Below are 63,217 nucleotides of genomic sequence, written 5' to 3'. Positions count from 1 at the left end.
TCTTTACCCTCACGAGGAAGTTGCAGACTGCAATGAGATTTCCTCTCAATCTCCTCGAGGCTGAACAGACCAAGTGACCTCAGCCACTCCTCACATGGCTTCCCCTCCAAACCCCTCACCATCCCTGCTGCCATCCTTTGGGATCTCTGAGAGCTTTTGATCCTTCTTCTATTGGCACCCAAAACTGCCCCCAGCACTGAGGCTGCCCCAGCTCAGAGCAGAGCAGGACAATCCCCTCCTTTGCCCAGCTGTGATGCTGTGCCTGATGCCTCCAGGGCAGGGCTGGCCCTCCTGGCTGCCAGGGCACTGCTGGATCCTGTTTGGCTTGCCATGAGCCAGGACCCTCAGTTCCCTTTTGTGGCACTGCTCTCCAGCATCACATTTCCCAGTCCATACATCCAGGGCTGCCCCATCCCAGGTGCAGAATCCAGCACTTGTCTTTGTTAAACTTCATATGGTTGGTATTAATTGTTAATTAATTCTAAAGTGAGAATAGTTAATTATCTTGTTCTTAGTATTACATTGGTGACTTCTAGACAGTGGACACTTCTGTGTGTTGGTTTAAAATTCAGATTAGATTTTTGCAACAACATATGCAGCATGGCTCTTGTGGCAGAATAAATTACTGTGTTACTAGATTTTAGATTATAGTTGTTAATGTAAATATCTCTGCATACTGATTTGTATACAAGAGCAAAATCAAAAGCACTATGAAGAAAACAGAGGTATGTCTACTCTCTTGAGGCAGAGAATGTTTGAAATTGGTGAAAAAACTCAAAGGTAACAATAGAGAAGCAGATGCTATTTTCCACAGATCAGTCCAAATAAAATGGAGGGGTTCCCTAGGGACATACATAATGAGGAAAAGAAACAATTTTTTTGTTTGTTTGTTTAAGTAGTCTGAAAATAGAAAAAAAATAGACCCAGAGTGCTTTAAGACATGTTTTACTCTGTCAAGATAATGCTGAATTTTTCTGCTAACCTTATATTAAAAAAACATGCCATCTAAATTAAATATTCCACCTAGATTTTCTGAATGATTAAGCTATGAAACCCCCACAGAGAAACTTCATCAAGGTAAGAACATCTGCTTAAATACTACCTTCCCCCAACCAGTCTGGAAGTTCAGTTGGTGAAAGAAGAAATTTCCCAAGGAGTTTATTTTTATGGTAAGTTAATTCCCCCCTTCTTAAGTGCTGAAAAGCATATTCCTCTTATTGGTGTAGGCAAATCCTTGGATTTGCAAAGGAAAATTTATGGAGATGCTGTTTGACTTGTGTGCTGGCTTGGAGGAGTTCTGGTGTCAGGACTGTGGTGGAAAAAATGGTCTGTGGTTAGTTTAGTGTGAAAGAGGGGAGAAGTTGCCTTCAGATTAGCAATAGCTTCATAAAAGCCCTTTGCCTTATATTCTTCCCCTCCAACTTAAGTGCTGTGACTACATAAAAATAAATTTAAAAAGGTGAAGGCTCTGTTTGCACATTAAAAAATTACTAAAACCATTATAACATAGAGTTTTTCTCCCCACAGCCCCGCTACCCCCTTGTGACTTTTCGAGGGGTTGGACATGTGCTGTAAATCCAGTATGGAATAAGGGCCGGGCTGTTGTTGCTTATGGAGCTCTCCTCCAGAAATGGAGCTTAAAACATTCCTCAAGAAAGTTCTGCTTCCAAGGGATTTAGCTGGCCCTTCCCTGAGCTTGTAGGAGATGGGGGAGAAGAGAGTTTTTGGAAACAAAAAAAATGTACTCTGGAAGCATGCGGGGACAGCTTTAGGGGATATTTGGGATGAAAAAATACTTTTAAGTGTCTTCAAGCATTCAGAACTTGAGAGTTTGCAAAGGAACTTTGTGTGGCCCGTAGCGTACAGGTGCTACCTGCTTACAGAGGTTTTTGAACAGAGGGGAACAAGAGGAGTGAAAACACAAACGCCTTGAGGCTGGCGAGGTGTGTTCGTGGGGCAGAGTTAATTTCCCTTTTTCCGGAGTCCCGGCGCGGAGCCGGGCTGGATTCCCGCCCCGCGGAGCCGGGCTGGATTCCCGCCCCGCGGAGCCGGGCTGGGTTCCTCCCGCCCCGCGGAGCCAGGCTGGGTTCCCGCGCCGCGGAGCCGGGCTGGGTTCTTACCGCGGAGCCGGGCTGGGTTCCTCCCGCCCCGCGGAGCCGGGCTGGGTTCCTCCCGCCCCGCGGAGCCGGGCTGGGTTCTTACCGCGGAGCCGGGCTGGGTTCCTCCCGCCCCGCGGAGCCGGGCTGGGTTCTTACCGCGGAGCCGGGCTGGGTTCCTCCCGCCCCGCGGAGCCGGGCTGGGTTCTTACCGCGGAGCCGGGCTGGGTTCCTCCCGCCCCGCGGAGCCGGGCTGGGTTCTTACCGCGGAGCCGGGCTGGGTTCCGGCCGCCCCGCGGAGCCGGGCTGGGTTCCTGCCGCCAGCGCGGCCTGCAGGGGGCGCTGTGCGCGCGGCCGTGAGGGCAGCCGGCGCTGGGCGGGGAGCGGAGCCGGCCCCTCGTCTGCCCAGGGTTCTGGGGACAAAGTGCTCCGGAGAAGGGAAAATACGTGGGAATTGTGGAATGGCTGCATAATAGCTACCCTGTGCTTCCCGGTCAGAAACCAAACCTCTGAAAGTTGCTTTTCAGGAATACTGCCTTGTGTGCTTGCCTGCACAGACATAGATTCTCTTTTTCAAGAGCACTTTGACTAGAGATTGTTTCCAAAAGCCAGTTTTTAAGTATTGTCGATATTTCACCTATTTGAAATGTTTACTGGGCAGTTGCCAGGGAGCCTTTTGGGACCAGAGATGGAGCAGGACACCTGAGGTCGGGGTTCTTGTCTCTGCTCCATCGCAGAGCTGCTGAACAGACTCGGGTAAAACTCTCCCCGTTCCCAGAGCCTTCGGGCACAGGCTCCTGCTGGCAGCCGTGCTGTTCCAGATTAGATTAGATTAGATTAGATTAGATTAGATTAGATAAAACAGGCTGCAAAGAGAGGCTCCTTTCTCTTCTTTGTGCTCCCTATTTCCAATAGAGAAAGTGTTCTTTGGGCAAGAATTCCCGCCCTTAAAGGACACGGGGAATGAAATTCTCACGCTTCGCTTGCTACCTCAGCTTTCAACTTGAATGCTCGTTGCAGCTTTTTGCCCCAGAAATTTAAAGTTTCAAAAGCGGTGAAAATTTCTGGGTAGAGGGGAAATTTGCATTGATCCAAAAAGCACAGGGAAATTTAAAGCAGACATAGAGAAATAATTTTAATGTTGATTTCAAGGGATCTAAGCTCCTGCTTTTGAATAGTATGCACCGCAAATGCAAAATTAATTAAATATTAAACTAAAAAATGCAAATAGAGTTGATTTCAGTATTTTTTTTACAAAATTGCCTGCAGAACAGCATGGCAGAAGATGGATAAAAGAAATGGAAAAGAGACCCAAAGGGAGATTCTTTCTTTGGGGTGCTGTTGGTTTGCTTGCTTGCAAGAGGTTTTAGTGCAAATTTCAAAATCCATAACTCTTAAAGATGACCTGCAAAATGCCAATGTGCAGGATTGCATCCAAGAATCTGTAGTTAGTGGAAGCTTGTGCGCCTAATACAAGGTAAATATACTTTTCTCTGTTTTTCTTACTCCTGCTAATTACACAAAACACAAGCAGATAATCTTATTAGCTGTGATTATTTTGATTGGGAGTAACCAATAAGCACATTAATTAATAATGAGAGCAATTTATAAGCAGCAATTGCAGAGGGAGAATTTTCTTCAGATCTGTTTGGCTTTCTAGAGCTTCAGATTGTGTGGTCATCACAAGGTCTTTAATTATCTGGACCATACTTTTTTCTCAAGTGCCTTTTACCCTGACCAAGCTAGGAATTTTTTTAAGCAAAGTCATCTTTACCTGATAGTGGTGGAAACTCATCCCTGTTGTGAGGAGTGGCTTGCACCAAAAAACCTCAATGATATTGCATTCAGGCTTCAGAGTGGCTGCTACACATTCAAGAACAGGGAATTTCAAGAGAACTTGGCAAATGGATGGAAGGAAGATGATGGAATTAGGGAAGGATTTTTGCAGAAGCCTTAGGGAGGGAAGAAGGAAAATTAAAGGGATGGTGCAAGGAAAGTTGCCAGCTGAAGGAAAGAAAGAAAAAACAGGTAGGAAATTAAGGTCCACTGGTAGATAAGGGTTTATGGAGACATTAAGCATCTATTATGTCTTGGCTAACTGCATAATTGTTATAACATAAACCTTTCTTTTAAAAGGGTGAAGAAAGGGAGGAAATAATCCTTGCAGGTATTTTAGGTGCTACACAATGTTATAATTTTCTGAAATACCTGCATTGCATAGGGTTTGTTTCCAAGTGCTTGTGGGTTTTGATGGATTTGGTCCCAGTTCTGCTGCCAGCCCCTCCAGGAAAGAAGAGTTCTGTGGTAGCACACTGGGCTTTTCTCCCTCCTGCAGGGCAGCTGCCCTGGCTGCTTCAGCATCCCTCTTGCACGGTCAGCAGAGCTTGCCTGGGACTTAAGAGACTGTCTTGCCTCATGTAAAATGTTTGCATATGTGTATTTTTTTGTAATTAGCACAGTCAGGCCTGTAGATGAAGCCTGTAAACGGTCCCACTTTGGAAAGCACTGGTTTAATCCTCTGGTTTAATATCAAAAGTGTAACACAAACATGTAAAAAACCCAAATCAACTCACAGCTGGTAATGGCAAAATCACCTTAGTGCAAATTTGAAGGTACTATCTGAAATATTTATTATGGTTTTACACTCCATACCATAAAATATCACCCAAAATAATGAAGTCTGTAGATAGAAGAAAAATTATTGAGATGTACTCTTTATGAATGTGTAGCACTGGTACTGCAAAGCACTTTGTCATGTACTTACAGGCCTAATCAAACCTGTGTTTGTGGATCCAGATAAAGAATAATGCAATTTTGAAGCCCCTGAAATCAGCACTGCTTGATGAGCTGTCATTTAAGTGACAGTTTACAAACACCAAAAAAAATCCTGGGCTGGTTTTCAGGCTACATATGTACATCCCTTGGAACTGGTGGGCTGGGAGGATGTGCACTGGTGAAAGAAGTCACTCTCCTCTTACTGCTGTTAACATATGTGAAAATCCTGACAGAAATTAAGCCACGGGAGATGGAAATACACCAAGACTTTCAAATTTGAAAATGAACTGACCTCAGGATCTAAATCAGATTTAGATGGTTTCTAAATAATTGATGACATCCACATGTAGTCAGAGCTATTTCTCATCTGACACTGACAGGCACATAGCCTCTTTCACACAGGTGCTCTGGCTGTGTAGCTCCCGCCCAAATTCAATCTAGTAGTCCTTACATGGGCCTCTGCTGGCACACTGAGCACTAGCAGTGTGTCCTACAAGCAGGATAGCAGTAAAATACACAGCAGTGTGAGTTTTCTGTGAGGTCTGGGTCCCAGGTTTGAGTCTTCCTCCCCACGATGTGAGCAGAGCCTGGAGCCTCTCCTCTGGCTGCCCTAGCAAATGCTCCAAGTTTAGGCACGGCTCTCTGCAGGCAGAGCCAAGCCTCGGTCTGCAGCCATTCTGCATTGTTTGGTGGGTGCTGTTCCGAGTTAGTGTGATTTATGTTTTACTATTGCTCCTGCCAGAGCTGGCATCACTGTATGGAGCTTGTTTACAATGGAAAGAGATTCCTGTGGCTTCACTGAGGTGGTGGTGGATTCTGTTTCCCATGTAACTATTTTTATCAGATGATCTGGGGTGAGTTTCTGTCTCTACAGCTATCATGACATGATGCATTTTAATGTGGTAAATACTATGATCCGTAAGTTTCTTTCAGCATCCAATGCCTGAAAAAAGGAAACCTAGGCCCACCCCCACCCAAAGAAGTCTTTCTGGTATGCAAGAGTACTCATTTTTCAAGCCAATCTCTTCTCCTGAGACAAGTATAAATGAATGGGTCCTTTTTTCTCCGATGCTAACTGCAGTCTGATGGTTGTGGTGTCTCCACTGGATGCTGGAGGCAGGCAGGGGTGGGATCTCTTCCCACTAGAATCCCTGCCATGCTGTGTCTTATGATGAGAACTTGCTGGCTGAGTTTCCCTCCAATCTCCCTCTCTAATTTTAATCTGCAGTTCTTGTGCCCATCTATACACAGCAGACTAGACTTCACTGCTTATAATTAAGATAATTTCAAAATATCTCTTGAACCCTTGACCTTCAGAATTCCCTCAGATGACATCCCTCTGATCTAGGGAGAGCTCCCTCATGGGTTGCCACTCTTCATGCGAAAATAGGTAGGGAGTAATTTGCAAATATTTATAAAATTCTGTTCTGGGTAATTGAAACAACTGTTAATTGCTCATGGTTTCAATCCAGACAGCTGGTCTGTTTTTCTGCACCGCTCCCACAGGAGAAGTTGGCTTTCTCCCTGCCTCAAACCCCCAAAGGCCTGACGGTTTGCATAGCATATTGTCTCTCTACAAGGTGTTCTCAGTAATACTTGACTGTGTGGTGAAGGCATGGCTTGTTCCAGGCATTGAGACAGAGAAGAGACAATATGTAAAGCTTTTTGGCTTTGAAACTTTGGGAATGACTGCACTGGGAGCTGAATGAGCATGAAGAGGAGGGGAAGCAGAGCTGTCTGCTGGGACTCTGAGCAACGTGGTAGATCTTGTTAGGAGGATAGATGTTGTAAAGCCTCTTAAATGATAATCTGAGGTTACTAAGAATCTACCTTTGACTGAAACTAACTCTCCGAAGGTCAGAATGGATATTTTTCACTGCTGAAGAGCACATTTCAGCAAAAAATTATGCATGAGTCGATAGATCCCACTGGACAGCTAGCAAGCAGGAATGGCATAGAAAGGGAATAACAGGAAAGTTGTTAATACGTTTCCTGAGGGACATGTAAGAGAGAGTATTGGGGACAACAATAAATCAGTAAGGTAATCAAAGACCAGGTAATTGCAAGAATGTTGTGAACAACTTAAACACAGCAAAGAACAAAAAGACAGAAGGAAAGAAATCTTCTCTATACACACATATATGTGTGTGTGTATGGCCTTGCATATAAAAGGAATATAGGATCAGTAAAAGCAGCAGTGCTTTTGAAAGGAAAGATTGATGAGCTGGATATTGCTGTGGAATGAATGTCTCATTACAGATAGTGAATGAAAAATGATCTCAGAAAATGGGAAAAAAATTAGTAGGAGCTGAACTAAAATCCAGACAGCAAGGAAGTCAAAGCACCTTCATATAAGTGGAGAAACTACTCCAGCTGTGTCTGTGGAACCAGAGCACCCAGCAGTGGCCTCCTCCAGCTCCATGACCATCCCAGAGGGAGCAGCCTCTCCCACACAGCTTGGGCCCAGGAGGAATGTCTGATTTGGGCTGCAACACAGGTGAGCATGGGCTGTGGCGTTCAACATGCAGGGTCTAGAAACCACAGAGCAGTTTGCTTCTATTGCTTTGTGGAGGCTTCTCTCCCAGGTGCAGCTGGAGGCAAAGGGTAGTCAGTCATGCCTGGGTGACCAGGTGGCTTCTTTCTGTAAGGACATTGTTTTACAAGCAGAGTGAACCAGGAGGGCTCAGTCTCCCCACTTCACACCAGGACTTTACCAACCTTGCCTGGCCAGCAAGCCTGGCAGCTCCCAGCCCTCAGCTGTGTCTGGGGAAACAGGTAATAATTAGGGCATGAGGAGCAATTCAAACCAAGCAAAACGTAAGTAGTCTACAGCAGCAGCCAGCAGTGTGTGCCTTTCGGTCAGTTTGCGAATGAAGGAATGTGCGTGTGCCAGACCCAAAGCCCCTGCAGCAAGAGCAGATGCCCAGTGGTTTGAGCTTTTGGTTATACACTCATGGCTGCACAAACTTCAGTGCATTGTGGTGCCTTAAGCACATGCTAAATGTGACATACATGATTTAAGTTACTTTTTGTTTCTAAGAACTGCTCATTTCGAGATGCATTTAGAAGAAACACTGTAAGTTAAACAAAAAAAAGGCTATCCCAGGAGGAGGGTTATGTCTAAAAGCAGACAGATCAATGGTAATGTTGATAAGTTTTAATTGTAGCACACAGAAAAAAATGGAATGAAAATGCTTTATATAGAAAAAGAATTTATTTAGATAATTCTTACTAATGTAACAATTGTAAACCCTATGCCTGTTTATACTTGATATATTATATGGGGTGAAATGTCCTAATTTAATTTTTAAAGAGTGGCTTCATGCGCGTGAATTGCAACATCCACCCTTTTTTTTTTAAATAAAAGAAGACTTTTGTAGCTGGTGGTTGTATTAATTAGGGAGAGATGGTGGGAGTCAAGGGAAGAGGCAAATATGTCCATCTGCTATGTATGAAAATCATTGTGTTGTCCATTCCTCATTTATTGCCGTTTCCCTGTCTTTAATGGCCAAAGCTAATGACTGCACAACTACAGAAAATACCAAGGAGACAGAGTACACCCAGTAAAACCCTCCAGCCAAACTGAAACTCCCCATAAGATCTCCATTAATTGAAATCTCTACAGATGGGCTCCCTTAATTGTAGGAAATGGAATACAATCCCTATAATTAACTCTCTTCTCAAAGGCTTTCCCCCCCCCATAGCATCTGGAAGGAGCAGCAGTGGTTGTTTGGCACCTCATTGCTGGAGGGTGCGGCTGACTCTCCCGAGTGCCCCAGTGCCCAGGGCCCCTACCAGAACGAGTCTCATCTCTTCTCCCAGATCCTGCACAACCCACCATGCTGCACTGAGAGGTTTCTGCCTTTGCATGGTCACAACACCAGTATCTACTAGCACAGTGCCTATTTCTTCTCACCTTGGAGGGAAATGTTAGTTCTTCTCTAGTCTTGTCTGCCCTGGAGGGCTGGAGGGTGAGCAACTCTTTTGTGCTGCAGCACAGGCAGAAATGTCAAAATGTGGAAAAAGTGTTATTGAGGCATAGCCAAAGAAAGCTTGCTGTTCCCCTTGGAGCAGCATGTGATCTTGGGGCAGACCTTGCCTTATGACAGGTTTGTGAAGCATGTCTGCATGGTACCAGCAGTACTCAAGGAATGTCAGCCAATCCTGTGAGAATTTCTGCCTCTGTTTCCTGAGCTTATTGTTTCTTCTAGCATAGCTCTGTGTTGCATTTTCTCTCTGCTTTGTAATTAAAAGACTTTGTCCAAATCTTCAGATCTCTGTCCTGGTTACTACCTCTTTCTCCTCTTCCATCCCATCATCCTCTAGTTATCACCCTCCTTTGCACACTCTACGTCCTATAATCATCTCAGTCTTCTTACTCAGAGAATTGTTTTCCCTCTCTACCTGATCCACTATCCAACACTGAATCCTATCTACTGTTCTGCTTTTCTTCTTCAATCTCTTTGAGTCAGTGTGCCAAAAGCAGGGCACAAAATGCCTTCTCCCCCTGGTAGCTGTAAAACTGTTTTTCTATTTTCCTTTCTGCTTCAGTGTGAGGCTCTGTGGTGCAGTGAAAAAAACTTCCCAGGAAGTGTAAGATGGTGCCAGGCAAACTGAAAATTGTGTGCTCTGGCTTCAGGCTGCCCAGCATCCCTGGTCTTGAGAGACACCTTGTTTGTACTGCTGGTGGTAAAACAAACCAAGGCACTGAGTGTGGAGAGGCCCTGGTTCTAAAGGGAACAGTAAGGAGCAGCTACTACCAGGAGCAGTTGCTGCAGAAGCACTTGCCCACATGCCTTAGCTAAGGGTTGAATCATCATGGCTGGTGTTAAATGTACTTGTGCTCTGCCATAGGGTGAACCACACGTGTGGAAGAAGTGATGACACCTGGCATGTGGTGGTTTTCAGTACCAAAGAAATGTATTTCTGGCCATGTACCAACTCACCTGAGGAAATCTGCCACGTTTGGGGGCAGCCAGGGGATACCATCTAGAGAGAGTTAATATGGTAGAAGGGTCCTAGGGGACCTGTGGGCCTACAAGTAAAGCAAATACTTGGGGTCACTTCACAGATTTCAGCCCTTCCTAATATCACTGTGGAACCTGGAGGATTTACAGCTCTCCTGAATACAGGGCAGCTCTTTAGAGCTACTTTCTGCCTGCTATGGCTAGCATGGGTTCTGGTGTCTTGTCTTAGAGGAGCTTCCACACAAATCCTTTTCTTGGGGCTCCCAGGTATGTCAAAGCTGTTCTTGTGGGACTGTGGGGCCAGCTGCAAAGCTGATGTGCATGTTGGCTGCAAAGGCTCCCTCAGGAAGTTGCAGCTCCTGCACAAGAGAAGTGTGGAGTGTAGAGGGCTGCCTTCCCCCCTGCCAAAATGACCAAGATGAAGGCCTCTGCTGGAAGTTCAGAGCACATCTAGCTCACAATTGTCACAGACAAACAATCCAAGAGAAGACATGGTCACACATGAACCTGAGGTACGTGCTGTGAAAGGATCTGGTGTCTTGCCCATGGACTTGAGTAGGGAAATGTATGTCATGTAACGTTGGCTCCCCAGGCCAGCCCTGACCAGGAGCAGCACATTCTATGTACACACAAGAGGGGTAATTTGAAAAAAGCCATTAGATTTCCCTTTTTGCTGCTCAGTATTTATTTTACTGCAGTGTGTAAGTACCCACACTGTACAAATCACCAAATCACTGGACACTTGTGCTGAAGGTATTTCCATGTTATGCAGCAAAGCACTGTGTAAGGCAGATGTTTTATGTTGGTCCCCATGCAAGAAAGCCAGTCACTGAAATACTGATGGTTTAATGCTCATTTGCCCTTGCTTTGTCTGCAGCAGCTTTGTCGGAGTTTTCAATCTATGGAGCCTGTTTTTTTTCTTGATATTTGGTCTGAGTTAGTTTATGACCCCAAGTCTGCTTTTAATCAGTGTTTTATAAAACTGGGTTTTTTTCCTTGGAAATAAGTCAAGCATTGGTATCACTGAAGCTGCTTGCTCCCTGAGATGAGCTGTCAGCTGCTGTGAAACACTAGGGTCTGCTGACTACTCTGCAGACAGTTTCAAGCATTAAAGAATTACACATTTTGCTCTTTGTAGACAAACCAGACATGCTTCAAACTGCAAAGGTTCACCTTCAGAATGGCAGCACTTTTCTGAATTGAAGCAGGATCACTGTGTGCTTCTGCCCATGTATAGCACTAACCTGCATCTCAGGGGCCTTTGCCCAGTTTTCTACATTCACATATTCAAGAGCAATTGAGTTCAGTTTTCAGAAATGATGGAGTCCTCAGACTACATCCTCAAAAGTTACATAACTACTGTAAAAGACTTTCACTGCAAGTTAATTTTGAAAACAGGACATGCTTGACAAAATAAGAAAAGGTAATCATATTTACACCTTGTAAAACCATAGGACATCATGCAGTGCTGCCGTACAGGGCCCCAAGATGTCCCTTTGTCACACTCATTGAAGATGATGTACCACCCCTCTTACTCTTGTGCACAGTGTTTACTTTCTGCTGTACTCTCATCTTCTGGCTCTACCTGGCCCTTCTCTCTGAGAGCCCAGAGGAAGAGCAGTCCAGTCTAAACCATTGCTTCTGATTGCAGTGTTCTTAGCAGAATGAGTTCATTCACTTGGCAGAGGGGTTTGTAGAAAAGTGCAGAACAGCATGAGGGGTGCAGCAGAACATGTGTACGATTTACTAGAGACAAATCTAAGCATGTGTTTAAGGGCATTGCTGGGTTGCTACTGTAACCCCTCAGTCACCAACAGACATGCAGGTAGATAATTTACCATCAGTCTGAATTGTACATAATATAGGATAAACAATACAAAAATCCCTTGTTTTTTGCTCACTAGCACTGAGCTGGCTGTAAGCTGAGTCCCACAGTGTCTCCTGCAGTCTGCAGCACCCCAAATGTGCCACAGCCTCCTCTACCCTGCACTGAGCCACAAGTGGTGTGGAGGCACAGGTTACCTGTCTGCAGAGGGCAAACCCTGCTGTCACTGGACAGCCTCTTCTCTAAAAGCTTGAACTGCTCAAAGGGCAGACGTGCTTCTCAGTGCCCTAAACAGTGCTTCTGCACATGCTTGAAGTTGGGAATGTGACATGGGAGGACTTCATTCACTGCTTGCAAGAGGACTGGTTTGAATTTTTTTAATTCTTCTCCTTCTACCAAGTGTATTTAATCTGCAGGGATATGCCCAGCAAGTGATTTTTCTTTGTAGAGTTTGCTAGCTATTTCAAGAGACTGCTTCATGAAAATTGCTATCTCAGTGAATGTAGCTTGTAAACCTTTCTGATGACCCAATTAATTTTGCTAAAGTCTCTTTAGTAGAGGCATTTCCTACACAAATGCAAGGTACCCACTGTCACCCAATGAATTTTTAAATGCCTCTGGTTTTTGGTTTTTTTTTTCTATTTTTCTTTAACAGCCATTGTTGTTTTGCCATCAGATATCATGACTGGAATATAAGCTTTTCCATCCACTGCCTGTGTAAGAGTGTAAAACTGAAAGTATTGATTCAATTGTACACTCAGCTTGTGAGAGGCTGTCTAGTAGCTGTTGCTTTTCTACTGCTTACTGAGTGAAAAACAGTTCTGCTTAGCATTTCCTGCAGAAGGTATCCTGCTGGCTTTTCACACCATAGGCTTGTTCCCAAGCCTCTAGAGGCACAGGGGTTTCATCTCTGATTTAGTTAATCTTTTGTAACTCTTTATTTTGTAAAGTAGGTTATAGGCAGTAAGGTGATAGAGAGTCTGATCCTGTCTGTACTAAAGTCAGTATAAGATGCTAATGGATTTTGATGTCACTGAATTAACTAATTCGTTGTAGCTGTATTTGCAGGGTGGTAAGGAGTGTGAAACACACCTCTCCTACCTGCCCTGGCATAGGCATAGACACAGATTCTAATCTGAAATCCTTATCCATGATCACATGGGAAATCACTAGATTTAACAGAATTACCAACTCCACAAAACCAAAGCACTGCCTGGCAGTTCTCATATCAGTCATTCGAGGAGTGACCTGTGGATGCCAAGGCATCTCCACCCAGAATAATTTCTTAGGCATAAAACGGCAGGCTGAAATCATCCAACATGAAAGAAAACATGGTGTGTCAAAAGATGATAATCTTTGGACATTTAATTTATCAGCTAATGGAATGGATACCTGTCCTTCCCAATGATCTCTCTGGTGAATGGAAACTGCTGCTTTTTTTCCTCAGCTTTGTCCCATGCAATGCTATAGTCAAGGGTAAATAAAAGTGAAATGTATTCACTTCTCAACTGAGCAATGTCAACTTTAACTGCTTTTCATATACCAAACTCATGTTATATATTTAAATTGGCTTTCTGTTTTGCTTTCTACAATTGATGTCTTGTAGTAGGCATGAGCCTGTCATAGAAATACAAGGAAAAAGAGCCTTGAAGGGGCTGTGCTTCTGGCTAGTTTGATTTGTTGATGTCATTTTTCATCTCAACTTGCTCTCCTAACAGTATCTAATGTCTCTCATGCAAGACTTGTTCCTTTTTGTAGTCCTGCTAGGGAGAATTGTGTGCAGTGGAATTCTTTAGGGGGGCATTTTTATAAATGTTCATGGATGCTAAATGACTCATTCTCAAATACAGGCCATTCAGTCTGAGAGGGGAATTTAAACTTGGGAAGAAACAATGGGACTAAAACCAGTGGAGAACAGCAGTACTTGCCACTAGCTAAATGTAGCTGGAAAGATAAAATGGTTTTGTGGAAATAACTCTACTTAACTTTTTCAAAATTTCTGGGGCCAAATCTGACCCATTAATATTTTTAATTTTGTGAACTTCCAGTAGAAATATTGATGCACAGGAAGGCACAGACTGACAGTCAGTGACTCATCAGTCTTATTTTACAGATAGCCTTTGCCTCTCAGTTCTTCTAGTCAAATATATTGTTTGGAAATGCCCTCCCAGTGCATCCTTGCTGGTTAATTAGAATCCCCTCACCTTGACTCTGAAACTTCTCACACAGATGGAATGGAGCAGACTTCTGCTTTTTATCCAGGCAAATCTTCCAGCAGCTCCCTGGGTTTGTACAGGGGGATGTTGAGCCCGAGCTGCTGCTGAGACCCTGCTGGTTCTGCTGTCAGCCACAGGAGAAGCCATGGCAGCTTCTGATTGAAGAAAACCCTCTGTCTTTATCAGTGCTCAGAGTCCCAACCTACAAACTCAGTGAAAGTTGTTGAAATTTGAAGAGGACTAGTCTCCTGTTGGAGTGAACTGGAGCAATGGCAGTAAATGAAAAAACAAACAAACACACCTCACCAAACCACAAGCAAAAAACAACCCACGTCTTCTCCAGCTCCACAGATAAATGAGTCTAAGTCAAATGTAAGCAAAGCCCAAAGATTAGATCTACCACTTTTCTCTGATCAAGACAAGCACCTATCCAAACAAGTTTATTCTAATGTGATCTGTCTTTCCTAAAATCACATTGCCTTTTGGCCTCCTTTTGTTTCTGCATCTTGATTATTATTTTCTCCAATATCTCTTTGAACAAGTTGTACATGATAGAGGTCAGACTAATGAACTGTACTTTTTAAACTACTTCTCTTCCCAGCTCAAGATCTGACCCCAAATCTTTATCTTTCTGTCATTTAAGTGCCTGCACAATTTCCACTACTTCTTGAATGTTAACATACATTGCAACACCTATGGAAGATATGCAAAACCTTGTAATGTCAGTAGACACAGGTCTTCTGGCTGTTCATCATCAAATGATATTTCCAAGAAGTTGAACCAGATGCAGTTTAAAACTCTACCACCATCCTTACATTTGCATATGACTACCTCTGCTCAGCACTGACATTTTATTAGTAGTTCACAAACACAGACAAAAGTTTGAATCTGTTTCATTTATTTGAATCTTTCAGATCAATAGGAAGTGTGTCTTTGGGATTTTTTTCTTTCCGATGCAAAAATGTCATCAATTATTAGTCAAAGCTGACTAGATTTCATTGAAGATCTGACTTCCTGCAGCACAATACAGTATACCTGAATGTTAAAGGTACATTCTTTCTTAAACTGCTGCATGCTAGAGTAGCTTTTAATTGCAATATGAAATGGATCCCCTGGTAAAGCCTAAATGAGTGTAAGAGTGAAATGTGTGCTGCAACGTTTTCACATGCAAAGAGTTTTAACGTAAGTACTGAAACTGCAGAAGTGGTTACACAGATGGTCCTGTGGGACTTCAGCAGAAAGCCTGAAAAATTGTCCTGCTCCTCCAGGGGTGGGGCACAGCAGGAATGTTCACCCCTGTACAGAGGGCAAATAGGCCCCAAATCCAGATCGGCTTTGCAAGAGGAAATGGAGGCATGACAAAAGTTGAATTTCAAGGCTGGGTGTTTATTTCCTGCAGATATTTCTGGTGACCCTCACCATGGCTAACAAAGAATCCTCAGCCTGCCAGGCCATGCCAGGACTGGAGTTATTGAGGGAAATGGGGATGTTTGCCAGACCGGGACTCAGACCTTGCATCAACATTGAGCAAGAACTTTCAGGATTTATTTTAAAGCTCTGTGGGCTCAGTTGAAGCCATGCCTGTCACGATAATTATGTTCAAATGCAAGCTAAAATGACTTAAGGACACATTTAGAAGGACTGTGAACCCTGTCAGAATTGATAACTGATGCCTCACTTCCTTTATTATTTTCACATGCTCATTTTATTGAATATGTACAGAGAATGAATTGAAAACCAAGTGCTGTATTTGTGAGACATTTAAATTATGTATTAGTAGCTCGAGACACTGTGGTTAGCCATTAAATAAATAATCGTAAACAGACCAATTCAGAATGATCTATTTCTATATTTATGTTTGTGGTCTAAGAGAGGAAATGGATGCTTTTCAATGAGAGAAAAAAAAATCCATCCATCATGGTGTCCTCCAACCAAGGTATCCAGTGCTAGTATAAATGGTGTTCTAAAACATAGCATCAAATGGCTTTCTAGCATCTCCTAGGAGTGGAAGGAAGCCAAGTTCTTTTCTTTGTATTTCCTTCTTGTTTCCTATATGATGTATATATTAATTTTGAAGGAATTGTAGGAACAGTTTGTTGTCTGGGCTTTTTTTTTTTTTTGTCTCTTTCAGAAGTCTGTTTTCTCTTAATTAAATTGGAAGTCATCCCACTGAAACTCACCTGCTACAGAGCCCAGCAGGCAGGAAAAGGCAGTCCTGCTGGCCTTGGAAAACAGTAGCAATGTTCCAATTAATTGCAGTTGGACCAGAAAAAATGGCACTTCTCACAATGACCTCATGGTTTCAATGTGTGCACTCAATTGTTTGTGCATTTCTTTTTACAGCTGCAGCTCTTGGACTCATGAGAGCCCTGCTGCTTTTCAGTTGTCCTTGTCAAAAAGAAAAGAGGTAAGAAGTTTCTCCCTCTACCTGTGGATGAGAATGAAAAAGGGGTCCCTTAGGACTCAGGCATGAGAAGGTACATAAAGGTGTCTCACACTGTCATAGTAAACTTACCATGCAAAAGCTTTTATGGAATCCTTGTGTCATAAATTTGAGAGCCCAGACGTTGGTTATGCCGCAGCAGAATCAGGGCCTGTTGTTCAGAGCTGTAAGTTCAGTTGTGCAGGTGACTTGCATAGGTGATGAGAAGTTAAATGCACACCTGGAATGCATAATCCTCAAGCACATGACTGTCATGGGAGCTGACTTTCTTGAAGTATCCTACCCCGGGGTCTGTTTGGGCAAAATATCCTGTCTATCAGAACACCTTAATGTAAGGAAAATGTAAGTTAGTAAAGATGAGGTGCCTTTTGGATTCTGCTCTGCATTTTGATAATTGTATTATTTATCAAATTTACATGTCCGTTCAGTTGAGAAAAGTAAAATTCAAGCTTTCTTGGAACTTGTTTTTTTTCAAATCTTCTGATTGATTTAAGATTTCTATTCTCCACCCATAGCACAGAGCTGTAATAGCAGCAATAATTGCTCTAAGGGAGTCCTTGGCTTTGGGGGTTACCTTTCTAGGGGAATATGTACATAGAAGGAGCATTTTTGTTGTTTAAAGAAAAGGATCTTAACCTGCTAACTTCCCTCCCATTTTATGTGCTGACCTCACTGGGTTACATCAGCAGAGATCTGAACCCATGTGGGAAACCAAGAAGCTGTATCCAAGTGTCAGGAACAGGAGCTCCTATATTAATACCTTGTAAATGCAGGAACAAGCTGTTCTTTGGAAGGAAAAAAAATTGCACAGCTCTGTATATGAATGATGGATCTGTTACACTTGCACAATTTCACTAAAAATTCTCCTGGCAAGAAAAATGCTCTGGGAAAGCATCCCTAAAAAATCCAACACTGCCAATAGTGTCAGCCATGCAAACACCCGCTCTGTGTATGTCATCATATGTAAATCCTGCATAAATGTTTAACTGAGATAAATGTTTAACTGAATATTTCTGCTATTTTCCTCTCACCCTGAAAGCTGTTTGCATTAATAAACAAATTCTAATGTTTATGTACACAGACACCCACTCTGTCTCACTCCATCATTTAGCTTTCATTCTGGAGAATTATTCTCTCTGGTGATGCAAGGCTGCAAGGGTGCTGTAATAGCTCCATGAGGGATGCTGCTTCCCAAAAGAGAGCTTTACCAGTGGGGCAAGATGATAAAAACTGTGTCAGTGCCCTTTAATGGATGCCCAAGGTTCTTTAAATCAAAAGCAAAAGGCACTGCCATGGTCTGTCTATGATTGGAGGAGATACAGACAAGGATAGAAAGCAGGTCCCTCACTTTCTGTGAAAGTTAATCCAGGTAGAACAAGAGGAAATAGTAGTTTTCCTCTTTTGCCTTTCAAAAGAGGAAAAATACTGCAATTGGGCGCTTGGAACCCATGCAGTTCTGGTGAGCAGAGGAGTCCACAATGGTCCTTGCAAGTGTGTACTGTGTTTGTTCCTGGAGGCTAAGCCATGGCATGGAGGTGAGAGGTTTCTTTGAGGCTGGAGAGATTTGGGCGAAAAAAACAGGAAGAAAAAATGATATTTTGTGATGCCACAGTTGCTGCTGGAGCCCTGCACATGTAACAGAGGAACAAGTGAGATGCTGTCTGAAGCTTCAACAATTTTCTCCTCTCTCTGGCTGGTGAGTACTGTTGTTAAAATAGACTCTTTCCAGTCATCCCCCTCATTGCTCCTACAAACCACAATAGTAAAAGTGGCAGGGTATGCCTTCCTCTGCCTGTGAGTTACTAGGAAACGTTATCTGTTCCCTTAATTTTTGTCCAGTCTTTTGTTGTCTATAAATTATTTTCCTTAACCTCAAAGAAGAACACTGCACTGGGTTTGCAGCATGCACCATGTCTAGTATTGTGCTCAGATATTGTAGTGATGGGCTATATTTTAAAACTCAGTGGACAGAGGAAGCAGGCTGCATAAATATGTTAGAAAACCTGTAGAGTGTGTTTGTCATTTGTAGCTGAGTTAGGGCTGTTTGCAGAGGAGTACTTCTGCCCTGTGGGATGTTGTACTTTGTGCTGAAGGACGGGGAATGTGGGTGATGGGTGCTGGTGTTCACCAGATTTTACTAGGAAAGACTCACCTTGCTGTGGTTGTGGATGACAAACCTGCCACAGAGACCTTCATGCAGCTGTCAGCAGACAAATTGTGAGGAGGAAAAAGCAGTCACTCGAGGATGCTGCCTGACTGTGTCCACTCAGCTTCAGTCCTGCTCCCTCCAGCCTGGTTCTGGGGGCTGATGTGTGATGGAAACCAGCCCAAAGGCAGCTCAGGCTGTGGCAAGAGCAGTCTCATCCCCAGGTGAGAAAACCCAGCAAGGCACAGTCCCTGTGAGCACAAGCACTAACCTTGCAGGCAGGGAGGGGCCCCATGGCGTGGCAGGGTGCTGGGCAGTCGGCAAGGTCGCCTTGTGTGCCTGGCACTGGGAAGCAAACTCTCTCAGAGCAGTTTTGCTATTGATTTCAGCAGAGCTGGGATTTTGACACTGGTGGTGCCACACAAAGGAAAACCCTCTCATCCTGCACGAGCTCAGCTGCTCTGAGAAACGGGTGTCCTACCACAGTTTGGAGTAAAAATTTGGGGACTGGAGATAGCAGACAAAGCACAGAGCCATGTGAAACAGAGCTCTGTTCTTCCATCTTTACACAAACAAAAGTCCCATTGAAAACTGTAAGACATTGAGTCCTCTGATTGAAATATATATATATAAATACATGTAAAAATTCGATGTATTACAGTTTCAGCTCTACATTTTCCCTTGATTTTAATTTTCTCTGTAGAGTTCAAATACAGAATGTTCCTTCACAGCTTCTTTTCAAAGCCATTTTCTGACTTTCATATTTAAACTTATTTAAGGCCCTTAGATTTTTCTCCCAGCTGTAGAAGGCAAAGACAGGAAGAGACAGAAAAGTCAAAGACTCTTTTACAGTCCTGGAACCTCTAAAGAGCATCCTTGAAATAAAGGAAAAAAAAAAACCCAACCAAAAAAACCCCCCACAATAAATAATGCTTCAATTTTTTAAAAGGAAGTTATCTTTTTGAATATAGCCTTTTCCCATTTCAAGGGTATGAAATAATTAAAGTGTGTGTTTGCATAATTATGCTTTGTCTCTATACCTGCAAGTATTGTGGTTTGGGTTTTTTTTCCTCACTTTTGCTCCTGTTTTCTCTCTCTTATGTTACCAATCAGGCTCTGCTTCCCAAGTAGGTGCCCTTGGAAAGGAGAAATGCCTGAGCTTATGCCAGAATCACTGTCCTTGTTCTTTGGCAAAACCAGGTTTCTGACATGTGTCACATGCAGCACATGCCCTTCCCAGGCAGGCGACTTTCTGAGAGATTTTCTTCAGCTAGGATGGGTGTTGCTGTCTTTCCATCCTTCCCTGTAGCTGATGTGACCGCTTCAAATGTTCTATTCTTGTTGTGGGGAGAAAACAGCAGGTTTTGCATTCAAGCAGATTTGTGCAGAAACAAGCGTGTGTGTCCAGGTGCGCCTCTGACATCTGAGCATCCCTGGGTGACTGAAGCTCTCATTAATGGGTCTGCAGTCTTGGTCTCACTCCTTTGCAGTCCTTTGGAGCCCAAGGTGCCTGGGCAAGCTTATTGAGTGCAGCTGGCAGATGCAGCAGCTTGTGCAGCAGTTTTTGGGCTCTAAATCTGAGACTGGAGAGGTAGAGGCTCTTGGGAGCCCTTTGCAGACTGTGAGGTGAGGGAACAATGTCCACTAGTGAGCTCTGGTAGTCTAGAGTTTATCTGCCCTCTGCAACCTGTATTGCTGTAGGATGTCAATTCACTGAAACACTTTGCAGATATTTGCCTGTTTTGGCAACCATTTGATGGAGTGACCAGTGGTGAGAGCACTCAGCCCTGACCTGCATTGTGCACACTATGATTTTGCCCTCCAAACCTATGTCCAGGTAAGATTTTTGCTTGCTCTCCCAAAGAATTTTTATGTGCTTAACTTCATCCTGGGCAGGGATTGGCAATGTCTAAAACCACACCTTTTTTCTTCCCTTTCAGAGAGCAAAGTTTTATTTCTTTATCTGACAAAAAATCTGAGAATTTTCATATTGCAAAACTAGATTTATTGTATCACATTTCTCCTGTACTGTTCTTCCTCCTCCAAAAGCTTCTTTCTCTATAGTTGTTCAGATGACTTCTTATGTTCATATCTGTCTTACGACATTTGGAAGTTCAGTGGATAAAGAAGAAGACAGGGAAAGAGGCCTCTTCCCCCAGGACAGAAACAAACCAGGCTGGTACTGGAGTCACTCAGACTTGTGGGGTGGGCTCTCTCCTGAATTGCTTTTCAAATGCTGGAATCTTTGTGCTCTAGTAGGAGCAGTTTGGTTTGCCTTTTCAAGAGTACAATAAACTCTAAACAACCCTTGGGCATGTCTTTTAAATATTGTTGTGCAGGTGTATCAGTCAGACAGCCTAGGGAGTGTGGAGGTGATCCTGGAGGGTTGCCTCCATGGCCAGTTTCTTATAGACCCTTCTTACCCTGGATAAGAGGGAGATTCTCTTCCCATGGAGGAAGGTCCTCTAACTGAAGCAGGACAGCTTTCCATTTAAAAAGTTTGAAGCAATCCAAGGTGCTGCCTGGTGCTTCCTGTCAGCAGCTGTGTAGCCTCCTCGCAGGTCATACACAGGTTATGTTATTGCCCTGAAGCTTGGGGGCATTGCCAGGGATGCTGTGTTTGTAAAATACCCTTTTAATATAGCTGGGGAGGATGACGAGTTAATTCCTTCCTCCTTTATTTTCTCTGGATGAAGCATTTATTTGTGCAGTGTAATTAGCTGGGTTTTTTGCAGGTGTCTGCCACCTGGAGCACACCCAGTTAAGTGAGGAGATTCAAAAATGGGCTGTGAGACTCACAGAGCATGAGAGGGAAGGGCATACCAAGTGGGAATAGCACCCCAAGGAAGACTGCCACTGCCACTCTGCCACAGCTTGCCCTCCTCCTTGCCTCCCAGAAACAGTTGCAGCAGCAGTGTAACCCACTGTGTGAGGAGGGGAAGTAGAAGGAGGTGAAGGGATGTAGGCATACTTAGTTGTTTGACACTACCATTACATTTTGATCCCACTGGCCAAATGCATCAAAGTTTGAGAGAAATTTAAGAGTCTCAAAGTTAATTATATGTTCTCAGTAGATCTATGAAGAGGCTCATTAAATCAAGAAGCTGAGCTCAGCCAGGGATCCACAAAGAGGGTCCATGCTCATTGCTCAGTCTATCTGATGCTGATCCAGCATCTCGCCCATCCATAGGGCAGTGGAAGCAGAGAGTGGAACTGATTATTGCTGGGATGGTGAGGACTGTTGGGGAACAGAATATGTACATCTGTAGAACCACAGGCTCTATTAATTTCACTGCTTTTTAAATGAGGATGGGGAAGAAGAAGGAAGTGCAATCATTACTAGGATGCTTGTGATTATTAGGACAAATCCATTAGAGCCATGAAATTAATATTCTTAAGTGTGGTACGTCTCTGGATGGTCTTATTCATAAGTCACTTTTTTTTTCTCTCAGATTTTTTTGCTAGATTGTTAAAAAATAATTAGAGGCCCAGTTAGAGCTCAGGGTGGTCAACCACACGAATAAGACTGGACATGAGCAGAAGCTCATCAGATAAAAGCTGAAGAAGTAGAAGGAAGGGGAGAAAAGCTAAATGTTCTGCCTGTCTACAGGCATACATCTCTCCAGTTAGATTTTTCAGAGATATTACTCTGAAGAGACTGTTGTGACTTTATTTCTGAAGTGTGTCAGAGAGACCCTTCTAAGATAGTACATGTATTTTCACTCCCTTTTGTGACAGTTGCAGATTCTCAGCAATGCTTGTTATGAAGTCTTGTTCTCAAGTGCCTTTTAAAAAAAGCTGTAGAGCCACACTTATCCAAATTTCTATGGGGACTTGATAGATTTTCTGCATGCTATACGACTCTTAACGTCTCATGAACAACTCAAGTATTTTCTATTTTAAAATGGCACAAACGCACTTTCCAAATCAGAGATTGAGACATGACATTGAAATAGTCAACAAAATGTTTGTTCTTTATATTTTAAAAACAAGTAAACATGTTCTGCTCCTGCAAATGCAGGTCACTCAGGTCTGCCTAGACTATAAGCTGCAGGACAGGACCTGGAACCGATTTGTCTCATTAAGATGGGTGTTAGGGTCTTTTTCTGCATCACTTTAAGCTGAGATCATTCATAATATGTTGTGTAACAGTACATGGGGGCTTCATTAGAAATTGGGTTTCCTTGAAAGCACTATCAGACAGGTTTGCTGGGAAGCACTCACATTAAAGGTACTGTCTGCCTTGAGGATCTTCTACCACAGATATAAACGGTGAAGGGTGCTGGGGGTAAAGAAGGGCCCATCATGTCACTGGTGAGCCTGGTAGTGGAGGCAGGGAAAACAGCAGAGGTTTCCTTGGTCCCAGCCCAACATCTGTGCTAAAGCTGCCCTCCTGCACAGCCCTGTCTTGCTGTGGCTCAGCCAGTGGGGGCAGGCACAGGAGCTCTTGCTCAGCCTCTTGGTGGTAAAGAGTTTGGGGATGACTTGCTAATTGGACAGCATTGCTTTTGCTGGTGGACATGCCTCAGGAGCTGCTCAGCTGGTGGCACTTGCTTTCCTCAGTCAATGAAGCAATATAAAACACTGTGCCAAACTCTGCCAAAACACTGCACATCTGCCAGGCAGTATAATTAGAAATAATCATGTTCTGGAGGGACTGTGCTGCAGAAGGCACTGGTATCCATCCAGGCCAGCTCCACATTTGGGGTACTGCTTTGCTGCCAGTACAGCTGAAGTTAACCCCTGAGTGTGATGTTGTCAGGGCAGTGACATTGCACTGTGGCTGCACAGGCTGGGCGAGCAGGCAGTGAGCCCAATTGGTTGTGTAGGTGCTGCCCATGATGCCCACTAGGTTTTATATCTTGCCATAATGCCCTTTTGGCACGACTTGGGGGGTGAATGTATTGGGTGTAGGAAGTGTCACAGTCAATCCCAAAAGACCGAAAGCAGCAGCACATGCAAGCCAGAGCAAACCTCTAATGTTGTCCAAAGCTGTTTTGATGTAAGGCTCTTTGGTGCCTCTGGTTTCATATGCAGCAAGCCTATAGCTGCTCTGGTCTCTTGTTTGCTGAATGAGCGCGAGCTGGCTTTGTTACACGGCACCATTGTGACTGCTGGCAGAGCTCTCAATCGCTTTGATAAACGATGTGCTGAAACATGACTGCCACTCTTTCATGTGCTTTCACAGCACCAAGGTGTCATTTTCAATTCTTAGGCAACTTTCTGTATCCACACAAGAAAAAAAATCAGGGAGCTCATTATTCACAACTCGTGAAACAAATCATAAGTCTTCCTCCTATATAAAATCCCCACAGTAAGTGGGGTGTAAGTGCTGTTAAGACAGAATTCAGAATCCCTTGGGGCTTGGCACATGGTATGCTTGAGAAATCTCCAAGCCATTTGCTCCTTTTTGGAATAGGAAGAGAAATTTAAACAGGACTCATAAAAAATATTCCCTTTGCGCTTTCTGTTTCAAACTTATGTGCCTTGCCTTGTCTCAACTTCCTTACTGATTGTCTCTTCTTTCCTTCATACCGTTATCTTTGAAATTGTTTGGACAATTAGCTGTTTCTTGTCACCTTTGGTCCTTTTTCTTAAAATTAAGAAATGTTAGATACCTAGAAATACTCATGCATAGTTCCTTCTCATCTTTTTCTTGTTCTGACAGCATTTCTTAGGTCTGTCTCACACTCAGACCCATTGGCTTTGTAATATTGGAATACAGCTAATAAGCAGTATGATTTTTATCCAGATTAGTGTAAGTCATTATTTTTACCTTAAAGGTGGCATGATTTTGAGAGCAAGGATGCTGACCTTGCTGTGGCCAGGAAGGGAGAGGATCTCTGCTGTAAGCAGCACTGGAAACACAGAACAGTGGCCTTCTCTTCCCTGCCTTGTCTTTAGCAGCTGTGTGAACTCATTCAAAATTGTTTTCCCAGTTAAACTGAACACTAAGAATTAATAATAATTTAGAAGAATTGTAATTACTTTTTCTGCTCTTCCTGGAAATTAGGAGTGTTTCTATCCATGTTTACCTCAAAGCATTCAGATTTCTTTCTTGTTCCTCAGTAAAAGTGCACAGACAACCACGTCTCTGTTCTGATGTGACAACACAATTAGAAAATTGTATCTTTAAATACCAACTTAATCTAATCTGGGACAAAAACAATAAAAAGCTTTAATCATAATTGCACGGTGCCTGTAGGCTGTCACCAGAGGGCAGAGACAAGGTTGTTCATTGCCACATGTGGATAGTTTAGAAATTAAATCCCCTTTTCACAAAGGCAATAAATTCTGTCTCACTTGTGTCCTTTCCAAATATTTCAGCTCTGTAACCAGATAGCTCATTTCATCAGCATCTGTCAGAGACTTTCTCTTGCTTCTGTCAAGCTATGTACAAAGGGACAAGGAGAAATGTCTTATAAAACTACACACACTTGACTTTGTAACGTCACAGCTTATATGAAATACTAGCTCTAAATATAAACAAGGTACAAACTTTTCCTTCACAGGGATTTTTCCACTGTTTTGTATTTATAGTGCACACACACTGAGGATTCATATCACCCTGGGTATCCACAGCAAGTACAAGGGTGATTTACTGGGAATGCATCTTTGATCAAAAACTGCTCTCACATATTATATGTAGAAATCTAAGAAGAGAATGGGTTTTAAATCCCAAACCAGTAAGGTACAATTTCTACACTGCCTACCCTGTGTAGGAAAGACAGATTCTGAGAATAACTCCATTTTCCATTACCTAAGTTGGAAAGACAGCAAGGGTTTTGAGATCATCAGTGGCAGCCTATGAATTCATTTCTGTTCTGAAGAATACTGTGAGGCTTTTGGCACCAGGAAACCAGCTCAGCCTCAGACACTGAAGCAAGGCACACCCCACCCCATCAAGGCACACCCACCTTGACAAAATCCCTGGCAGCAATGGGTAGTCATGGACTCAAAATAGCTCTGTCAGTGTTTCCACTTGAGGACGGGCACATGGAAAATCCTAGTAGAGAGCCAATGGACAGAAGTGCCACAGGCTAGCTGGTTTGGAGAGAAAAGGCTTCCACCAAGAAACAGGGACACTCTGGAGTAAGAGGCAGAAGTAGGAGACTTGGAGTCCCTGGGTTTCCTGCAAATATCAGGGACCTGATGGCAACATGGGTACCTGGTGGGTGGCAGATGTGCCCGGTGTTCTGCTTTTCCATGACTGCACACCTCCTTGTTGTAATTTCTAAGCAACTTTGTTTTGTTTTTAGGAAGAGGCTTTTAAAAGTCCTTGCAATTCTCCCTGCTTGTTTCTTGGATAGTTTAACTAAAAAATAACATCTAAGGACTCTGCACCTTGGGGAGGCTGAAGTTCCTGGATCCAATGATTCCAGGCAGGAAACATGTGCAGGAGACCAGGATTACATACAGTACCTGACTGCTGCTCATAGCCTTGGAAGGAGCAAGGCAGGCTGGCTCCAAAGGATAGCATGGGAGTAGAAGTAAATTCATGAATCTTAGAGCACAGACTAAATATCTAATGTACTTTCTGTTTTAGCATAGAATAAAACATTCAGCTCTGTATGTATTCCTCTCTGAAGAGTGAAAAAATATCAGAAGAATCCATAGCTTGGAAAGGATTTCTCCTATGTCTGAACTCCAGTGATGTAGAAAGATCCTGGGTGCTATTCATAGTATTCCAAGATCTTAAAATCCATTACTCTGCACAAGGAAAACAAAGAAATTAAGTGGGTATGCAACAAGCAGATTCACCATCACCAGTGTTGACCATGCTGGTACAGCTGTGATCAGCTTTTTTACCATCAAGTTCCCTCTTGCTCCCATCTCCTGCAGGTTTGATGACGAGCAAAGACGTCAAATGCAGAAGCTCAGCATACGTGGGAGTTTGGCAAGAAGGCAGAGCAGCAAAAAGAGCAAGGGAGCTGTGGTTCTTTCAGCGTGTCTGGTTTTAAGGAGCTACTGGTGCAGGATGCACTTGAGAACTCGAGAGGCAACACTTGCAATTATTTGCACTCTTGCAATTCAGGTATTGATGTTTCCCTCTCCTTCCTCTCTCCATGCTGCGGCTGGCCATTGCACTAGTGCCATCCCCAGGGAATGTGTTTTTCCATGGACATCTCTTTACTACCAGCTTCCACACAACTCCATAGAGGGGAGTTGCTCCTCACGTTAAGAGGCAGAGGCTTCATTCTGCTCTCTCCTTTCCATCCATCCTGTTGTTTAGATTGTGAATATGATGAGGGATCAGATACTTATGTATTTCTGAACTGATATTTTGGGATCAAGAATGGAATAAAATGTGTTGGAAAGCAGACTTGCCCTTTCACATGTCCCCTTTTCCTCATTCCCTAAGGACTTAATCAGAGTCCAGTTTTTCCCCACTTACACCAGGATATTTTATTTTTTAATTAGAAAATACACTAGTTCAGGCAATGGAACAAGGGAAGGGAGAAGAGCCTTGTCAAAGTATATTACAAATATATTGTAGGGTAATGGTACTTTGACCCACTAGCTAATGTTCAGGATCTGCATTTATTCATTTATTTATGTTAACATCTTTAAACCTTAATTTTTTTTTTTTTTTGTAAAATAATCCAGCTGTAGCTCTGATCACACTTACCTGCCCAAAGTTTTAGATTAGTTTCATGGTCATGATACTGAACCATCTTAAAACAGATGCAAGGTAGTTTGACTGCAGTAATGATTTATTTCAGTGTTCAGTCAGCCTTGTGTTATTTCTCAGTGCACTTTTCATGCTGAACATCTAATACAGATTTTGGATTTCTGCAGTGTCTGTAGCTTTTTACCCCAAAATGCTATTTTGAACCGTCTCCCTTCCGCAATACCTTAATGCAGCTTTGGCTTGGGAGAAGTTTTGTTACACAGAGCAGTGCTGCCAGGCTACATGATGAACTGCAAGAAGACTGAAGAATGCTGCTTATTTTGTTTTTGCTTGCTTTAGCAGAACTGAGCCCAGTTTTTCACCTCATGACTATGGAGACTGAATTTCTGACCCAGCTTGCTGCTACCACACTCTTGGGACAACCAGTGCTTCCAGAAAGTTGCTATCTGTCTTCTGAGGTGGATCCAGAGAGGTAGCAGCAGATGGCTGCTGCCAGGGAAGGTGATTTCTGCCAAGTACCACTAAACAATCAGTTTTGGAATCTATTTGGAGTCTATAAATGATCTCTTGGGTCTGCTGTTCGTCACTTCAGTGCAAGGGCTTAACTGGAGTTAAGCCTTCACTCAGCAAGTGTGGAAACACTTTTAATCAGAAGCAGGAATCGTTGGCCCAGCTTGCCAAATCAGATTAAGAGCAGTTTATATGACCATTGTAAGTATCATAAAGTGCCTGGACATGGGAAACATCAATATATAAACAAGATACCCCCTGATTTTTTTATTATTTTGGCCTGCAACAGTGAGAAGCATTTGAAAGGCCAGATCCTTTGTAGTGCTGAATATCCTCAACTCCAGCTGCACTCCTTGAAAGACCATGTGCTCAGTGACTCCTCAGGAGGCCCATCTGGTAACAGCCCCATGCTGCTCTCCCTGCCAGGGAGCAGCCACTACCACCCCAAGAATGGAAATTAAAAAAGCAACCTGACTCCTTTGAGAACCGCAAGACATTCCTTGTATGAGAAATTACTTCATATTCAAGATTTCTGCATAGCTGTGCTGCCACTTACAGAAACATGTTTTCACAGTATAATACATTCACCCCCACTGAACCTCAGAACTCCGTTTAGGATTTGACATGTCTTCAGGAGATCTTCAGGACCCACACAGGGTCCTGAATATATGTGAACTAAGTAGTGACAGGAAGAAAAAAAGCCACTCCTGGAAATTAAAAAATAACTGAATTTAGATCAAACACATGGAAAGTCTGGCTTTTGCCCTAGAAGGTTAATCACTACTTGGAATTTTTTGCCGTGGGAGATTCCTTGTGTAATTGTTGAAAGGCGAGATCAAAACCCAATATCATCTTTTGAGTGCCAGTGTCACGCCTGGATAAAAACAAGCTGTATCAGCACTAATTATATTTGCTCCCAGACATGCTGCTGAAGCTCTGACTATGTTTGGGATAGGAAGGAATTTCCTCATGTGGTGAATTGGTAAAGTTTGGGATTTGTCTTGTTCTTGTGCATTGCTTAAGGACCATTTTTTGGAGTCTTGTTTCAAATTCTTTGACTTTCTGCAGCCTTGTGATCAGAGCTAAATATTCAGCTTTTCCCACTACTGGGCCCTGCTTTGGTTCTAAAGGTTTTTTCTGCTTTACCAAATATGTATGGAGGATCTCATTTTGCTGCATTTTAAAGATACTCTAGCAATGGCAAAAATAATCTACATTATTACTTATCTAAAAATAATATACAGGGAAAGAAAAAGGGCAAAGGGAATAATGAACTGTACAGTCAGTTGCAACCTTCAACTTCATTCTCTGGAAAACAAATGAATTGTAGGATGCTCTAGTGTACAGAGGTATGGTCAAAGTACCCATTGTGTTGGGGCAGCACTACATGTAAGGAGCAACCACTCTTCTTTCATGTGTGACTAAATCATTGTTATTGATCAGTATGAAGCAAGGGAAATATTTACTAAACCTCACAGTTAAAGACAAAATTCCTTTATTATTCGCTTGGTGTTACAGATATGAAAATGGTCTGCAGGTCTGATAGATGCTTACAGCACACTTGATTACTCTTTAGGCATATTTTAATACTCTTTAGATTATATTAGGCATGTTAGGTCCAGACCTTTATGAGCAACCCCAGTCCTTTCTTTTGGTGTTCTCAGCAACCCCTGTGTACTTGAGCCTGGCATGATGCCAGTGTGAGGCTTTGTACTGGACTGGCTGAGAGCAACCTTTGACTTGCATCGAGTAGGGCCAACAGCTCCATGCAGCAACAGCTACTTGAGCTTATGCTTCTCCAGCTGTTTTTTTTTTTTTTCCTGTTCTGCAAAAATACTTGTTTTAAACAGCAGTTTCTGGCTTGTTACACCTCTCTTACAAAAACCTGCGGTTTGAAACCTACCAAAACCAGACAGCTATGTAAAGCTTGCCTTGTGAGGATGTGAGCATATGAGAAAAGTGAAAATTTGAGCACAAAGAGAAGAGTAAATTAAATCTTTCCCCCCAAAGCAATATTAACTTCAGCGTGTTGTAATAGTAAGCAACGTTTATGTTAGTTCAATACCTAATTCCATTAGCTACAGTTACACTGGTCCGTTCTGTGGAGTGGTGGGGCACTTTCCCAGACAGAGCACTGCTGTCAGCCCTTCCCCCTTCCTTGGCAGTGCATATTTGGGTTTAATATCAACTGTGTTGTTCATGGGCTGCCACATGGAGCTGATGATCAGAGGCTGATGAGGATGCTGGTGCAGGACAGCAGCCCCCGCACAAATCCGACAGGCATCACCACAACTGTGTGACCAACAAAATGCCCATTGCTGCTGTGACTCCAGCATCATCCAGCATGCAAAGCTTAAAGGGCTCTTTGACAGGCCCCAGATCATACTGAAATCCTTTCACTTATCTCTGCTTTGCCCCTGTCCTGCTGCTGCTGAAGTCCATAGCACAAATGCTCTGCCCACAGTTGTGCTGGAGAATGTGTCCTGCTTGGTCAAAAAAGGAGTAAGCTGTGATGGTGCATAAACAAATGGAGAGTCAGGAACTACTGCTCCTTTCATTGTTTTATTATTGTTCATAATTTATCACAACTGTTGTTTCACTGTTAATTGCTGTTCATCTGAGGAGTGCACATGGAGCATGTTTCCTACTGGGAACTGAAAAAGAGGGAGCATCTTAAAAAACCCCGGAGGATTTTTGAGATCACAAACCTTAGAAAGATAACAAAATTAGCACACATAATTCCCCTTGATTTTCTTTATGCCTGCAGACAAGGTTAGCAGCAACTCTTGTTTCTAAGAATTTGTTTTGTCTCCTCAACCAAAAAATCTGGAATGGTGTTAGGTCTGATTTATTATTATATGTCTTGTTTTTCTTATAGAAAATATGGCAAAATTAGAAACAAATTACATGAAAACATAATAAATTACAAAAACTGAATACTGAGAGAAATTAATAAAAACCAATGTTTTTGTTTCCTTCATAATTATCTAAAAGTGAGACCTGAAGACTGTCCCTAATAGACTCCTTTTTAATACATCTTCACACTAACTTGAACTGGGGGAGGGTTTAAGCAGCACCCTTGTGAGGTGAATTATGAAGCCAAGCTTGGTGAAACTCTGCAGTGTGGTCTCTGAGTGTAGTCTACAGTAGAGCTGTCTGTCCTCAGACAAGTTCTTCTTGCGTTACAGTAACTCAAGTAATTCTGGCTATCACCTAGATGTCTCTCATCTATCCCTGAAATTGAATTCTAGACCAGTAGCACATATTTTAATAGCAAAACATCTATTTTTTTTCTCCAATTTTTTTCATTCTCATATAGAAAAGGTAATTTCTCTAATTTCTGTTGATTTTTTCCCATGCACCTCCTACTTCCCCCACACATTCCAACTTGTGACAGAGGTGCTTCCGTGATGAAAGAAAGTAGGACCTGGGAAAAGGCAGGCGTGATGCTTCAGAGGATCATCTTGTAAGTACCTTGTCTTTATTGTCTCATGGTATGAACATGTTAATTGTTCATTGTTAGTCTGGTTGACTCCAGAGGTAGGAATGGAGTGCACTGGTATCAATGGGTTATCCCTAGGACTGAAGAATGAGACTACTCATTACGTATATTTGAAAATCTCAGTTACTTATGTTCTCAGCAAAAGCTCCTAATTTTCTCAGCTCTTTCTGTAAACTCAGCATAAAAGGATTGCATAATGGACACGGCGACTCCCACAACTATTGTTTACATCTGTCAGCTAATCCTTTCTGTGAGTCAGGCGGTGCCTGCTGGGTTGGGCACTTGATTTGGATTAGAAACTCATTATTATGATGATGCATATTGCAGTGCTGCCTGGAGGCCTCAGCAGGATTATGGCCACATTGTGCTAGACAGCACACAGACCTAGAGCTTGTAGCCTATTGTTAGAGCACCCTCACTCTAATTCTGGATTAGACCCCATTTCTTCTCATGGCCCTTGTGGGTAAAACATCTAATCCTGTTCTGTTTCCGTATCTTTTCAGGGGAGATGATAACTCATTTCCTACCATCAGTCAATGTCTATAACCACCTGCTTTTGGAGGAGAATGCCAGGATGATGTCACCCAAAGGCTGCAGGTAAATGCTGCATCAAGTGGGAACCAGCATTTTCCCTGTTTGAGTGCCTCTACTATTCAGTGGAATGGTTTTGCAATGGGAATTTGTGGCTTTTCCAGCAGTGCTGCTGCAGCCAGAGAATATGCAAGGTGAAAAGCACAACAAGTCTTGAGTTGCTCCTAGGCTGTTTGCAGCCCTGAGTTGTTCACTAAGACCTCAGCTTAGTAAATGACATTAGGATCTCCCTTCTTCCCTCTCAGGGCTGCACATGTGTCCATCCTAGTGAGTGGCCCTTGTTGGGTAGCAGGCAGACTGTCCTCCCCCCGTCCTTTCAGGCTCTAGGTGTTCCTGCTGCTGTTGCAGGTGCCAGCACACCCTGTTTGTACTCCACCTGTGCTGCCACAGCCACGCACCTGTGACTGCAGCTAAGCCTGAGCCTGGTCTGTGCTTGCCCTTCACTCACTGGCACCTACTGCTCTACAATGTTGCTCAAGTGTGAGGCTTGACAAGGATCTTACAGTTTCTGACTGACCTTATCGTTTCAGATCAAGGTGAACTTGACTGGCTTTTATCACCCTATAGAAGCTGCTTCTTGTCTGTCCTGGTTGTTTACTGAGGTAGCCATACAAATAGCTTGGAAAATGGTGCTGAGTTGTGTACAGGTGAACTCTTTGAGTGTTGTCCACTACCTCATTTCCCTTGCTGAGAATACTGTGGGTCAGTGGGGCCACTCTGCAAGATGCTCCTAAGGAAGAAAAAAGTTGTGTGAGACATCTTTCAAGGACAGGAGCAAGGCTGGCGCTTGCTGAGGAATTCTTGAACAGCTTCAGCTTCATCTCTTTCCTCTTTAAGCCCAAAGTCCTTCTCTACAAGCTATTACAATGTGCTGGCATTGTTACAGCCATCACAGGCTGGAGCTGGCACACACAGGATTATCCTGTTGTAAATTTGTTTGTCTCATGGGAAATTTGAGACTTAAGCACTCACTTGGTCTGCACCTCTTTATTTGAGACTGACCAGTCTGAATCACTTTTGATAAAACATCAGTAGGAGTCTCAACCAAAGTTAAGTTCCTATCAGTTTAATTAAAGAAGATCACTGGAGAGACAACCCCTGTGAAATGCTCCCATAGTGTAGAAAGCTACACTGTGAGTGCTGCCCTCAGTAATCACTAGAGGCTGCTATCAGCAGTGCAATCAGAAATGACTGAAGAGCTTAACTTGAAACTTAGACATCAACACATGGCAAAGAAAATACGAGACAACAGTGACTGGGGACTAATCACATCCATTGTATCATGACAATAACAGAAAAGTAAATAGAGAAGGCACTGTAAGGTGGTCTGAGACACAGATCTGTAGGAAACTGGGCTTTGTTACATACTAGTCCTATGCTATTATAGGCACAAGGTCAGTCAGTAAAAATCTTGATAACCAAAGCAAAGTTATATTTAAAGACTTTCTTTACCTATTGCATTCTAGCTCTTTCCCTTTCCTTCAATAGCTTTTGTGGGTGTGGTACCACGTGAATGAGGCTGGATGTTAGAAGCTGGAAAAGACTGCAGGGAGAAGAAAGCATGTAGGGTCAGCATGGAGTTTACTTCTTGCTTCTTCTTCACTGTTGAGTTAATGGTATTGGCCACAGTGGTATGGACTATACCAGGTCACCTTTGGGGACAAAAAGGCATTTGAGAGATACATCTTCCATAGTTTTTGTTTTGTCTTCACAAATTAGTGTTTATAGAAACTAACCAGAGATTAGATTAGTGCACTGCTCCTGTGGGATGCAGACTTCAGGGTTCAGGCAATGTTCTATGGCCAACAAGACCCAACAAGTTATACCTGAGTCATTCCCCTGGGTGTATCATGCCCTGGACTGACAATGACAGGAGCCAGCTGAGCATCCTCACAGGAGATGACAAGTGTCGACACAGGGGCAGTCACCTCCCATTTTTCTAACCAAGCAGAACTGGCAGTGGAAGAGCCACTGAGGTGACTGATCTTAATGTTTATCCTAGTGGTGATATTAGGCTCCCAATGAAATTAGAAGGATGACACTTAATGTAGTCTTTTGGTAGTGGGGCAAGACTTATATTCTTAGCATAAGCTGCTTAGGAAAAGCTTATTTTACTTTGCATTTATCACTTGTTACTAATATTTTATTACATTGATAGCCATCCCCAAAAAATATTTTAATGTTCTTACCTGTTTCATATATAGACATACTCCCTTCAACATCAAACGTGTTTGAGAGAACAAGACTGTAGACAAACTGAGTTAGACCTGCTTAGTTATGCTGACATAAACTTAGTGAAGCTTCTTTTTTGACCAACAAAATAGTGCCTAATGTGCTTTCTGAGTCAGTGTGTTTCTTCCTTCTGGAGCCAAATCCAGCACATGGTGACCACAGATCTGTGGGCCCCACTTAGGAGAAGCTTCCACTGAGCCTAGCAGGATCTCTAGCTTGAGTACGAAATGCCAAATTTGATCAGGTAGGCTAAAACACTGCATTTCCTCAAACATTTCTTTGTCCACTCCCTTCCAGATGAGCCAAGCCAGACACACTCCTTCCAGTTGAAATAGTCCTTTTTTTCACTTTTTTCCCCATTTTTGCCCCCCCCCCAAGTTTCTGAGGTATACAAAAGGATAATGCAGTGTACAGCATAGTCACCTAACGGTGACTGTAATGTGCACTGTGCAGGAGAGTCTCAGGGAGTTGTACAATGAAATTCTACAATAATATTAGTAATGAAGGGCAATTAAGAGCAGTAGTTAACCTATATTTTTCTACCCTACTTTAGGAGTCAACTTACACTGAGGATTTCAAATACTAGTTGGAAGTGCATTGCATTGTCCAGAGGCATAATTACAGAGAGCTGTAGTTGTCTTTATCACAGTTTTAATTAGTAGGACACATTAAATAACCAGCTGATACAGATCTTAATGAATCATTTATAGGCCTACATCTAAGACAATTATATACATAGCTGGTAATACATAATAATTTGCTTACTTCTGGGCTTGTGTGAAATAGAATATGCATCGTCTTCATGTGAAGTAAAGGTGAAAGGGACAGGACAAAACCGGGACAGCAGTCTACTTTAACCAAACAGCTTTTGCCTGGACCACTGTTGACAAGACTGGGGAAGAAATATGAATAGTTGGCTTCAAAAGAAATCCACCTTGAGGAAAAGCAGCAGCTCTGGTTTCCTGAATTGTTGACTGGTTTGGGTTTTGTGTTTTTAAATCGAGCTGGTTGTCCCACATGGACACTTTATGTGGTGCTGCTCAGCAATGAGGGCAGATGCACACCAGGCTGAGAACAGGGTTTCTGGGGCAAGCTAGGACTCTGCTGTCTGCAAGCCATGTCATGGCACTCTTGCTGTGGCTCCCTGACAGGCTAGCCCGCCTTAGATGTGTGCCTCTTTTTTCTCCAGCACTGCCTGCCCAGAAACATGAAGAAGGTCCTTCAGAGAAACCACTACAGTCCCCTAGCAGCCAGATCTTTGCTCCACCAGGGATGTTCCCAGCTCTCTGGTTCTACCAGCTTTCTTGCTGCTCAGTATGTATAGATGAAAAAATGGGAAACATGCCTAAACCTCCAATTGCTCTGGGGCTAATTTTTGCTCTGAGCACTGTTTCAGGGCCAGATTTTCATGGCATTTGTTTGCGAGTGCTCCTTGATAATTAAGAAGATGTATATGTTGTCTGTTTGGCCAAGTGAAGGGGCTATGGGAGCATCTGGCTGTGAAAGTGCATGTATTGTCACTGCTGATTTCTGCAGAGCTCAGTCAGGGTATGTACACAGCATGGTGGAAGACATGGAAACAAATAAATGTGGTGTAAAAGGTGTAACACATGCCTCTTCCTCCTCTTTGCCTAGAAGATGCAGCTGGTCACAGGCAGGCTGCTCTCCTTAATCAGCCCCAGTAGCAGGACGGTCCAACTGAGGGAGTTTGGGAATCTTCTTTTTAGGAGAAACCTGCCAGGCTCCAGGATGCATATATTGAGCATGGTGCCAGTCCTGGATATTTCACAAGGTTTATCCCTCCCATGCACCCTGCTGACCTCTATCATGTTCTTGTTTCTGCCTCTCCCTGCCCCATGGGCCGTTTTGGTATCTGCCTCAGGTCCTTGTACAGTTTTGAGCTACTTGTTTTGTCTCCTGTTTCTTTAACAAAGTAGTACTTTAATGACAGATTGTAGGTAATACAATATGCCCAAAACCACTGCCCAACCCCCCCCCAACTTGTTGCATCAAGTACATGTATTTGTCCATGGTCTTTCTTGCCATGTCTCACTTGGCTTGCTCTGCTTAGTTGGAGCTCCAGTTGAAGCAAAACCTGTGTTTATCTGATTACAAGGCAAAACCTAGCAATAAACAAACCATTGCAAATGTATACTTGAAAAGATTAAGAGAAAAGTATTACCAACCCATGTAATATTGTAATCCAAAGTACTTTAAAAGTAGCATTGAATAATTTTCTCAATTATCCATAGAGTCTGCTGTTAACAGGTTTCCCTGGTTGCCTACCATCAGAGGGACTCTCTGCAACTTCTTTCAGCTTAAGTACAGAGTTCTCCTTAAAATTAGAGGGCTTTTAAGAGTTAATATGTTAATCTCCTGATGTACTACAGCAGGCATCTGGAATAGATCGGACTAGACTGTTTACATTGTGCTTCCTTTCAGGGTGGTTAGAAGTGAGGGAGCACTTGTGGCAAGAGCTGATGTGGTGTAGGGTTTGACAGTGTCTTTCCACACCTAGTTGTTGCTTTTGTGGAGGAGGGAGGAGCAGAAACTGCCAGTATGGCTCTCAGTATGGCTTTTCAGCTTCTCCCATCAGGGGAGGAGGCTGTCACAGGGCAGGGGGTGATCCCATGCTTAGTTTTCCCTAGCATGTCCAAGGTGGCAGAAGTTTCCTTTGCTGTCTTCTCCTGGAAGAAAATAAGAAACCTAATGAAAGAGGTTTACTTTCTCTGAGGCAAAATATAGTTAGTATGAGCTTCAAGCCTCTGAGCCTAGGGGCACCTATACCAGAGAAGCATGAGGTCTGCTCCATCCAACAGGGCAGCTGCTGGGAATGCACTCAGCACCGGGCTGAGGGCAGCCTACATGCTGAAGCTGACAGTCACTCTGGACGGATGGCTGTAATAACTTTGTGCTTTGTGGCTGTCGCTGTTTTTATCCTCCAATTCCCCTGGGAGGTAGGGAAGTGCTGTTAGTCATTTTATAGCGATAAGTTGAGCCATGGTGTGATGAGGCCACACAGGGAGTCAGCAGCAGAGACACTCTGCTGTCAGACCCTCCTCTCCTTCCTTATCAGCTCTGCCTTATCTGTGTGCACAAGTAAGATTTGTGGAAATAGCTCCTGAGTGACTGGGAAGAGTGGGGACGAGCCAGAGAACTGCGAAGAGTAGTGCCTGCTCCCATCACCAAAAGCCTCCCATCAGGCTGCCTAAAAGCCCTCAGTACACTGAGAGATGACAGCTTTGCTCCAGTGCCATGTTTTCAAGCAGAGCAGATTTTTTGCCAGTTCTCGTTTGACTTTCTGTATTGGTTTTCCAGCCACCGCCAACTCTGTCTGGGCACAGGTCCATGTTTACTCAAGCTCCACAGCCAGAAATATGGTGAGCTCTGGTTCATGCTAGTGTGTGGTTGTGCTGAATGCATCAAAATGCGTCATCAAGTGTCACCAGCTACATAAAGTATGAGCCGTGGCAAGGAAATCAGAGAATAGACAACACAACTTTGAGGAGAGTAACAGCTCTGGAAGCCAGAAACCCATTTAAAACAATTTAAAACACTCCGAATTTTTAAAACACTTTATCAGAAGGCCAGTTCCTAAAGTAAAACACTTTGTTTTCTTTTTTTCTTTTTTTTAATGCCATGTTTTGATTTCTGAGCTGGATCAGAAGCACAGTTTATTTTACAAGAGTCAATGGTACCAATTAAAGCCTGAGACTTTCACAGCAGTACACGGGACTCAACTACACATCTTCCATTAATTATCTCTTGGCCAAGTTAACTCTGCACAAGTAATATGTCACAAGCTCATTTTCTGTCATTAAATTCAGCAGCTATGACCTTGATCCGTTCTGGGAGCACACCTTCTCAGTAATAAAATGCTGGTTTATTGCAGACTCTTTTTGAAGAATGCCATTTTAATGTCAGGCTATGCTGAAGAAGAGTTGAACTCCTGCCTTTTCAGACTTTCTGAAGCAGGAAAGAACTAACAGCCTGCACTAGACCTCTTATCAGTGCAGAGCCTGGGCTAAATGTGTCTTTGTTGACCTTCTCCTTCTCTTAGTACAGAAAAGAAATTACCTTCGTTTTAAAAAAAGCTGACATGTAGGTACAGCTGGTACATATTAGCACTTCAGTTGTATATTGCTGGAACACAAATAATTTATCAGCTGTGATTTTACTTGCTTGACTCCTTGATGTATATGCTTAAAAAGTTTTGGGACCAAGTACTCTGGATTCCAAATCCAACATTTTGGCCTCCATGATGAGGCAGCTTTGCCCTGGGAAATGTGTCCTCTGCCCCTTACAGCCATGGTCTGCTATCAGACTATTGAACTAGGGCTTGCCACTGTTTTCCACCTTCAGAAATTGTTTCAGGTTTTCATGCTCCTGTTCCCTCTCCCATCCTTCCATATAAAATTCAGGGACTAAAAGGAAACTATTTCCAGGGCCCACCTCTATGCATTAAAACCCAGTAATGCATTAACTGCCAGAATGACAATTTTTACATCAGCTTGCTCTGCCACAGGTTTTTTCTGAGAAGGAAAAATAAAAAATGCTCAGTTTGGAATAAACCAATAACATGTGTGGGGTTGCCATTTTAAAAAGAAAAAGTGGAAAAAACCAGGCACTGCTGTTTGCCAAATCCTTGTCTTACCCTTCACCAAAAGCAGTGCTGACAGAGCAGTGTTGAACAGGTGAGTACATTGCTCAGTCCATCTGGCTGTCCAGTGCCTCTGAAGACAACAGCTGGCCTCAAAATGGGAAGGAGGTAACCTGCTGAGTGAAGGTGTCCAGATAATAAATTAGCCCCCCAAAAACTGAGAACAAGAAGAAAGAAATTACTGTCCATAAATTTAAGATAAAGGGCTGGGGATAATGCTGTGTTAAGCAGCCTCTTCTGTGGGCAATTATCACTAGGCATCAGCAGCAATTCAGCAGGTTTTCTACCAGCTCTTGGGAGGTCCTCCAGCAGGATGGACATAGAGATTGTGAGGCAGTGAGAAGCACCTGAGCCTCAGCATTTTAGAGGTGATTGTACCTGTGTGGGTTTGTCCTGACAGACACCAGCTGGAGAATGCACCACGTGGCTCAGTTGGGGTCTGCAATCCTGGTGGGATGCTATGCTAATTCAGGCAGTATTAATGGAAGGTTGCAGTTGGAATTTCTTTATGTGAATACCAGTGGGTTTTTATTATTATAATAATAACTGCCACTGCTTCTGAAGAATCTGCTTTTTCTTTAACAGCAGCTATTTTGAGACTAGGAAAAAGTTGATTTGCTCCTCTTGCTGTGCAGGCACTGACCCAAGAAGAGCTGGATGCAGACAGAGCCCAGCTGAAGCCTGGGCAGCAGTGTGTCAGTGTGGATTTTTTTCCTCTCCTGGATTCACAGTAAGATCAGAGGTGGGATTGTGTGCCAGTGGCTGCAACCTAATTTCAGCTGCTTGGTTATATGCACTGGACTCTTGTGTGTATCTGTGGCACAGGGGCTCTGAAGCAGCCCTCTGAATTGCTGTCACAGTGTGGAGGATCTCTATCACCACCTTCATCCACAGCTACAGGCACAGAAAAACAATCAATCTCTTGGAGTGACAAAGCTGCAGAGGCTAAAATCTTCTGTTTCAAGGCTGTCAAGTATGCATATTGCACTTTGTTTCCTCCACACCCTAGAGAGCCTTTCCTAGAAGGGCTCTCTGACATGCTGCAGCAGGGCCCTGGACCTGGTTTCCCACAGGCATAAATATGAGTGCAGGTGAGCAAAGGCTGATAGTGTCTTAACCAAACCCATGAGTGAAGAAATAGCTACTTGACAGGAATGTCTGAAAGTGAAATACACTAAATATTCTGATGAGCTGAAACACTACAGCACTGGGAACTGTATACATCTGCAATAAGCTGCATCCAGTGACCACTAAAAGAAAGTAAAGATTTTGGGAATAAGACGAAACTGTTTTTAAGATTATTTCTAATAAATAAGGCTTACACAGTCATATTATCTCTCTCTCTCTGCTGGCTTATACCCTCCCCATTCTCCATGGTAACTTTTACCTCTATTAGGGTCACTGTTTGCTATCAAAGACAGCAATGATCCTACAATGTCTGTAAATGCCAGCTGTTCATATGGGGAGACATTTGGGGAGATTCTGCCTGTGGACAGTCAGCATTCACACAGTTCCAAGTTCTGCTACAACCAGTGGCCATGGCCAGCCCCAGCTGCTGGCTGATGTAAACTTCCAGTGATGGTTTTCAACCTTTTCCCAGGGGAATAATGTCTGGTTTTCTCTGCTTACTTGTGAATAAGAGAATAATCTTCAAAGTCTAAGACATAGGTTGGCTTCACAGATGGCTTTCAGGCTTATCTGAGTGTCTGTTTTAAGCCAGGAGAAATATTGGTAGAATCTGAGGCTGGCATGGTCTTGCCTGGCTCTTATGCTCTCAGGAAACCAGTTATCAGACAGAATTTTAATGGCTCTTATGGGGCATATGAAAGACCAGAGACATCAGAGAGAATTCTTAAACAGACTTGTTTTGAGCTTTACACAATGTTTTTTGCCTGCAGTAAAAATATACGCCCTTGCATGCTGCAGAACAGTTTGGCTGGTGGGTGCTCTGGGAAGATGGTGCTGGGAAAAGCTGTCTCTTTGCTGGTTCTTTCCAAGGATGGGTTTGCATTTGCTGCTTGTGAAGACAACCTGACTCAAGGGTTGTGCTCCTGCCCTTTGAAAGAAAGGGCTGCACATCACACTACCCCTTGTTCTTCTGGATGGAGCTATCTTTGGGTTCATGGCTTAAAAGCTGAGTGCTGGCAAGGGAACAGAGGAAGGTCAACGATCATTGGAGGGATAAGTAAGACAGTAGCTTAAAGTAAAGCTTCAGAGAGCTCACAGTTATTGTTAGGAGGAACAAGCAGTGATATCTTATTGGCATATCTAATTAGAAATTGCTGGCAGCTACTGGACTGGACAGTCTCCTCAAATGCCAGCAACACTGCAGGAGCTGGATGTAAATGTTGTAATTGATATAAAGATGGAAGCTGCTCCACTACAAAGTGACATTTCAGATATTGTGGGAATGGATGATCTGAAATATCCTCAGTGAGATCTGTTTCCCCCAACTCCTTTGACTCCTGTCAGAGGTGCATGTCGAGCTCTTCTCTGGGCAGATGGCTGCTGCAAATAGAACTGCCTTTGAAATATAAAGTTTTGCTGAATTCATTATATGCCTTCTGACTTCAAAGCTTTGTACTTTTCTCTTTAGTTCTAAATAGAGTCACTTGGCTGCTTTCAGGCCTGTTACATTGGAGGCAGGTGCTGCAGTGGATGTCACTGGTGAGGCACAGCAGTGGTGCTTATTTAAGGTCCACTGAGCAGCTGTATGCCTGCCTTACCTCTGCCCACATCCAGCCAGGAGGTACACAATTCCTACAGTTAGATGGACCTCAGGGAGCTCTCCCTGCCAAGGACTTTCCTGTTTTTCCCTTTCCTCAAGGAGAGAGGTGGCTGCAATAACCTGGCCCTGCATCTGTTGCTCTCCCAAGGTGCAGAGAGCTGTGCAAGGAGGAGGATGGGATGGAGTGAGGATGGTGTTTGTATCAGAAATTGTTCTGCTCATCTAGGCATAAGTTCTCTTCATTGAAGACTTCATAAGAAGCTTCTTTCATGAAAGGGGGGATTTTGATGAATTAATCTTTGTAGAACTTTATATTGAACTGACCTTCTGGAGCATCAGGATTTCCCACATCAGCTCAGCAAGTGGATACCAGTAGTCAGAAATTACTGTCAGTAAAAAGCAGTCATTGTGACTTTGTTTTCACTGTCTGTACTTTAACTGAAATGATGGGGTTTAGGTGTCATATCTCACACTTTCAAGGAGTATTGAAGCAACTTAAAGGGATACCAGTGGGAGACCTTGCTCTTTGTATCTTCTTGCCACACAGAGGGAGGACATTTTGATAGCCAGAGGTTCTCTGGGGGAAAAAAAAAGTTACTTTGGAGACTGAATTATCAGCTTAGTCAAATTGTTCATATGCACAAAATGGGGGGAGAAACAAGCACCCAAACTTCAAAGCAGCTGGACCATTCTTTTCAACATCTTCTGACTTGCCTCAACTTTACATCAAAATTCTTCAGGTTCAATTTGAAAGTTTTAAATGCTCAATGCCAAAATGTTTGAACAATACAAAATATTTGCTTCATCCACAAACTACATTTGTCATATTTTTTAGAACTAGCATCAAGCTGAAAATCTATTCTTCACCCTGCTCTGGTTCCCTACAGCATCTGGGTAAGTTGGAGACAGAGCTTTGTGAACTGAAAATTATTTAAGCAGAAAAATTAGGTTCTTCACCAGAACCTCCTCTCTCAGCAGCTGGGTCCTTTATGGATGAGCTAAACTAGCAGCATATACAGCTTTTGGCATTGCTCCGTATATTTTTTAACTGAGAAGCTTTTGTCGCATTTTTGTCGTATCGGCAGTACATGATTAAAAATGTCAACTCCTTCCAAACCTTTTTTGTTTTGTTGAAAGGATTATTCTTAATTTCAGCCCTGGAGTCAGTTTAGGTGTGGTTTGATCTTCTGTTCTTCCTATGATACAGATGCTATCAGCATGGACAGCAGAGCCGCCCTGTCACACAGGATTAATGGCAGTGTGTGGTGTTGCTTCTGGAACAGTAATGTCGTACCATATGAATAAACACTGAAATTGGGATAATTTTTCTAAATGTTTCAGCATTCTAAGTACAAAGTAATAACCCTGTCAGGAACAATATTCACTGCTGTTTCATCTGGCTGTGCTGGAATTAGTGGCAGTCTCTGAGGAAGAACACAGGTATGTCAGTGTTGGAAACAGGGCACGTGGTTGTATTAGAGCAAAAAGCAAACAAATCACTTGGTCACAGTACAGGCACAGAAACTTAATACTACTTGGAAAATCAGAACTACTCTGAATATGCATTTGTCTTGGTTTCCTCATGAGAAAGATAATGAAAAAAGGGGAGATGGATGGATGGATGGATGGATGGATGGATGGATGGATGGATATGTATTAGTATTTCAGGAAAAATGTGCTGTAGAATTCAGCAGATGAAAACCAGTCTGTGAAATCAAGAATAAGGGGAGGAACAAACAGCAGACAGTGAGGAGAGTGTTAGTGAGTACTTTCTGCTTTAATACAAAACCAAGGAGGAGCAAAGCCTTGATGAAGGATGAGACTTAAAAATATTCCAGTTCACCTCAAAAAAACTCCAGAAATAATTCTGAGGTGTTGCAGGGGTAAAGTGAGGTTCCTCAGCCATTTTTCTGAGTTGTTAAACAATTTGCCTCTAGGTTTCCATGTGTGTTCATTTGTAGAGGTGCCAGCCAAAATATGTTTGATGCTGAGAAAATTGCAAAAATTTAGCTCTTCCTAGCTGCCCCAAGGTCACTGCTTAGATTGTTTAAATTTTGGAAATGCCAGTTTGAGACACCCACATAGAAAAAATAAATGTACAATTACACTGTTTATCCTATCTACTCAAAAACATGTTGAGCTCTAGTCATCTTTGAAATAAAATCTTCCTCCACAACATATTGCTGCCCAGTAGCATGTGTTACAGAGCATATTTAAAGACTTCTTTGGAAGAAGATAAGATCAGACACTGCCAGAAATCAGATATTCCATTAAATGGTCTCATGCTTCAAGCCAATATGACAGGGGTACCTCTTAATGAAAAAAACATTTGCTGGTGTGGCAACATCTGGGAATAAATGGTTATAGAGAGAGAATTTTTACATTAGAAATGTGGTTGCTTATTGTAGCAGCGAGCCCCTGCATGGGGAATGATGAGCATTGACTCCATGATTGCAGAAGGCTGATCAATCCCTTTATTGTTACTATACTATACTATACTATTAAGAAAAAAAACTCATTGCCCTTTTCAGACAGTCATGACACAAGTGGATCCAATTGGTCAATGAATCCAAAACACCATCACCAGAGTCCAATTAAGAAATCACCCTTTGGTAAACAAATCTCCATAACACATTCCACATGTGCACAACAACAGTGCAAGTGGAGATAAGAATTGTTTCTCATTCTTTTTGCTGAGCTTTGTCACAGCTTCCCAGGAAAATCCTGGGGGAGGGCTATGTCTCTCTGTTTGGAGGACAGTCGCTTGCATGGAGGTAACAGTAGGATCTGAAAAATACAGCCATGAATGTGAGCAGTGTTTCCCTTGAGCACTCTTCAGCCTTCAAACATGGTCTAGCCTGAGCTGGGAAAATCAGAGGAGAGACAAAATTTTCTGTATTGAGATGACAGCTTAGTAAAAAGAGGTTGTGCTCCAGCTATGGCTGTTTGAGAAGCATCTGTACTGGGGCTTTGAGCATTGATTTTAACAACAATGCAGGTTTGTGCCTTCACTCCTGCTCCTCCCTTCTCCTCATCTGGCTATATCCACCTAGAAGGCTGACCCAGCTCTGAACCCTATCATAGAGTGGAGCTCATGCCCTCCTATTCCTCTTTTGCTTTCTCCACACTATTTTCCCCACCAGTTCAGCTCTCTGCTGCCATTTGTGGTGCCACCAGTGTCCCCAGTGTGGCTGGGGATTACAGTGCTGGGGCAGGGCCATACTCCAGGGAACAGAAGATTTTCTGTGCCTGTGGGTGGATGTGTGAAGCATTGGTTATTTTATTTGCCTTTGGATCTAACTTCCTTGGTTTAGCTATTGTCAAATAACTGAAAGGACTGACATTAGCTGCCTGGTTCCCATTAGGAAATGTACTTTTAAATTCTGTTGCAATCACTTTGTTTTCTAACACGTAACTAAAGGCTTTGTACCACTTCTCTACATGACTTTCTGCAGTTGGAGCCATGCAAACAGAATTCAGGCATATGCATCTTGCTGATACCAGTATTTTGAAACCCTTTCCAAATATTTTTGCCAGTGGCTGCAGAAAAGCTTTCATACCAGTAAGAATGTGTATATTGGGCTTTCTTCCAGAAGCTGTGAGAGGGGCACAATATGTGCTGCTGGATTATTTTACCAACTGAATAAATGTCATCTCTTTTCCAAATAAGAAACTTGGGCTATGGCAGGAAAATTATTTCAGTGTTTAAATGCATTCTACACATCCTGAGCAGGAATTTGGTGCCTTCATGGGGCAGGGATGTTCAGATATGTGCAAACAAAACCATAGTATTTCTTAATGCGGCAGGTTTTAACTCTCCAATATTGTGCATGCTTTTTCCTGGGATGAATTGTCCTTTTAAAACCGCAGCTGAGACCAAGAGGAATATGTAATGCTTTTACAAAACCTCAGGCTGGATGTCTGATTTTAGGTCACATGATTAAAAATCTGAATCCTGGGCTTGTGCCCCCACATCCCCTGTTGTTCTGGTGGATGATTGGGCTATATGCTGTTTGGTTTAAGGTGATGGGTTATTGCAACCAAAAGCCTCACTGAGACACCTGGTCCTTCTGTCTACTGGTGTGAAAATGTCTGGGGCATTTTTCATTCACAAAATAAGAATGTACCAGGAGCAACAAGTCTCCTTGAGAAATGCATCATGAGACTTAAAGCATTGACTAATATGGAAGGAAGGAATCACATTAAAATAAAGGCTTCTGCTTGTAATTAGGAGATTAGTTAAGTGCTGTGCTCTGCAGCTCTGGAAAAGCCATAGGTAGTAGCTGAAATGCCCTGGGAAGGACTAATAACCATCCTGGCACTTAGGAACCAGCCTGTGTCAAGCTGTGAGTGTTCCCTGAAGTGTAGTGTTGTGTGGACCCTGATGAGCTTATCCTTCAAGACAGCCACCGTGCCAGTCTCACTGTGCTTGGTGAGGGTACCACAGATGTGCTGTACAGGTGGTGACCCCAAGGAGTTCAGCTCCTACGTGCTGACCTGGATGCCCCAGCCAACGGGGCTGTGCAGTGTGTGCAGCATCCTGTGACTGCAGAGGCTGCGCACCAAGCTTTCCCACCAGTTCTTTTTAGAAGAAAATATCCATATAAACCTGTTCCTCTTCTTCCTCACTGTAGGACTTTGGAAAAGGCAGAGGAGTGTCTACCATCCCTGCAGCTCCATTCCTGGGCAGTACAGGGCCATCGCAGATGCTGGTACTCACAGCAGACACTGTACCCACCACCTGGGGCAAGCCTGTGGCACACAACTCTCTGCTCACCAGTGGGTGAAGCACATGTGTCACACACCCTAGTTAAACAAGTAAGAGTTAGGGCATTATCAGAATGAAAGCAATGGACTTCTCTTTGAGTACACTAGGTGTCTTTTGCTTTTGGGGGTAGCTCCTCTAAAGTTTTAATGAGCATTGGCTGGTGATTGTGTAGAGGGAGCGTGGGAAGCAGATGTTTTTCAACAGCAAAGTAACAAGTGGATTCTACTGGCTTTTAGCATAGCATAGAATTAAGCTGTTTTCTTCTGAAGCTTTCCTAGAAAAACCTTGAGTTCATTCTCCTGTTTGCCTCTTTGCTCAGTGGAGTACAGAAGGTGTTCTTTTGAGCTTGCATGGAGTTTGGGATTTTTCATTCCCATTGTCAGCAAACAGGACAGTGCTTTTGTTCGCAGAAAATTTTTAATTTTTAAAGCTGATGAGTGCCTTACTTTGACAGAGTGTTAAACATTTAAATGTGCCTTCATATCAAACTCAGATGGCTCATCTGCAAAAGTAATCCCCAAAACAAACTGAAAACAATTCTTTTCATATGCAGAAAACTTAGCCAAAATAACTTTATTCCTTCTGTGATCAACAAAGAAACTATGTAGTTTGGGTAATGCAATGGGGTTAGATATTTTTTTCCTCCCTGTAACATAGCTTCAGTCAGTTGTCAGCCAAGAGATATGTTTGGATTTTTCATCCCCATGTGGATTTGTGGGAACACACACTAGGAGACCAAATCAACACGGTAATAGTGCCTGCATTGATCTCACACAGTGTTTATGTGGCCATCATTCCAGAGCCATCATTCATTTATTCTCTGGCATCCAGAGGCCATAATGGATTATTTTGTATAATAATCATGATAGTATTTAGATGTTGTCTAACATTTGCAAAGCATTTTATGCAGAAGGTCAATATAATTATCTCAATTTTACAGTTGGAAAGTATAGGCTCAGAGACACAAAGGGATTTGTCCAGGTCCATGAGCACCACGACGTGTGAGGATTCAGGGACTTCCTAAGACTAAACTGAAATTTAGATTGGACTCCAGATGTAGGCAATGGGCTGTCACCGTCACCACAGAGATACTGTGCTTGGGGGTATTACATTTCAGGCATTTTGAGGCTATGGAGAGCTTATCTTACTGCCTTAAACTCAGCCGAAGAAAATCACAGGATGAGTCTTTAACAGAGCCTAAACCATCTGTGCTTACAACCCGGGCCCCACCTAGTTTGTGCAGCATATGCTCAGTGCTTACAGGCACCTGCCTGCACGCAAGCCCTGCCCAGAGGGGGCAGGAGAGAGGGCAGTGTGCTATTAGCCCTTCCCTGCCACACTCCTCCTAACTGCGGGATAAAACTCCATGTGTGCTTAGCCCACACCTCCTCCCAGGCTCGGGCTAAACTCCTGTCCTTTTTTTACAGTCTCCTTCAAGCATCCAGCAGTTGTCAAGTGCGAACACTTCACAGCCCGTGTTTTGGGTACTGGAAATGTTATTTTACCTTTGCAACTGCCATCAGCCTTGAGGTATTTAATGATGTGCAGCAGGGAACTATGAACGGAGAAAAAAGATGCTTGCTTGGAGAGGTGTTTTTACAGGTTTCCAAATGAGACTACAGGTCATTTGAGAGCTTGTGATGTGAGGTAGAAACAGTTTCCAGCCCTTCTCACTGTTTCTGCAATGTTTGTTTTCCAGCCTTTAGGCATCTGCAAATGCAAAAAGTATTTGAAATTACGACAATTGGAAGAGGCAGTTTGGTAGCTCATATTTCTTAAAGTACATGAAACTCCAGTAGGTATCTGGTTGGATAAAGTGGATAAAGCATAATCTCTGTGTGCACCGTAAATAGTTAGTCTACTCCCAGTAATGGGGGAGAAAGAGGGGGAGAGGGTGGAGAAGAATGATGATTATGGGTTGATTAGAGGGAATTATTTCCTACAAACATTTTATTATTTGCTCCTACCTTCACCCTGTGTGAAAGCAGGAGTGTATAATAACTTTCCAATTCCTGAAAACAGCTACTCAGAAAACCTACTCAGCTGCAGTGGGCTCACAGGAGATGTTTGCTCCCCTCTAGAGGCCACCGCTCTTGTGGGGTGAGTCTCAGTTATCCTAAACCAATCATAACCTCATGGAAGTGCATTCCCCAGAGCAGAGAGCTGGCCTTCCCCTTCCCATCCCTTAACCAAGGGAGCTGTGCTGGACCTCACTGCACCATGTCAGGGCCCCATGCATTGATGAAAGGCACTTCATGACAGAGTTCAGAAATATCAGTACTCGTTGCCTAGGGCTCTCTACTGTTAATCTTTAAAATTCATCTTAAAAAAAGATATTTGCATTATATGTTGCTACATGTACCATTGTTGTTGAACCTGGTAGACCACAGTGATGTGATACCTCTGCAAGAAACAGTATTCACAGCAATATGAGTTTTTGTGGAGCTGGTTCTTACTCAATTTGATGTGAGCTGAGTGGAGGGTTTGTTGGTTTGTTTTTTTTTTTTGTTCCTAATTTATGAGCATTTCAGCAATGCTTTTGGTCGGTCAAAGAACGCAGAGAATGCTGTAATGTTTAAAAGAAATGGAGCTTTGATCAACTTTTGAAGGGAAATCAAGCAAAAGAAATTTTAAGTGCTAGGGCAAAGGGAAGGGATAGACTACATTATACTGCTCAGTTCTTTAAATGTTATGCCAAAATCCCTATGTTTTGCTTTCTTATTTTAGGGGGAAAAAAACCCCAAAGTCTTAATCTTAAAATTGTTTATTTTTTGATTTGCCTACAAATAAAAAGTTATCACTTTATATCAGGGAATTACTAGTCTCTTACCTTAATCATGCTTTGCAATAGGGTAGGCCTGCAGCTCACTAATGCCTTCTCCAGCTATTGCAGGGGGAAGGGGAAAAAAGATCTTTGCCTACTTGTAGGGAGCCTGTTTGTAAAAGCCCCTTTTCCTGGAACTGGCCTGGAGGGTGATGGTGTAAGAGCTGTTCCCTGCTGAGATGGCTGAGGCTGCTTGTTTTGCTGCCTGGACATGGATGAGTGGATGTGGTACTGGGGCCACATGGAGAGAGGTGTTGGGAGCAGGACCTCAGCTGTGGCAGTGTGCACAGTGAAGATGGGAGCTTGTGGTGCAGAGGAGAGCTAGAGAATGACAAGGGTTTTGTCTACCTGCAAAGGAACCCTTAAAAAATAAAAGCATTAAATGGGAAAACTGAAAAAGTTTTTACCTGGGATTTTCCATGGTCAAATAATGCTGTCTGGGAATAAGACATCATGCCTTTTTAATAGCAGAAATGTAAGTAAGCCTGAAGTGCTGGCAAGAAGCAGAGGTGTGAATGGATTCAAAGATAACTTTCTCTAGTCTTTTTCCCGCCACTCTGTTTTAAAAGAAGCCCCCATGAGTGGAGAGATGAGAGAATGGAGAGCATGGCTTATGTCTTTCCTTTCCTTTTGCACATGTGCCAGAGGGAAATGTCATGTTTTAGAACCTATTCCTCCTAAAATTGCATGGACAACAGTACCATGAAGAATAGTATTACAAACCTACAAAATACTTATTTTCTTCTAAAGTCAGAACTGAATTTTAAATTGCAAACAAATGACTACAACCCCTTGGGGACTGTACTCACATGCACTGCATGACACACCACAGGCCTAGTGAGCTCCAGAGCCACTTGTCACCTCCTCACAGCATCAGGATGCAGCAAGCATGGTTACAGTGGGAGGGTGAACCCCTGCAAATAGGCAGCAAGTCTGAGCACTCTGCACCTTGAGGAGATAAACTGTCATTCCTGGACTATCTAGTAGGGAGAGGATTTCACTGGTGACAGAGAGAGGCAATTACTTAAAATGTTAGAATAACTTGAAACAGTTTTATGCTGGACATTCCCTCAAGGGAAGACTAAAGGGCTGGCTTACTTGACAGCCACTGCTGATCTCAAGCACATTTGTCACTTCAGATTTCACCTTTAAATTGTTTTCCCATATACTCATATTTATATCCCTTATGCAGGTTTGTCATGTTTTGGGTGGGAATGAAAATTATCACTGGTTGAACAGTCTTTCCTTGTGTCTGTCCTCTGGGAAGCCTGCTATTCCTGTTTCTTTCAGTTCTGATCAAAACATAGTATGTATGTATAATCTGACTGCACATCAAACATGCAGACAACTGTTATGCTTTTTGGAGTGGTGTAGTGCAATGTGAGAAGAACTTCTACCTGCTGGCTGGGGGCTAACTTGTATTCTCCTTGGCTCCATATGCTTTTAACACTGCCTAAGAGTAAATAAGACAGAGCTGCTGTCTTATTTAAGTCCAGACCATAAGTCCAGACCGCTAAAAAGGGTTGCTAGCATCTTTTTATTTTTTTCCATTTGTGGCAAGGTAAAGGTTAGTTAGGAAGGCTGTTTCAAGCAGTATTACTATTTGGACTTGGAAACAGAGCACCCAGAGAAGTTCTAGAGACTTTGTCATGGATGGTTTGAAGAAAAGTTTTAAAACCTGTCGGGATTCATGTAAAGATTGCAGTTGATCCTGTCTTAGAACAAAAGACAGGATCCAATATCTTGTAAAGACAGCAAATACTTCTGCGTTGGCTGTGCAGAACCGAGGTGCACTTGTGAACTGGTGGTAACACCCTTGGCTTGTGTGGAAGTAAGTGTTTAAACCAAACAACTGCCTTGGGGGCTCTGGCCCTGTCTCTGCAGTGAGGTATCTCATCTTGCATAGCCATCAACGACAGACCCATTGAGTAACTGAGCAATTACAAAGTCCTCTGTTCCCTGGCATAAACTCCCTATTTCTGGCAAACAGCTGTTGAGAAACTTTCTGAGATGAAGATTGCACATGCACCATTGTGTTTAATAGTTACCAGTGTCTTTAGCCTCCAGGAATTTGTCAGACCTCTTTCTGAAATAACTTGTGCTCTTCGCTTCCAAACTGTACCATGGCCTTGGGCTCCACAGCTTTGTTATACGAGGTGAGATTTGGTTGAGGCTGGCAGTTTCTCAGGGCTTCCTTGGCTTGTCTATTTTGAGAAATCCCAAGTAATCTCTCCCTTCTATGTCAGGCACAAGTCTACACATCTGTTACAAAACTCCACTCTCAGCACATGGGGGCACGGGGGCTGCAGGAAGAAAGTCAGGAAGGGTTGTGACCTCAGTGGGAAGTTGGCTGCTTTTGCACAGCAGAGGAATATGGGCAGGTGGCTGCCCCTGGCTAAGCAACAGTCAGCTGAAATATAGGGGCAGCCCTATTCCTATTCCCCTGCAAGAGGGAAAACTGTTCCGCTGAATCTTGCTTCTCCGTGGGGCAATGGTTCCTGCTAAATTCCAGCCAGGGGTCCTAATTCAGCTTGTTGCTAAAATCAGCAGGATGGAGCTGATCGGGAAAAAATGGGTGGTGTGGCATCCGCCTGCCACGTGTTCTTCCCTCCCACTCATGCTGGAGACACCACCAGTGCTTCCCTTCCAGCTGGCAAGCCGGTGGCCTCATTGCGTCACTCATTCCCACTGCTTTTGGAGTTGCATGTGTTTGAGGAGCAACACTAGAGTCATCTCTCTGAGCCTGCTTGTCGAAACAGTTGGCAGCAGTCTCCCAGTGGTCCTGCAGGGACTGTGATGCCTGATGCCAGCGCTCGGCTCCTTTGGGGGTGTGCTCTTTGCAGCACACCGTACACATGCTGCAGCTCCAAAGGCTCTTCCGCCAGGGATGTGCATTTCACACCTGCTTTACTGCTACAGAATTACAGCCTTGCTTTGTAAATGAACTCCTGTTTCTGTGATTAGAAACACTAGCACACTGACTTCACCAGTAATATAAGCAAGGACCACTTAAGGTTTACTACTTGTTCCTAGCAGCTGGAGATAACACTGGAGATCCGGCAAATTCTGCTTTTCATCTCAGCTATAACTGCAGTGCAGTATATTGAATTTTGAATACAGAAATTACATAGAGTGGCCTTATCCTAGGTGAATTCCTGCTCTTCTGACAGCCTGTTTGTTGTCATGTTTTTCCCTACTGCTGTCAAAAAGATGCCTTTTGCAGGCAGTTGACTGGGTGGGGAAGGAAAGAATTGCAGCAGTTGGTGCTCTCCCCATAAAAATGCCAACTTCCCATTTACTTAAATTTGCCCTAAGCACCTTTTAAAAATGTGGTTCAGTTTCCCTCTTTCAGAGTTTTAGCAGGCACTTGTCATCCTGATATGTTACTTAATCAGTCTCTGTCTGAATTCTCTGCAAGGATAATTGATGTTCCTGTCTCCAACAAGCTGAAAATTGTTTCCACCCAGCCTTTGACATATAAAGGGACTTTGTTTTCTGCAGTGGGTGTTCTTGTCTCATAGGCAAATGACCCTGGCTGAAAGGCTTGCGGAATGGAGTGCAGCTGCAGACACCTGCCTTTCCTCCCAGGCTAGGAGAGGTGTGGTGCCCTTTCTGGATTAAAGCTAAGGACTGTCTCCAGAGCTCATCCCATGCAGGCACTGTCCATGTTGCAGGATAGCGTTTTGCTCCAAACTGTTTGATCCTGTCTTTTCTGAGGGCGGTTTAAAGAATCCTGTCTGAGCAGCACTTTCCAAATAATGCTGAATCTCATTTCGGGATGCAGCAGCCAGCATATCCACACCTGAGAAAGTGAAATTCTTTGGGTACCAAAAGATCACCGGAGATTCAACCTGGTCACACTGAACTTATTTGAACTTCTGCCCTTTTAATGGAAAGGTAATTAGTCTTCTGAACAAATGAGTCAGAAGTTCTTGCTCCCGCTTTCGAAAGTTTAAACCAGTTTAGTGCTGCTGACATGCCTTTGGTGTGTTCAAGTATTGCAACATCTTTTGAGCTGGTAGTGTGACTACGAATCAAACTGCCATGTGCAAGGTTGCAGTCTACAAAATCTCTAGTAAGACCCAATATTTTGCTTCTGAATTAAAAAATAAAACCCCAATCTCTTTAGAAGTCCAAACTGTTTCTGAGTTAACAATAGAAATGCCTGAGTCTGCATGGTGCCCAAGACAACTGTCCACTCCTCATTTATCCTATTCATCTCAATGTGATGTTGTAGCCTAAAAGTTATGCAGTGCCCAAGGGGAATGTTGACCTCTGCAGCACCATTTATCACAAAGGCCGGTGAACGAAACACCCACTTCTCTTGTTCCATCCTCCCTGGACACCTACCTTGTGTCTCTGTGAAGCCCCACAAGCCAATTACTAGAAAACCTCCCCACCTTGAATTTTCCCTGAATTTGACCTGCTGTCATATGCTCAGAATGCACAGTTGTGGCATTCTGTGAGAACATAAGGACAGAGTCAGGTGAATGGAGTAAGAAAAATAACTATCCTGAGAGGTTTAGTCCTGGTGGTGCCTTCTTTCTCCTACCAAATGAGAAGGGGAATTTTGAGAAACCACTGCACTGAGGTAATGAAGACACCAGAGGGCTCTACTGCCAGATGTACTGCAGGATTGCTGCAAAGTCCATAGGATTTTACTCTCGAGGTATGCTCTCATTTTTGGTGAGCCAGCCCCGAGACAGGCTGTTGCCAGCAGCACGGGCCTCGGCATCTTACTTCACTCGTGACAGTGGCTTAAGTTCTGATCGCTCCTGTTCTCAGCTCTTCTACCTTTTATCAGGATATGGTGGTGTTTGGGAAATCTGTGGAAACCCATTGTGTGCATAATGCATCTTGTGGAAAGGCCAAGACTATGCTGAGAAAGCAGGTTTTGACAGCACTTGACTTCATTTGGAAAGCAATCCCGTCTTGCTGTTTTTGGTGGTGTCATAGTTCTCCCCAGCCTGACTGACAAATGAGCCTACCTGTAGTTGTGCTCGTGCCTTCCCTCTAGGAAGCTGATGTTGAAGGAATGCCAGGCTTGTTTGGATGGGGAAATCTCTTACATGACTTGCCTTGTCTGTCCAAGAATTTTGGCTGCCTCTGTTGGCATGATAATGAAATGTGTTTGCTAGGCTTTTATCCTTAAAGGGATAGAAATTTGCTAGTATTTTACGCTTAAAAGGATGTAAGACTTCTTCAAAACCAGAGCACACAAACATATACATTCTCAGCCTGGGACATTAGTCAGGCAACTCCTAATAAAGCTAAAGCCTAACAATGTGAGATTAAAATACATTAGTTGAGGATAAATTGTCTTGCACAAAAACCCATCTTACTATGCATAGGAAATGTGCCCTAAGCCCAGTACAATTCTTACTTGTCAAAGCCTTCACTATACTTAATGGGTTAACGTCAAGAATGTCAAAGGGTTTTATTGTACTTGCTTTAATTATTTGGAAATTGCTCTTCCTGACTCGAGTGATGGCCGGGATTCTTACGTGGCAGTTTCTGCTCGATTTCAAAACATCTTCTCTGTCTGATGAGATGTGTGAGTGCTTGCGCTCCCTGTCATTTGTTTATAGCAACATCAGGGAGCTGCTGGTGTGAAAACCCAGTGCGGGCCGGAGCGGGACTCCAGCTCGCACGCCTGGGGAACGGCGTAGATGCACGTAGCAGAGCCGCGGGGACAGAGGACACGGATGGCCGCACTCCCCTGGCTGCCGGCGGGCCCAGACCCGCATTAACATATTTTTGCTTTGCAGCGCACAGTCCCAGCCCCGGAGGTGCCGCCTGCGCGGAGGCGGCGGGCGCGGGACACGGCGGGGCCGGCGGCGCCGCACAGGCCGCGCCCATCGCGGAGCGGCCCCGGGCAGCCAACGGAGGCGCGGCCGCCGCAGGGCGCCGTCCCATTGGCCGCCGGGCGCGCTGCTTTGCATGTCTCCGCCCCATGGCCGCCCCATTGGCTGCGAGCCGGCGGCGCTTTGCATAGCCCCGCCCCCCGCGCCCGCTGGCCGGTGCTGCGCTGCGGTGCGGTGTCGGGCCGGCGGCGCGGCGCAGTGCAGGAGCCGGAGCCGGAGCCGGAGCCGGGCCGGCAGCGGGGCTCAGCCCGCGGCAGCAGGAGCAGGGCGCAGGTAGCACCGCCGCTTCGCTGCCGTCTGGCCGAGCGGGGAGAAGCGGAGCGACCGGCTGGTCGCGCCGTGCCCGCTCGCTGCCCTCTCCCCCCGCGTTCCCGTGAGCCGCTCCCCGCCCGGGTCCCTCGGGTGCAGCATGAAGTGCGGCGATGGCCCGGAGAGGTAAGACGGCGGTGAGGACGCTGGAAGACCTGACGCTGGACTCCGGGTATGGTGGTGCGGCGGACTCTGTGCGCTCCTCCAACTTGTCGCTGTGCTGCTCGGATTCGCACCCCGCGTACCCCTATGGAGGAAGCTGCTGGCCGCACCTAACTGACTCCATGCACAGTCGGCACAACAGCTTCGACACCGTCAACACCGTCCTAGCGGAAGACTCCGAGGTGCTGGACTGCGCGGGGCAGCAGTGCTCCCGGCTCCTGCCCGACCTTGAGGAGGTCCCCTGGAGCCTGGAGGAGGTGGAGGCACTGCTGCTGCCGCCGCCGCCGCGCCGGGAGCCGCGGGCGCCGGGTGCCGCCAGCCCCGGGAGCCGGGATGCGGCGGCGCGGCTCTCGACGCTGGTGAGCCGGGCGCTGGTGCGCATCGCTCGGGAGGCACAGCGACTGAGCCTCCGCTTCGCCAAGTGCACCAAGCACGAGGTGCGGAGCGCCATGGAGATCGTCCTGGGCTGGACGCTGGCGGCCCGCTGCACGGCAGCTGCCCTCGGCGCCCTCTCCCTCTACAACATGAGCAGCAGTGGCGGCGACCGCTTCAGCCGCGGCAAGTCGGCCCGGTGCGGACTGGCCTTCTCCGTGGGCAAGTTCTACCGCTGGATGGTGGACAGCCGCGTGGCCCTGCGCATCCACGAGCACGCCGCCATCTACCTCACCGCCGGCACCGAGAGCCTCTTCCGCGACATCCACGCGCGGGTGCTGGCCGGCCCCGCCGCCCCGCTCCCGCCGCCCGGCCGCCCCCCGGCCGCCGCCGCCGCCCCGGCCGAGAAGGAGAAGGAGGGCGGCGAGGCGCCCCGCTTCACCCTGGAGGCGCTGGAGCAGACGGTCAACAACGACCCCGAGCTGTGGGGCTTGCTGCAGCCCTACCAGCACCTCATCTGCGGAAAGAACGCCAGCGGTAAGTGCGGCCGCCGGGCGGGACCGGGCGCCGCCGACCACCTGTTGCGCCGGGCGGGCCCCGTCCGCCCCCCGGCGCTGGGCGGGCCGCCGCCGCACCTGCCGCGGGGCCGGGGGCTGCCAGGGAGGAGCGGCGCGGCTGCCCCTGCACGGCGCTGCCCGGCCCGGGGAGGGCTGCGCGGAGCTGCCGAGCATCCCCCGCACGGCGCTGCCGGGGCTCCCCGCCCGCCTGCCGCGGCGTGATGGGCGTGAATTCAGGGGCAGCTGGCTGGGTGTCGGCGAGGGCTGGCTGAGAGACAGTGGTTCAGAGCTTCAGTTTTCCACAGGAAATGGCAGAAGCGCAGCTGAGCGCTTGCAGGCGAGATCAAACTTTTGTTACATATGCAGTGGTTTGGCCAGCGATTGCGTGGTTGGCGCTGAAATGCAGTCTTTCTGGACAGATTTCATTCATGTTGCTGCATGTTTTCTCAGAGCTTGACACAAATGCAACACCGTGATGCATCAACTTCCTGGGCATTTTTCCCCTTCGTTTTTTAAACGATGAATCTAATATTTTTCATAAGTTATCCTTCGGTAGAGTGGCATTCCAAAGTTGATGTTCCTTATTTCAGCTCCCTCTGTTTGTCAGGGAAGGGAAAATGGAACGAGACGTGTTTCAGGGAGGAAGAGTTAAGATAGGGTGTTTTTTTCATAGCTTCTCCTAAGCGTGCACAGACACATGCAAACACTTTTATTAAGCTAAAATTCAAAATACCTGTCAAGCTGAGATGCAAATATTTGGGGAGGGGGGTGTGGAAGAGGAAGGGAACTGGGAGAACAAGGGTAACTGGAAGCCTAGATCACGTCTCCAGATAAGCCTTGTTAAGTTGTTAAAGCCACAGAGGATGCATTACAGCTAATTATCTATTGTCTTAAGGCACCTTCTATCCCATAAGAGACCCAAAGGAGAACGCCAAGTGGGAGCAAAAGAAAGGAGCAGATATTCCTCTCTGCTGTAAATAGATGTCGCTTAGGTCTGTTCCTCTGGTGGTTTTACTCCAGCAGTGGACCTCCTCCCCAGAGGCTTCGCTGAACCACCTCTCAAAATGCATCTGAGCTCGGGGGCTTGTGTCGCAGGACCCCGGGGTGTTATTCCAGTGCTGGTGCAGGCAGGGATGGCTTCCCCAGGAGTGCCACCGTTGTTTTTTTCCCTGAGTCCTGCTATGGTGCCTGTAGGTTTCAGATGGCACTGTGTTGCGTTTCTGACATTGCAGCACTGGCTGTGCAGGCTCCTACCGAGCCTTTCATTTTGTTCTGCGGCTCTCTCTAACTCCCTCTGTATCAGCTCAGTGGATTTAAATGAACTTCATTCTGACCCTCATTTATCTTCCTTCTAGAGGCACAAAACAGAGTTTTCATCTCCATTTCATTGTAGTTTTAGCTGCCACAAATCTCCTTGGTATCTCAGTCCTGAGTTGAGCAAATAGCATTTTTCTAAGATGTTTGAATCAGACCCTAGCAAGTTATCCATTTTGTGTTGCCTCTCTCCCTATGCCTACCCGATTTCTATGCAAATGTCTATAATGTTGTTTTGCTTTTGAGCATCTTATAATACATAGTTTGGCATGTTAAATATATTTAGAGTTACAGGTGCAAGCAAGAGCCAGGCCTCCTTACAGTAAAAGCCATTTTTTACTGCTGTAAATGTTTATTTACTTTTAATCCAGGGGTGTGTTGCCTGCTCTTAAGTTCTTTCAAGGTAACTAAACCAGGCATTATACACCATTAAACACATCAGTCTGTTTCTTCACCAGTGAAGTGTGTATCTGTTTATATAGTCCTCACCATTTTGATGTCTTGAATGCTCCATGTTTGGTTGCAAATGTTTCTTTCTCAGGCACTAAAAACAGGTGGGGAAGTCTGGTCTGAGAGATTTTTTGACCAGCTTGAAGCTGTTGGGGCCATCTGTGGCAGAAGGCTTGGATTGCTGGAAGCTGCATCTCTGTTTGGTGGCCTAACCACAAGTTCATCCTTCTTCCGTCCTCAGTACTTGAAACACCATGATAGCACAACTTAGCAGGTAGCAGACTTCTCACATCCCTTTGCCCCTCTCCAGGAGAAGAGACAGGTCTTGTACTCCTGAGGTTCTGTAAGCTGGGGTGTCATTTCCCAGCTGGGTTGCACGTGAACACACAAGCACTGGAATCAGTGGATTTGGTCCAGCAGGTGTGGACAAGAAGCAGTGGTGGGGTCCTTTTCATGGCCAGTGTGATTTGAGTGAAGGCAGGGGATGGAAAGCAGTGCAAAAGCAGACTCTGTAGCATTACCTTATCTACAGGCATGTTTTTGTGGGGAGAGGTGCCTCTCATTGGGAGGCAAATGTTAAACCTTTAACAAATTTCCAGGTGAAATTCAACACCTTAAAGTTCATCCAGACTGTGAAACAGGCAACCCATGAAGATCATGGGATGCAAGTATGTAAAGAACATGAGTTTGTGCATGATGCAGTCCAAGATAGCTCTAACAGAGTTTGTGAACACAAGTGTTGGGGAGGATGGTCTGAGGATCTGCCAGACACAAACCAGCCTTTCAGGGCTTCCCTGTAAGTTGTGCAGAGTGTTTTCGTGGTTTCAGCTGAGATTTTTTAGCCTGATGTCATTCTCGGTCATCTTGGAAGCTGCTGAATAAGATCAGTATTGCAAGATAACCTTCTCCTTCCTATAAGTGATGGTCATGTGCCTTCAGACAAAGATGTTTGAGCCGGTTCTTTCTATGGGTCCTTGAGCCTGCTGGGCTCCTTTTGCGTGTGTTTGGCCTGAGCTTGGACAGCTGCCTCAGTGGGAGCCCCACTCTCCAACAGGAGCCTGCTGGTTGCTCTTGCACGGTCAGAAGCCTGTGGATGAAGGTAGTGGCACTCCTTCATGTGTTGCAGGCAGCAGGCCATGTGTCCTGTGATAAGCCCTTTGATAACCTTATGTGTGGGACAGGGCAGGGATGACAAAGGCAAAGCAGGCGATGCCATCGGCTGCGAGCCTCTGGAGTATGGCAGCAACTGCTGGCATATTGACTGAGCTTATCTTTCTGATTACTATATCAGAAAAAATAGACCTTAAAAGCACTCTGAGACAGTAGTTTCCACTCTCCCCCCAGAATTTTAACTCTATGGCTGAATGAAAATGAAAAACTTTACATTTGGGATTTCACTGATGTTTAAATGTTTCAATTATGAGCTTCGTCTGAACAGCACAGTGCACGTTTTACATCCTATAACAGTTGCACGGAGTGTTATTTCCCTTGGAACAGGGGGAGAAAAATACTGTGTGCTCAATGAAAAGCAGTAAAAGCTGGCACCTCTGTGGTTTAAGCCATATTATTTTAGTTTCTTTATTGCTCATCAGACCCTTACTTTTATGCCAGATCTGAAAAATGCTTTGAGATGAATGTGAAGTTTCCCCAGGTCTTGGATCCAATGCAAATCATTGGCGTAAATCCATGGATGTTGTTTTAATGGAGGAGCTTGGATGGCAGGTCCAAGTAGCTCAAAGTCACCTGCTTCGTGTTGTGGAGGTCCTCTTTCACCGGGAGGAGGGATGGTATTAGACAACACTTGAATTAATACAGAGTTGAGAAAATTAATTTTTCCTGTTTCACTCTTCGGGGGTCACCATGTCTTAGTGACACAACTTTTGGTGGGAGGTACACAGCTGGGGGATCACGGGGTGAAGTTTTCTGTGGAGGAGTCAGCATGCACAACTCTGCCTTGTCGGTTTGTGTACAGCTTCTAAAAATAGTAATTTGGAAGCCAACTGCATCCTTGTGGTTTCTTCCTCTTCTTAATATTATTTAGAGAAGCTCAAACTAGTTAGAAACCCAGGATTAGGTCAGGCTTGGCTGACACGTGTCAGCTAACCTCAGTGTAACCTCAGCCTCTTCTCCTAATTCAGGCGAACGAGGGGGACTCCGAGCAAATGAGCAGTAACCAATGTATTAGCACAGCTTAACCAAATCAATAAATTCTTTGCAATTTTGATTCATGTGTATACATACATGTGGGCACACAGAGACCATACCCTTCTTTTACTGGCAAGCGTACTGTTATCTGTTACTTCTCTGCTTTTTGCTGTAATTGAACCATTCAGGATGCCATTATGGCCTTAGGGGCAGCGTAAAAATCAATCTAAAACTTATTTCAGCTAAGATGATAGGGGAATATTTGGGCACAAAATGGAATTTTATGCTATTTTCTTGGCCTTATTTTAAACTGTAATTCCAAGAATATCTTTCCCCCTCCACCCCCCGTTATGTTTCTGTTGTATTTTTTGCTGCTTAAGAAAAAAGAAATATAGTTGAAGTTTCTTATATGTGTCAGTATATTATACTTAGAGGTCATTGCTATTGTGTTTTTCCCCTCTATTCCAGGGCACTTGAGGTTGACATGAGTGGTGGTGCAACAAATAATATGTAGTTTTGTTTGATTCTCTTACCTGACAGCCTCCCAAGCAAACTTCCACACCCTGTTTGAACAAGTTGTGAATTTGTCTCTCCATTCTGGGCGGGGAGAGACGGACAAAACCCCAAAGGGCAGAAGGTTTTGACTGTTTGTGGTTTGTAGCCAGTGATGCTGGTGGGAGCTGGGATGGCAGTGCAGAAACTAGGCTCCTTCTCTGTATTGGGGTGGGTTGCTTTGACACCTGGTGGTGGCAGGAGTGGAACAGAAGGATCATCTTTGTGTGTGTGTGTGCTTCTTGAAAACCTGTGTTGCCTTGAGAGGACACCTTGAAAAGGGAGCAATGGTAGGACTGGCAAATAAAGACCCATTGGGAGATTGAGATTTGACTCACTGGGTGATGAAGTTTTGTTTCCTCTCTGCATGTTTTGATTCATGTAATTTGTTTCAGTTATGAATCTAACATTAAAAAAAAAACCAACCCAGAAATGGTTATACTGGAGGCACCCAGGATAATCATAAAGCTTATGTTTGCCAATATGATTATTCCTTTTGTCATGTTGGAAAGTACCTTAATAGCATTTATAGCCTTGGCCACACTAGGGAGTTTTCAGGCTGCATCTACATTACTTAGTTTCTGATGTAAATGAGGCTTTGGAATGATGATTGGAAATGTGATTGTGTATACAAGGAGCATGTTAGGGGAATAACACTATAGTTTGAGCAGTATATTAGGTTCCTGGGTTTTTTTTGCTGAGTGCTGACAGGCTTCATGTAGTTTTTCAGCCATCCTGTGAACTGATGACATAAGGTGCAGATGAACATTCCGGACAACTTTGCGCCTTTTCCTAGTGCTGCTGCAAATTTTCTCTCTTCCACTGCTCAGAGTTAATAAAAATGAAAAAGACAGCACTCCTGGTGTGTTGGTGTTTCTGCAGTGTGTGTCATACCAAGCAGTTGGTTGTCAGTCACAAACCTTCCACGTTGTCCAGAGTAAATACGCAGTAATGCAGTGGATGGGAACGTGTACAGCCTGAACCCGTTCTCCCCTGCCTGGTTAGGGGTTGAGTTCTCCTATCTCAGAAGTTAGAAAAAAAGGCCTTATGGTCTTTCCCTCAGCTTTCCCCTAATGCAGGTGTGAAAGAAGAAAGCCCTGCTCTATGAGATGACACCAGAGGAGGAGAGAGCTGTTTCTTGTAGCACATGGACATTGGGAATTAAGTCCTCTGCCTGGAATGATTTCCTCTGGCCAATGTGTAGTGCAGAAAGAGCGGGGGGGCTCCTTTTAGGTGGTTTGCTGAAATGAGCAGCTTTCATGCAAAATATTTCTGTTGCTGGCCCAGAAAAAGATGTACAGGAAGACCAAGGAGGGGATGGATGAGGGAGTTCATCACCAGGCTGTGTTTTCTTGCAGTGAGTGTGATGAGCAGCAGAACTGCCACCGTTCATGTCCCTGAGCAGGGTGGCATTCTGTGTCCTTGTGGGGGCTAAAGTGGATGCTTGGTGGATGGTGAATCACATCAGTGCCTGTTCATTTTCCTGGTCTCCTCCCACTTTCAAGATTTCCTGCTGCCTCAGTTTCCCAGGCTGGGCCGTCGTGTCCAGCTCTGGCAGTGATGCCTTCCTGCCAGTCCCTTTGTGCCAGCACTCCTGCCCATGGCTCTGTCTGCAGGCTGTTTTCCTTTGCCCAGGGTATAGGAGGCTTTAGCAAGGCATAAGAAATACGTAGGGGCTATTTTCTTTCTTTGCTCTTGTCCTTGTATACTTGCTGACCAAAAGCAACATACTGCACCATCTCTGTAGAAATCTGTAACTGTTATGTACCTGATAAGTATTGTAAAGATTTCAAAAGACATTAAGTGAAAATTACCCCAGAGCTTGCGTGGCCAGCCTAAACACAGGCATTGTGAAGGACTGTGCTAGCCAAGTGATCACATGTGGTTGGTTCTTGGTCTGCCCTTGCTTTCAGGGGTTTCCTACAACAACAGACTTTCCATCAGTGGCCACATTTGTCTGGCAATGCGTAAGCTTCCCATTTTCCCAGAAGGTAACATAGTTATCCTAAGGATGTGAGGAGATAAAATCTGATGTCAGGTCACTCCTTTTGCTTTCCATAGGGCTGCATTTCTCTCTTGCAAAAACAGAAGAGAGGAGGGCACTGATCTGGTGAAATGAGTCAGTGAAAAGGCTCATTCTGTTGGCTCCTTCTGACAGCAGGAGTGAGGGGCATGTTCCTGGGAGCAGCTGAAGAAGGAGCCAGTGTTGGTGTGGATCAATTCAGCAGCATGGATGGGGCTCAGACACACTGACACCTTGCTGAAGCTTGTCTCAGTTACCTTAATTTAACCTGATGTGCTGATGCTCTTGCATCATCACAATTCCTTACTCTGGCAGTTTGTGGGTAAGGAGAAAATTCTACAGCATGGCTTATGGGACATGACCATTTTCTTGGGCTCCACTGAAGAGGTGCTTGTCATCTTAATGGTATTTTATCCTCTTCCTTGATTCCTAGGCTGAGTTCATAGGAAGCACAGTACCCTTTTTTGGTATAATTGTTCCTGAAAACAATCCAAGAGATTTTATAGTATGGTGAGAGGTTGTCCACTGGTAAATATGTGGATCAGCTTGGAGGC

The 63,217-nt window shown here is 44.3% G+C and overlaps 1 protein-coding gene and 2 long non-coding RNA genes across 8 annotated transcripts in view; all 3 read left to right on the top strand.

Annotated features, from left to right (window-relative positions):
- Positions 1–2,484: 2,484 nt before the first annotated feature.
- Positions 2,485–16,294, top strand: LOC135301367 (uncharacterized). Its single transcript, XR_010363125.1, has 5 exons — positions 2,485–2,589; positions 3,366–3,573; positions 3,945–4,124; positions 7,131–7,368; positions 16,223–16,294. It is a non-coding gene; the product is annotated as an uncharacterized LOC135301367 (long non-coding RNA).
- A 1,638-nt stretch (positions 16,295–17,932) lies between these two features.
- On the top strand, positions 17,933–32,068 carry LOC135301366 (uncharacterized). Of its 4 annotated transcripts, none has more exons than XR_010363123.1 (5): positions 17,933–18,018; positions 26,311–26,503; positions 27,440–28,959; positions 31,008–31,076; positions 31,616–32,068. It is a non-coding gene; the product is annotated as an uncharacterized LOC135301366 (long non-coding RNA). The 4 variants fall into 4 exon arrangements; XR_010363122.1 differs by lacking the exon at positions 17,933–18,018 and adding an exon at positions 25,804–26,208 and having other exon boundaries at positions 27,443–28,959; XR_010363124.1 differs by lacking the exon at positions 17,933–18,018 and adding an exon at positions 25,804–26,208 and having other exon boundaries at positions 27,440–28,592.
- Positions 32,069–54,937: 22,869 nt separating this feature from the next.
- The window catches only part of ABTB3 (ankyrin repeat and BTB domain containing 3), a 161,491-nt gene continuing 153,211 nt past the window's right edge, over positions 54,938–63,217 (top strand). The window contains exon 1 of one of the 3 annotated variants that reach the window (XM_064420416.1): positions 54,938–56,159. In XM_064420416.1, the coding sequence (XP_064276486.1) occupies positions 55,202–56,159 (958 nt within the window). In that variant the 5' untranslated portion in view covers positions 54,938–55,201. The remainder of the gene's footprint in view (positions 56,160–63,217) is intronic. The other 2 variants (XM_064420414.1, XM_064420415.1) reach the window with 2 other exon arrangements.

Source organism: Passer domesticus, chromosome 5, assembly GCF_036417665.1.
Source record: "Passer domesticus isolate bPasDom1 chromosome 5, bPasDom1.hap1, whole genome shotgun sequence".
NCBI lineage: Eukaryota > Metazoa > Chordata > Aves > Passeriformes > Passeridae > Passer > Passer domesticus.
This window is presented reverse-complemented; position numbering and strand designations above follow the sequence as displayed.